We start from the raw sequence: 68,411 nt of genomic DNA, 5'->3' as shown, positions 1-68,411 counted from the left end.
TTTGCGCATGTTGTTTTCACCAAAAGGAACTAACTATAAGAGGAAAACCAAAGGGCACTTACCCTCATCATACTGCCGGAGTGAATCTTCTGATATGTGTGTTTGAGTAAGGAGAGAAACCAATATATACTTTGTGTAATAAGGTGAGAATACTTGAATCTATGTAGGGTTTTGAGTGTTTATATATAGATAACAATGGTCATAAACAAACGAATGAGAAATATGTAGCTTCCTACTTTGTATACAAAAATATAATTTAATACAAGGATTATATAATTCTTAACTAAGGATGTTCTGTTTCAAATCATAAAACAATCATAGAGTATTGACATATACCCCTATACCTATAAAAACGATAAATTAACGGCCAAGGCCGTACTTTTAATATTATTAAAGCTTATATAGTTTTAGTCTTATTGGAAAGTGTTGTACAATTTGTCAACAGTTGGATTTTTTCGTAGTAATTCTATAATAAAATTCCATTGAAATTTACCAGTTTCTAACAATTTTGGTTTGTTTATTTTTGTCGAGACCAAATTTCGTTGCATTTTGGTTGAAACTTTCATGGTTTCAGTTTTACTTAATTGCCTATTTAATGAAATTGAAGTGTTTTTCCGCTCTGATAGTGATTGTCGTCGCCATGTCTACGAGAAACTATAGAAAAATCATATTGTTCGATTACCATATAGTAAAACAAAAAGAATCGTTCCGAACCTTCGGGACCACCTATTGTCATAGCGTGGAAAAACACAAAGTTTTGAGAAATTCTCTCCCAACCACTTTTCCTTCTACTACACACAAAAGACTAAACAGATACACAAAAATTATTCTAAAGTAGTAAAATATCATCTCCACATGGAGATCATCATCTCAGTTCTGAGCTACTCGAGCCTAAATAAACATAAGACGACATACAATGCTATTCTTAAGAATTTTGGTAGTGAATCATGTGGTTTCTCTGCCTACTCATGCTTCTTTTTCATAATTCTCTACAGTGCTTGGCTGAGAATATCTGTTCCGTATTAACATTTTTCGTCCTTTCACCTTATAAAATTCCATGAAAACCTTTTGGGGGTGGTTCTTGATTAGCTTGAACTGCAAAGTCTTTACAAAGCGCAGGCGGTGTCTTTCTGGTGATTCTTTGGTGTACCTGTAAGGAAATCTGGTCCGTTCCCGTGGTGACAGCCTTCCTAGTTCCCCAATATGAATCTCAGACGAAACTCTACAGACGCGGTTGGTGCACTCAACGAACTGTTCTCGCTTTGATTCTCCTCCCTTCACTTGTTTCCATTTCATATTATCTGTGTGAAGCTCCGTAGATACGTGAAACCTGAAAGTACTGCAATCTCCCAAGATGAAAGTTCTGTCACATCTGGACCCGTCTCCTCTCTTGTTCTCATAACCAGGGTAATTTTTTTTTCTCGAAAGCCACATTTTGAATCCAGGGTTGGGTTTGAGATTTTGGGAGTCCGTGGCATTATCTATGTAAAATTTTATTTTTTACAAATTTGGAAGATGTCTAAATAGTTTTTTTCAAAACTTTTGGAACCTTTTGCAAATGTTTCACTAAGCATGGCCAGAGCCAGCCTTGGTTGAATCAACACAAGAGAGCATTTGCTAGCGAGCTCCTCCAGATTCCATTAGCTCTTAGCATATGGCTTGCGCCTTGGAAAAATCCAAACACCAGTCCCCTATGCTTCCTACAACAAATAATCTTACAAATAAAAAGATACACTAAAGTTTGAGCAGCATAGTCAAAACATGCACTCACCATATAAGATAGGAACCAGACTCTTTGCCGTGGAAACCGGCATGTGGGAAGTTGAAGACGACTCGGTCAAATCTTCTGCAATTAAGATGAGGGTGTTGTTTCAGTTTGGTTGCATCAACTCCCTGTAAAAGGGAAGCTCCAAATCTATTCGCAATGATTCTTAGAATCTAGAGAAATAGGTTGGTTCATCTCAATATATAATAAGTTTTTATTAAACTAACTACAATTTAATTATTAATTTTTTCATTCTTTCATAAATAAAAATTACGAAATTGTCTAATGTGGCTAAAGTATATATGAAAATTAATGGTTTTGAATAATAAAGATTCGATAAAATTAGTGTATCTTTTATCATTTTTTCAGCATTAACTTATTAAAATAAAAATTAGATTTTTTGTATATGTTATATTTTGAATTTTGAAAACAACTAAAAATTATTAAAACTATTAAAACTCTCACATTAAAGTTTTATGAAACATGATTTAAATTTTTTATTATGACAAAATACAAATGATTACAAAATCGTATAAGTATGAAGTCTCATTTAATAAATATTAAGATTAAATAAATATATATATATATATATATATATTTATGTGTATATTAATATCGTTTAATTAAACTATATACCATATAAAAATATAGATATATTTTAATTTTGAAATTTGATTTGAACTTTTTTTTTTGAAAAGCTTTGAACAAATATTGACAACTTAATATTTAAATTTAAATTTTTTCATTGATTTTTTAAATTATAAATTACTAAAACTATTAAACATCACACAATGAAATTTTTTGTTATTAGTGATTTAAAATTTTTGTTTTAAAAAGATACAAATGGTTAAAAAACACTATGAGTAGACAAAATTATTTAATAAATATCAATATTAAAAAAAGACTATATATATATGATAATCTCATTTAAATTTAATTATAAACCATATAAAATAGAAAAAGTGTTTGTCTAATAAAATTTACTTATGTGTTTGCATCAATTAAATAATATACTTAATAACTAGGGGAATTGCCACTGATACCACTTTGCTAATACCACTTTGCTAATACCACTTTTCAACTTTACACTTTTCAACTTTAGCATTAAAATTTTAATAGACAAAGTACCATTATACCCTTGAATAATTAAACCTAAATTACTCTCTTTCTCCCTCAATTCCAAATCTGAGAGTTCCCAGATTGATTTTGAATTCGACGGTGATCAAATCCGACGATACTGACGAGTTCTCTGGACGGCGCTGGCGAGTTCTTCGGCGGATTGACGGTGCTGACGAATTCTCCGACGAAGCTGAAAAACTCTGCAAGCTTAGGCGAACAAGACGATCTCTCACTTTCTCCTCCATTGAGAAATAATGACGGTGGCGACGAGCGTTGATTCGCTTCTGGAGAAGCTCAAACAGGAGGAGCTTTACCTTCCACCAAGTAATTGGGAGTCCTTACATTCTCAGAGCCGCCAATTTCCTCCTCCAACTCGTGCTTCTCCTCTATCTTCTTCCTTTGTCTCTGTAAGTTCACCATTTACGTTTTTCATGTTTGTATGCGTGGAAACATGAGCTTTGCATTTTGCTTGAGTGGCTAGGATCGGAAACCTAATAGGAAATGATTTGGAGAAAAAGAAGTATCATTTTTATTGATTTGAGTTTAGTACTCGATGTACTGTATTGAGTTACAGCAAAATCATTATCTTTGGGAAGATTACGATGTGATGTTCTCAGATTTCTATTCTTAGTAATTAATTACAGAACAATTGAATATCTTTAGTGCTTAGATGAACGATATATATTGAGACTACTTATACTTTTGGCCACATTCTCTGACAATTTTGTTGGTTTTTAATAGGAATTAAGCTTGGTTAGGTTGCCGTTGAATGCCATGTAAGGTGTTGAGTCTTCTCTTATTAGCATACAAAAGCTCTCTTATGTATTATGCTCTGAGCCAGCTGATAGGACAACCCACCAAAGTCTGAGCTTGTGGCAACGGTTATCAAGCACTGACGCCTTGGGACAGATTCTTTGAAACATATGATGCTTTGGTTCTTTGGTCTTTCTTCTCCATAACTTCGTAGATCCATTTCATGAACTTCAAGTTGGAAGTTGAGGGACAGGGGGAGCTGTAAAGTAGGTGAAAATGAAGAAGCCAATAACAAGAGCTGCTATACTCTTGTTAATCAGGCTTTTGCTATTGCTGTGAGAAAGGTCCTAGAAGGCTATATATCTGGTCTGGATACATTATGTGCATCTGCAGAACTGAGGCGTTCATCTAACATTGTGGGTTTTGTAAACCCTTTATAAATTTTTATAAACCATTATAAATTCAGAAATCCCAAGTATCTCTCAATGCTCAATCATCTCAATACTCAATTATACCTTTTTATAAGGCCTTATAAAAGAAACTGTAAAAAAAAATGATGTTCTTTAATAAGCAAAGAAATGGTGGAAAGTTGGTTAATTTGGTGATTTAAAACTCTCTTTTTTTTTTCGTCAGCAACAAAACAGACTCATATAGACTCTGCGAACCATCCCGGTAACTCTGCATCCATATGAACGACAAACGACGGTTGTTTCCTTGCACTGCATGCTAGACTGTCCGCCTTTGAGTTCTGTGTCCGTGGTATATGAATGATCTCTGAGCTGTTGAAACTTCTCTTCAAGAACTTTATGTCTTCCAAATAGCTTGCAATGGCTGGCCACTCTTCTGGTTCCGAAACCATCTTCACCAATTGAGCACATTCCGTTGCAAAAGTAACACAAGACTGTCGAAGATTCCTCATGCATTCCATTGCCCATATGAGAGCCTCTATCTCTGTGTGTAGTGGCGATTGACTCGCTCTCGTATTCCTTGCTCCCATTAGTCCATCGAAACCTTCCAGGGTACTGTACCATCCTTGTCCTGAATATTTATCTTCTGTTTTCCAAGATCCCTCCGTAAAACACCATCGTCCTGGTATACTCGGTATTGCCAAAGGTACTGGAACTTGGGTGCGGTCCGTACTCTGAGTCTGAGAGTTTTGTGCTTCCGCCCAAAGTAACGATTCCGTTTCTGCCAATTTGAGAGTATCTCTTGGATCCATATCCAAATTGCTAAAAAATTTATTGTTTCTACCTTTCCATATATACCAGAGAATCCAAGCAAAGTAATGATCCTCCATTTCGGGGGACACTCTCCAAAATAAATGATCCATATTGGTAAACAAAGATTGAGTGGGGAAAATATCCGGATTCGTTGGAATCCGTGAAAGTGCCCAGACCTGAACCGCCGGTGGACATTAAAAAAAAACGTGATTAGTGGACTCCTCGGGGGCTCCACATCGGTCACATACAGTACCTCCTTGCATTCCTCTTGACCTCAAATTTTTCTTAACCGCTATACACCCAGTTAAAATTTGCCATAAAAAAATGTTTCATCTTGGGTGGGCAGCGTACTTTCCAACAGAACGCCTTCAAAGGTGTTATCGAAGGACCAAACTGGGGTGGCATACTTTCTCTGTCCGGATATACTCATTCCACTTCATATCCAGATTTAACCGTGTATTTCCCATTGTTTGTAAAATGCCATCCATTTCGGTCTTTTAGGTGAAATCTGCTTATAGGAATACTTTCAATAATTTTCACATCTTGTGGATCCACCAGAGTCCGAATAACCTGTAGATTCCATGACCGTGATGTTCCATCGATAAGAGCATCCACTGTTAGTTCCGGGTAAAGATTGTGTTGATTTTTATTTGCTGGTCTCGGGCGAGTGGATGGAAGCCAAGGGTCATTCCATACTGAGATAGATGATCCTGTTCCCACCCTTTTGATTAGTCCTTTGCTAACCAGAGATCTAGCAGAGACAATACTACGCCAGCCATAAGATGACGAGTATGATCTAATGGGTTCCAGGGGTGAAGCATTCCTGAAATATCTCCCTTTGAAAACACGAGAAAAAAGCGTGTTAGGTTTGTCCATTAATCTCCAAAATTGTTTCCCAAGCATAGCTGTATTAAAGTCTATAAGATCCTTAAATCCCAAACCTCCATCATCCTTAGGACTACAGAGTTTGTCCCATGATTTCCAATGCATACCTCTCTTATTACCCCCCTGGACTCCACCAGAATTGTGCCACAGCACTCACTAACTTCTTCATTACCGTTTTCGGGATTCGAAAGCATGACATCACATTGTTTGGCAGAGCTGTAACCACAGATTTTATAATCACTTCTTCCTTACCTCCTCTGGTGAAAAACTTAAATGTCCATCCATTTACTCTGCTATTTAACCGATCCTGAACAAATCCAAAAACTTGCACCTTTGAACCCCCCAGATTTTCCGGGATGTCCAAGTATGACCCCATTCCTCCTAAGTTATGTATACCTAAGACATCTCGTAATACCTGTCGTGTATCTTCTTCGATCTTGTGTCCAAATTGAATCGATGATTTGTCAAAGTTTATTTGTTGTCCTGAAACCCCTTCATATTCCTTAAGGATCCTAAGAATTGTCTGACATTCTTCCTTCTGAGCTTTGCAAAAGAAAAGACTATCATCTGCAAAGAGTAAATGGGAAATTGGGGGGCAAGCCCTAGCAACCTTTAGACCCGTTAGTTGCATATTTCTTTCTGCCTTTTTAATATTCGCGACCAAAGCTTCCGTGCACATAATAAACAAATAAGGAGATAGAGGATCCCCTTGTCGTAATCCCCTCTGTGGTACTATATGTCCTTTTGGTTGCCCATTTAATAAAACCTTATATTGAACCGATGAAATGCATTCCATCATTAATTGGATCCAATGCTGATCAAATCCCATTTTTGTTAGTAGTTCCTGGATGAAGACCCGTTCAACTCTGTCATAAGCTTTGCTCATGTCCGTTTTTATTGCCAAAAATTTATCCTGACACGATTTGTTAGTCCGCAGACCATGGAACATCTCCTGAGCTATAAGTATATTATCCGTTATTAAACGTCCAGGCACAAAAGCCGATTGCGTCTCCGAGATCAATGATGGAAGACAGACCTTTAATCTTTGACATAATACCTTAGAAATAATCTTGTATCCTACATTACATAAGCTGATAGGTCTGAGTTCAGTCATCCTTGTGGGCCTCTCCTTTTTAGGAATCAAACAAATATTCGTAATGTTTAACCTTGTATCCAATTTTTCCGATGTCAAAAAACTGTTGACCATTTCCAACAGATCCTTTTTTATTATATGCCATGAGTGTTGAAAAAAAAGAGCCGTCATTCCATCCGGCCCAGGAGCTTTCTTCGGGTGCATCATAAATAAAGCCAGTCGAACTTCCTCCTCAGTTGCTAAGCGAAGGAGCCGTTGATTCATTTGTGGGGTAATTGAAGATGTAATCTCATCTAAAAAGCCATCAAAACCTGTAGGAGTTGTCGTCTGAAACAGATCATCAAAATAATCCACTGCCACCTTTTCTATCTCATGTTCCTCAATTATCCAGTTTCCATCAGAATCATATAGACCCACAATTCGATTACGGGCACGACGTTGTTTTGTTAGAGCATGATAAAATTTTGTATTTAGATCCCCTGAAGTGTGCCACATATTACGACTCTTCTGTTGCCAGAAATCTTCCTCATCCTTATAAGCTTCCTGTAACTTCCTTGAGACCTCCAGAATATCCTCCTGGGTTCTATTATTATCTGTTTGGACCTCCTCAAGTGCTTTCTGGAGTTCTCCGATCTTCTCTTTTCCATAAGGTGGATTATTCTTCCGCCATGTAGAGATCTCATGACGGCAGTTTGTGATTTTCGAAACGAAATCCCCCGGATTCGCCTCTGAAAATTCACCCCACCCTCTCTCAATTGAATCCAATAAACCTTCTTGTCCAATCCATCTCTTGTCAAAACGAAATTGTCCCCTCCGTCTTGTTACTTTATTATCAAGATAAGCTACCACTGGTCGATGATCGGACCCCACCATTCTCAAATATTCTGTGTAAGAGCAGGGAAAAAGCGTATGCCAATCTTCGTTTGCTAACGCTCGGTCCAACCGACACCTGACCATTACTTTTTTATTTTTTCCTTGTTTCCTTCTTCCTTGCCATGACATCTGATTTCCTCGGGCCGGAAACTCCAAAAGTCCAGTATCCCTAATCATGTTATTAAACGGTACAAAAGATCCTGCACTCCGTATGGCCCCCCCATCTTTTTCATGATTCCCAGTTATCTCATTCAAATCTCCGATAATAAACCACGGCTCTGATCTTGCTAGACCAAATCTTGTTAAACGTTCCCAAACTTGATCCCTTAAACTCTGGATCGGCTCTCCATATACAAAGGTCATGTAAACTTTTTTCCCGAGGGCCAATGTTTCAACATCAATCATACGATTGCTAGTATATTGAATATCAACTTGGTATTCATTATTATAAAATAATGCCAATCCTCCACTCGCACCAACCGGGTCCACTGTAACTAAATTGTCATAACCAAAATGGGACTGCAACCCTGAATAAACGTCAAATCCTGTTTTGTCTCTGAGAGAAACAAAAAATCTGGTTTATGTTTATGCCATATTTCCCGGAGATAACTAATTGTCCAATGACTTCCCGCACCTCTACAATTCCAGCTCAACACTATCATAATTTTTTTTCAAAAAGCTCATTCGAGCTAGACAATCGGGTGTGAGGAAACCCTGAGTAACCAGAATGCACTCGGCATAATTTGTGTGAATCGTATTGTCATAAACCTGATCTTTCACTATACCAAAATATATAATTTGCAACATGGACCAAAACCGTACACCCCATTGAAGCCGTACTGCCTCAATTAACATGTGTGTATTGAATATAACCTCCCATCTCCCATGTATCCAGATTCTCTCTAAACCACTCCAAATAAACTCTTGATCATCAACAGATATTAAACCACGTGCCACTTTTAAAGTCCATCCCCGATGATTACTTATAATTGAAATCCTATTTTTATTAAACATTAGAAAGTACCAGACCTTATGTGTATCTTGTAAGACGTAGAAAACCTTCACAGGAATATAATATTGGACCACCAAAACTCTTCGAAAAAATAAAACCTCAGCCTTGCTTTTTCGTAACCCACCATTGATATCCCCTCTCCATAATTGTTGGACTTCTTGAGCCAAACTCCCTAACTCCCTTGTTTGAAAAAATACCACAGAGACACAAAACCACCATTTCATCCGAATAAGAAAACAAATAGAAGACCAACCCATACGCAAAAATAAAACCATTCTACTATCCTTTTGACCGATCTCCACCAACTCAAACACCTCCGTACACACATGTGATATCTGTGGATGGTTTAATGAGACCAAACACAGTAGCTCCTCTATAGTAAAACCATCTTGCAGACATGGCCTCTGGTGTTTTGAAACCGTAAGAGAAAGACCACTAAAACAACCGCCACATCCAAGCCAAAACCAAAAACCAAAGAGTCTCGTCTTGTTCCAATTCAAACCCACATAGGGCAAGACAATGAAACACAGGGGACAAGTAGAACCAACAAAATAACCAAAAAAAATCTCAATAAGACGCTCATAGAGCTTATTAAACTGAAAAACAAAATTAAAATTAAAAATAGAACACGCCAACTGCTCGCATAAACCCTCCACTTCTTGTGTCGTCATGCTACTTCTAAGATTTGGTGGCATAAGGTTTGGGGTTTGCGAGACCCTTCTCCTCCTGCTGTTTTGCTCCTTCTCCATGACGAGTTGCCGTTGTACTGACCGTACGCTTGCAGGTGGCGACGAGGGCCTAGTCCCCATCGAAACCTTCCAAACTCGGAGGAAAACAGATCCGTAAATCTGTTCCTTAAACTCCAAAGCAGCTACTTCCCCTTTCTGGTTCAGAATCATACCTTGGAGATTCCGAGACCAAACTCCCAAGAAACACCAAAATCCCTCAATTCCCAATTCTCCATTTTGTATGAGATCGCTTGTAATCTCAATCAGATCTGTACTTTCCAATCCTTTGAATCCTTTGCGTGTCGCCTCTAACTCCCCATATTGATGAACCGAGATTCCTGTAACCCCTCGAGTCCCCGGATCCCATTCGCAAAAATTCATCGAACCCTAGCAGTCAATCGCCATCGCCGTCGCACGTAAAATGTCGATGACATGATTTATAAACTCTTATAAATAGATTTATAAACCTTGTAAATTAATTTATGAACACTTATAAATAAATATAAAAACTCTTATAAATAGCTTATAAGTTCTTGTAAATAGTTTTATAAACCCTTTTAAATAGTTTTATAAATATTTATATATGTTTTAAAACTTTATAGATGGTTGATACAAGGTTTTATAAGCTCTTATAAAATTTATAAATGGTTTTATAAACTCTTATTAATGAACAGTGTGAATTAAGAACAATGAAGGAGAAGAAGAATCAAATGGGGGGGGGGGGGGGGGGGGGGGGGGGGTTTGCCTACCTTCAACTTCTGATGTTGATACCTCTCCCCCTCTCTCTCTCTACAACCACTCGTAATGCCCCTTCCTTCCTTTCTTCCTTCTCCTCTCTCATAAAAAAATCTTTACTTTGGCATCAAATCTTCTTAATTTTTTCTAGAATTTGATTTCCAAAAATAGACTTAAAATTTCCATCTAAGATTCTTTCCCGTATGTGTCCAATGTGGTTGGTTTACCTAAGTATCAGAATCAGAGTTTGAGCTTAACTACTTTCATCCTAATCTATATTGTTTTTTTTTTGTTTTTAACACTAGGAAGTAACTCGGCAGCAACTGTGAAATCAAATTAATGAGCAACCAGCTGGCCATGTTTCTTCTTCTTTTACAATAGCAACAATCACCAATGCTGAAAGCTCTTTGTCCACTCCTATGATCATTGAAGAGCTTAAGATGTATTCTCACCTCAAGCAGTTTACTTTCCTTGATCTCAAGTTGGCTACAAGAGATTTCAGACCCGAAAGTCTTCTCGAAGAAGGTGGCTTTGGTTGTCTCTTTAAAGGATGGGTGAAGGAGAACGAAACTGCTCCTGTTAAGCCTGGCACTGGCCTTACTGTCGCTGTCAAAACCTTGAATCTTGATGGCTTTCAGTGTCATAAAGAGTTGCTTGTATGATCCTTTATAAATACTTCTAAATTGATTTATAAACCCTTATAAATTGTGTTATGAAGATTATTAAATTCTTATAATCTTTTGAATAAACCCTTATAAATAGATTTATAAACTCTTAAAAATAGATTTATATTTCTCATATATTTTGATCAACTCTTATAAATATATCCTAAACCCATCGACACAAACGAAAAAGCTCTTATAAACCATTATAAGATGATATAAATCATTGCAAAATGATTTATGAATTCTATAATTACACGTACAATAATGATGCTTTTGGCTAGAAAATGATTTTGTAAATAATTGTAAATAATTTACAAACATTTATTGGAGAATTGTAAACATTATAAATACTTTCATAAATATTTACTTACAAATTTTGTAAGAATTTATAAATGATCTATAAACTCTTCTAACTGATTTATAAATAGATTTATGAACCTTGTAAATTAATTTATAAAAACTTATAAATAAATGTATAAACTCTTATAAATAGCTTATAAGTTCTTGTAAATATTTATAATAACCCTTTTAAATAGTTTTATAAACTTTTATAAATAGTTATATAAATATTTATATGTGTTTTATAAACTTTATAGATGGTTGATACAAGGTTTTATAAGCTCTTATAAAATTTATAAATTGTTAATAAATAGTTTTATAAACTCTTATAAATGATTTATATACAAAACTATTTCATATATCCATATGATTGGTTTTGTAAACCTTTATAAACATACATGAATAGTTTTATCCTAAGAACCAGACTGAAGGTTAATGAACTGAGAGACCAGTAGCTTCGAGATTCCACTTATAGCTGCCTCCACCTCATCTGGTTCCCTTGACCCTCTCTCAACTCACAGTACTCGCATGCTGCAACTTGCGTCTTCTTCGACGTAGCAAGAACTCTCTCTAAATCCAATCAACAACTTTCTCCAAATCCAATAAACAACTTTCTCCAAATGTGTCAGAGCCATATATGTAGAAAATACACAAACTGTCAACTACATTTCTGTGCAAAGCTTCACATACAATCCAGGATACAAGACCACATGAGTTGTGGGAACCGAAATTCGCACTGTCGATTTCCGTTTAAATAAGGAAACTAGGAAAACCCTAATTTCCCAGAGGACCCGGATATCTGCTAATACCACACGTCAAGCAATCAGAACACGAGAATAACAACGATAAAGTATAAGAAATCGAAAAAGAGAGCAAAGTAGATCTTTTTCCGAATCTGCGTATGAGCGTTTACAACAAGGTATAAGCCTGGGCTCGAGAGCTGTCGGCGAGATTCCTAGTTCTAGCAACCCTAAGACGGCTAAACCTAATTGAGTCGCAGCTCGAAATAACAAAAACGGAAAGTTGCCTAAATCGCTCTAAGTGCTAAGTTTTCTCTGAAAAAGTCTCTCTCTCATGCCTCTCGCCTAGGACTCCTTATATACTCGCTCCAAGGTCGGTTTACGCTTTTACTCTTCTGCCCTTAAGCCGTCATAGCATAGAATAGAGATATTCCATTTTTCCCGATCTTTGTATATCCTCAAAATTTCGTATTTATCCGCGGAAACTTGACATTTATCTTTCCTTGCGCGCCAAGCGTAAACCGTGCTACGGTTTACGGGGTTTTGGTTAAGAAATCGTAGGATGGGTCTCGAGTCGTGTTTTAGGTCTCTTTGGGCCGTCTTCCGACTCGAAGCGTTTACTACAACTTCTCTTGACAAAGAACGATCTTTCCGCGGTTTTAATCCGCAAAGTTTGATCGATGATTTAGAATAGCGGAAAACATGAACCGAGCTCGCTACAGTCTTCGGGAGATAGCATCGAAGGTTTGACGAGAATGCATGGACTGGTGTCGTATCGACGTTTCGGAAGAGCTCGGTCTCTACGTAGCGACCGAGCTTTGGCTTGAGCCCGGTCACTACGTAGCGACCGAGCTGGACGAGCGCTCGGTCGCTACGTAGCGACCGAGCTTTGGCTCGAGCTCGGTCGCTATGTAGCGACCGAGCTTGGCTCGAGCTCGGTCGCTATGCAGCGACCGAGCGGGACGGACGCTCGGTCGCCACGTAGCGACCAAGCTTTGGCTCGATCTCGGTCGCTACGTAGCGACCGAGCAGGATGGACGCTCGGTCGCTACGTACAGACCGAGCTTTGGCTCAAGCTCAGTCGCTACGTAGTGACCGAGAGGGATGGACCCTCGTCGCTACGTAGGGACCGAGCGGGACGGACGTTCGGTCGCTACGTAGCGGCCAAGTTTGGCTCGGACTTGGTTGCTATGTAGTGACCGGACAGCGTGCATGTGCGGTAGTTGCGCAATGACCGAGCTTGGTTTGTCCACTTTGAACCTTTCAGGATATTTCTTCGTAAAAACTTTGTATTGGTTAATTTTTACGAAAATCATATTTTTCTTTTACTATATTTTCGAAAATACGATTTCCGAAAATTTTCGGGTTTTAATTCTGTCATGACCGTTTTTGACCCCAACATGAGTCTTTGAACGAAGCAGCTTGTAGAAATTCATATTGGAGACAGGAACTGCGCCTATTATCCTAACTGTGACGAACATCTGCACATCAAGGAGGTTTGAACCTATATTTTTGGCAAACATCACAGGATGTTCCAGCCACCGAAGACAATGTTTCTCTTTTTCAAGAAATGAATTGCTGCTGGACACAGTTCAAGATCAGGAATATGTCCATTATTCACAAACTCACGGACTTTACATTTTGGCAATGCACAACGGAGTCTTTCAGTTTCTTATTTGTTAATCAATTAGTTATAAGAATATCTTATAGAGATTGGCAGAAACATTATAAATAGTTATAATGTTTCTGCCAATCTCTATCTCTCTCTTTTTTGTTGCATCTGAATTGTGTGTATTAACTGTAAATGAGCATCAGTGTACTTGAAAGTAGAAATATTTGATTTCATGTAAAAAATAGCTGGAAACTGCACATATGAAAGGAATTTGGTAATTTAAAATCAAAAGAAACCATAAAATGATTTATAAAGGCTTATAAATCATTTATTATGCTTCATACACCAATTTGTAAGGGTTTATAATTTATTTTATAAATTAGGTACATGCAAAGAAGAACAGCGAAGCATTACCAGAGATCACCACAAGGAGGACCTAGGTAGAGGGAACATAACCAAAAGCTACACCAAGGAGAACCTAACTGAAGACCCGTGAAGAGACACCATCCAAACTCCATAGCACATAAGAAACCTGATCTCCTAAAACAAGAGCAGAAACGAAGACAATTTAAAGACTAGATCAGGAGAAACGAAGGAACAGAGCATAACAACATAACAGCATAAGAAATCTGATCTCCTAAAACAAGAGCATAACACCAGAAAACAAGAGCACTTTGATGCAGAAACGAAGGAACAAAGCAGGAGAAACGAGCACTAGTCACCATCATTGACCATCTGAAAAATGATACACCAGAATCGATGGAAGAATTATCACCCCACATCGATTCTGGAAAATGATACACCAGAATCGATGGAAGAATTATCACCCCACATCAGAGCCGGCTTAACCTGCAACCTTGCACCAGAAAACAATTTAGAGAGTAGAGAAGTCTTCCAAGCAACCCGATAGAAACCCAGCCACACGCTCTCTCCACAAAGCTCTTCCAATGCATCAACAACCTCAACCAAGCTTAACTAAACTAAACAACTTCACCAGACTCTAAACATCCTAGTTAAGGCTGCAAACAGGAGAAACACGAACCAAACAAGACCCATGACCTACATCGGTGATGTAACTCTACTAACAAGCCCACAACCACCGAGTATGAAGCCAACAACACCTCAATTCGCCGGTTCTCCAACCCAATGAGAGCAAACGAGGATTGATCTGAACCTTTAACCACACAAAACTACTCTCTCAAACTAGATCTTCAGCCCAAACCATCAAGAACGTCGCGAAGACATAGTGAAGATCCGCAAGACAGAGTGATTCTCGTAATCTCTTGTTGCTGGCTGTGTGAGAGAGAGTGACGACGGATTTCGTCGGTGACGACGACAGATCTCGACGGAGACGATAGTAGATCTCGACGGAGACAATGATGGATCTTGATGAAGACGACGACGGCGAGGCTGGATGAGGACGACGACGGTGAACCCCAAACCTTATCTCTTTCTCTTTCTCGATTACATCTGGTTTACTCAGGGGCACCTAGGTCATTTAGTCATTAATGAATAGGGTATATTTGAAAATATCATTTAATGGATGGTATAATTGAATAATGGTACTAAGAAAAGTGCATAAGTAAAATTTCCTCTAATAACTACTTAAATTTTTAATATTTAATATATATTTATTGTTTTATAATTGTAAAAGAATATATAATACATAAAATTTTATATATAATATTCGTTACGCGCAAGGCGAAGAATTTAACATAGGTATTGAATTAATAAGTGCGGGACCAGCAAACCACATAGCGAGAAGGTAAATGTGTCACCATTCATCACTATTTTGTTGTGTTTTATTTTCTTTTTTAAAAATAATAAATTAAATGAAAAATATTGAAAGCAGAAGATATTTGGTCATACCACACATGCGTTCTAGAAGAAGGTCACATGGTGTGGTTTAAACAGCCCACTATAAATAAATTTAGCTTTTATTGTTTATAATTATTTTGGTAACACAAATTTACCTACTAGCTAGAATTTTTATTAATATAATACACATAAATTCAAGTTTAAATGTGTATTATTCCGTTGGCAAATGAATTATGATAAAATATTTTCTTTTCTATAATATAATTTATATACTTATAAATATTCACTATATTTAATTTTAAAATAGTCAAACAATTTAAAACTACAATTTCTAAACTGAAATACTCTCCTGAAAAAAAAAAATCCCAAAACCGAATTATTACAATATTTTTGTCGAAAATATTCAAAATTATCTGAATTATGTAATTTTTAATTAATATTCTGATATTTCATAAAATCAAATTTTCTTACTTTTTAACCCAAATTAACCATAAAATGGAACTAAATTGGAATTAAATGGGATCCAAGTTCATTTCGAATATTAGCCAGTTTCTCACTTTGTTACCTGAACCGAACCGAAAAACAAAAAAAGAACCAAAACAATTATCGATTGTTCTATGATTTATAAAATTACATAATAAAGATTCAATAGTAAAATTTTGATACAAACTTTTATGTTTTATATTTAAATAACAAACTTAATTAATTTTATTTAAAAGCAACTTGCAAATTTAATATTTTTAAAAAATATAATGTTATCTATAAAGTTTCAATAATTCTATATTAAATTTCATATTTCAGATATATAAAATACTTTTTAAAATAAAATAACTATTTTGAAAATAATATTAATATCACTGATATTTTAGTTTTAAAAAATAAATATATTATGTGTATCCCGTAATTACACTATTCATATACATGTCACCATTCATATTTGGTTTTGAACCGCTTATTTCAGATGAGCTGCAGTTTTTCCGCAGTATGCGTTTCTCTTATACAAACCGCTGTTAAACCGTACCGCATTATCCTAATCGCTTGTTCCGCACCGTTCTAACTACGGTTACCATTTGGAGCCTAAGTATAGCGGAAGAGCTTACACTTGCGCACATTTATTCTTTCTTGCTTAATATTTGAAGGTGACTGTGGAAGACATATGAAGCAAATAAGAGATAATATTGCAAATATGCCTTGAGAAAATCAATAACATAAAATTATTTTCGGATTATAATTGATTTGTACTTTATAAAAATATGTAAAATATATTTATAATATCAAGTAGAATATTATTTTATATTTTATTTTATAAATACCATTCAAATATTTGTCCCGCACTTTTAATTATTTTGGTCACCATTCACATATTTCTTAAACCACTTCTATTAGATGAATTTCACTTGTCCTGCAGTATGCGTTTTTCTAACACAAACCGCTTTTAAACCGCACCGCACTAACCAATCCGCTTGTCGTGCACAGCCTTACCCGCTGTTACCATTCGGAGCCCTAGTAATGAGTTTAAAAAAGAGGGACGTTCAGCTTCTATTAGCAATGGAAATGACTGTTCGCTTTACCCTCAAAACATAAAGAGGTGATCACTGACTTGATTTGGTTCAAGCTCATAAAGTACATGTTTGTTACCTAAAGGAGAATAGTGATTTTGGGAAAATGTGTTTTGTTTCTAGCGTTAATTAGCGACAAGTAAACGCAAACGCCACTGTCCTCAACGCGATAATCTGAATTTATTTATATTATTAAAACTGGAGTATTTTTAATATTGTTTGGAAACATGAATAGCAATATAAATATGAATTGTCTGGAACATAGATAGCAATATAAAAAAATAAGTATATTGTCTTTTTAGTAATTCATTAATATAATTACATTAATTGTTTTTTCATCTCCCTATATATTAAAAGAGAAGTCACTTTAGTGAATTCTGCTGACATGGCATTAATATAGAGCTTCTCAGAAAAATTGTTATAATTCTATTGGTCGATTTTTTTGAATTTTATTTTTCATTTATTTTAATCAGTCGCTTATGTAGACAAGCCAAAACTATTGTCGATTTCGTTAAGCCCATATATTGCTAGTGGATAATAATTATCAATTTAGTTTAGCATTGGACAAGATTTAGAATTAAGACAAATATTAAAAACTTTCCTTATTATTCAAACAGTAAACTTGCGCATGTTGATATCATATTAATTACATTTGCTTAGAAAATATTTTAATGTTTCTAATTAGTTGGGGTGGGCGTTCGGGTACCCGTTCGGGTTCGGGTCGGGTATTTCGGATTTTTGGGTATTTCGGTATAGAGGTGTAGAACCCGTTCGGGTATTTCTGTACTTCGGGTCGGGTTCGGGTATTTTTAGTTCGGATTCAGTTATTTCGGATCGGGTTCGAATATTTAGATTTTGAAAAAAAAAATTAAAATTTTCATTTCTCAAGTTTCTTATATTTAAAAATATAACTTTCAATTAACTAATTTTTTATTTTTAATAGATTGAATGGTTAATAGATTTGAACATAACATTTTAAAACTAAAAAGGCATTAATTTAGTTATTTTTTTTTAATTTTGGATGTAACTTTTTGAAATAAAAAACTTGACATGCATTTTCGGATCGGGTTCGGGTGCCACTTCAGATATCGGGTAAAGTGTCCACCCCTACTAATTAGGCTGTTTGTTTTTAATAACTTACCTTTCTAATATGGATTACTTTCGCAAGTTGAAATCATTAAATATGCAAATAACTTATTGACAAAATTTGTTTTTAATAACTTACCTTTCTAATATGGATTACTTGCGCAAGTTGAAATTATTAAATATGCAAATCACTTATTCACAATATGGATTATTTGCGCAAGTTGAAATCATTAAATATTATCGATTTAGTTTACCCTTGGGCAAGATTTAGAATTAAGACAATTATTAAAAACTTTCCTTATTATTCAAACGGTAAACTTGCGCCTGTTGATATCATATTTATTACATTGCTTACAAAATATTTTAATTTTTCTAATTAGGTTATTTGTTTTTAATAACTTACCTTTCTAATATGGATTACTTGCGCAAGTTATTTCATATCATATGCAAATTATTTTTTGACAATACACATTTAATATCTTTTTTTAAACGATTTCATTATTTATTGTGCAAAATATTGTGCGTCATTAATATGAGAAATAAATCGACTGTATATATATAGGAGACACCCAAGGTTTTAAAATACAAACATTCTCTTTTCATTCTTTAAAGTAGTATTCACAAATCTCTACTCTCATACTATTAAGGTATTACGACGATGTTGCTTGTGTGCTAAAAAATGTGTTTAGACGCAAAGGCTCCTCATCTTTCATCGACTCTGCCACCCACTTTGCCTTGGAAGTTAAATAAACCTGTACAGCCTAATAAAGGACTAATCCGCGAAGGCAATGGACACTCAGAAGAGCTACGTTGTGTCATTGTTGTTATTTGTTAGTATGTTTTCTTAGCATATAAATCACATTTATCTCTTCGATACTTCTATCTGTTAAAATTTTGTTATTACATGACAGTGGCGATCGAACTCCAAAACAAAAGGTGAAACTAAATGTTACAGAGGAAAAACTGTTAAACATGATGCTGAAGTACAATGGTGGAAAGCCAAGAGCTGAGGTGCGAGAGGCACCAACTTTTCTGTCATCCATCTTTTATTAGAGTCTTGATTCATTTTATATATTTTTCTTCTTTTTGTAGAAAAAACTAAAAAGTGCAGTCCAGTTGCAAGACCTATTAGATGCAACAAGAATGTTAGTTCCCCGTATAAGGTAGAACTCTGAACTCAACTCTTTGTGTCTTGTCTCCAAAAAGCATGTCTGGTCTATCTTTTCCATATGTTGAATACTGGTAATGACAATATGGTCTTCCTTTTTTTATATGTAGACCAGGTCGTGAGAGTGATAGTGATCCAGAAGACCTTGAACATGCTGAGAAGCTTCGCCAAGTTAAAGCAGTTCTTGAAGAGGTTCTTTAGTACTTTCTCTTTTTTTGTTGAATATAGTCCGGGAAAAGTATTACATAGTATCATTTAGTAATACTATCTTATATCATTTTTTTTGTTGAATATACTATCTTATAAGTAAGCTAGCATTATGCATTTTTCGATTAATTCATGAGGTCATTTTCTCACAGCAGAGAACCTTTTGGAATGGCGCAGGAAAGAAATTTCTCAGGGATATACAGGAAGGTTCAACTGAAGCCGCTGAAGTGGGATGGTGAAGGCGAAGAAGAAAGACCTGTAGAGGCCCTTATGATTCTTAAATACGGTGGTGTTCTAACTCACGCTGGTAGAAAACAAGTGTTTACATACTCTACCATTTAATTTGTCATTGTTATATATATATATATATATATATATATTTTCTAAATATGGAAGAACTGTTTAACTTATTGATGTTTGCTTCATCTGCATGCAGGCAGAAGAGCTTGGTAGATTTTTCCGATACAATATGTATCCAGGTAAGGCTCTATGATCTGTTACTTTTATTTTGGAGTATTTCACCGATGAAATGTTCTTAAATTATATGCTTTTTTCAGGTGAAGGGACTGGTTTACTTCGTCTCCATAGTACATACCGTCATGACCTTAAAATTTACAGTTCTGACGAGGGACGTGTTCAGGTATGTACACCTTTTACATTGATACTACTGAAGATAATTAAGCATATGTGTTGGAAAAAAAATGTTTGAACTGGTTTGCATATGTTGACCAGATGTCTGCAGCTGCTTTTGCTAAAGGCATGCTTGACCTAGAAGGACAGCTGATGCCAATTTTGGTTTTTCCTTCTTAATATTATATTGCTGGTGCTTAATTTGCAATATCATCATGTGTTTACTAATAATGTCTTTTTATCTTTCTTGCTTCTCAAGGTTTCTTTGGTTAGCAAGGACTCTTCCATGTTGGATGGTCTTGATACTGCTAGCATTGAAATGGAAGCTGCCAAGGTTTGTCCCATGACTTGAGTTATTTTTTGATGTGTGTGTATCAGTCAATCAACAAGATTGATTTCATTTTAATTGGACTATATATGCAGGCTAGATTGAATGAGATTGTAACATCTGGCAAAAAAATGCTCAATGAATTACTACTATTTATTATTATCAAATCATAGTAATAATTATCAAATTAAATACGCAAAAGGCAAAAAAAAAGAGAGAGGCATAACATAAAATAAGTTAGCATATTAAATTGCAAATAAGCCAAAATATTTCAAAGCAATCAAACAACCTAAAAATTAATAATCGAACAAACTATCTTTTTTTATTATACCAGATATTAGTTCCACCAATAATCGTGGTCAACTTACCAACATGGTGCATATATGTCAAATGGACAAATCTACGTTTAAGTAACCCAACTTGTAAGGGATTTAGATTTTTTTGTGAATCTCGTGGACTGATCTATCGCAGATTGGGGTTCATAGGTGAAGTTTCAAGAAATTGTTATAATTTGATTGGTCAATTGTTTTTTATTTTTATTTATTTAATTTAGATCTAAAATTTTAAGATAAATCTAAAATCATTGAACATCACTTGCCATATAATCTAACGAATATTACAAATAACAATTTATGGAAACTATTCTCGAAATTACAGAAAGATTAATAATGTTTTATTTATTACTTTTAATATTTATAACCTATAAAATATAATGAACGAAAATTTATATAAGATAATTGTAATAGTTTTATACTCTACTTGATGAATTGTGTTCGAATATAATTATATAATAACTATTTTAAATATTACAAAATCCAATATTTTTTATTAATATTATTTTTAAATTATTTATCGTTGTTTAAAGAATAAATTTATCATAATTTTAAAATAATTTATAAAATGCTTACAAAATGCAAAGCAAAGTTGCACTTTCAAGAGTTAAGTCGAGATCTGGATTAAAAATCCTAATAACTGGTAAAGAAGAGAAGCCGCAGACAAAAACATTGAATGTTGTCTACAAATAAGTTTTTCAGAATATTCCGTAGTCACGGTACGTAATTTTAATCTACTTTTTTTCAAATACAAATTTTAAAATATATAAACTGTTACAATTATTTATTTTTTGTATTTTCCAGATGGGTTGTGATGAGTTAGGAGACCGATGACGGTATGTCAATTTAATATTATTTCATGTTCAATAAAATTTAGAAATTTATAAATGTATCAAATAATGTTAACCCGTCAAATTGCTTACAAAATTTATTTAATTTTTTGCAGGTTTCTAATTGAATTTGCTTTCTTTAACGAGAAATGTACTTCATAATTTATATTATTTATGGATAATATTTTGATTTTTTTGATATTTTCTTTTAATATGTCTACATAAATTTTTGTTTATTATTTATGGAAAAATAATATTATTCACCTAAAATAAAGAATTACGACACATATACAATACAATTCTAATTAATGATAATATAAAATATGTTACTTCTAAAACTATACATTATTTATTCTATTTTTTGAATGAAAGTATCTTCTTAAACACACAAAATATTTTGTGACATTGCAATTATACATACTCACAATATCTACCTCTTCATACTGACGTTATTGTGTTCCCTCTCGTCCATCTCAAATATTGACTACCAGTTTTTTTCCATGACTGATGAATTCCTCCAAAGACGGTGGTATTATGTTGTAAAATCTGTTACTTCTAAAACTATATAATATTTATTCCATATTTTAAATTTTCTTATGCCCGCACAGGGTGCGGACCGGTCACCTAGTATTTCATTAAGTCTAACAATTTCATTAGTTATATTACATTAACAATGCATCACATCATTAATTATATTACCATAATAAGAGTTCAGATTTTTATTTATTAGTTAATCAACATTAACTTTCTGTCAGTTATAAAATCAAAATGTAAAATTATTGAGTTTTGCATATGATTAAACGTTCGGTTTAGTTTGTTTTACTAAAACCATTTTTTTATATTTTAGTTTCAATCGGTCGAAAATTACGTAGCCAAAAACATAATTCAAAAACAAATGTTTATGTGAATAAAATAATAACTTAAATAAAAATAATAAAAATGTATTACATTTATTGCATTTTATTTTTCACTCCATATAATTATTTTACTAAATAATAAAAAAAAAACTCTTTCTTTTTCACTTAATTTAGCCAAACACATAGAAATAGTCATTTTTATTAGTTTATAAAATTAGGTAGGCATGAACATTGGTTATCCATTTAGGTACGGGTTATTTTTTTCGGGTATCATTTTTTTTAAATTAGGCTCTGCTTGAATATTATAAATTTATGTGTGGATTTTAGTTGGGTTCTTCTGAGTATAGATGAGTTCGGCTCTGATGTATAGGAACCTAAAATATTTAAATATAAAATGTATCTGAAACGGATTCGAATATTTGTACAAAAAATAACCATATTACTCAATTCGTTCCAAATCTTTTGAATATAATTAGTTATATCACGACTCATCTAAAATATATAACACTAATTATGAAAAACAAATATCAATGTATAAAAATGTAAGAACCAGTACCCGTGCAGATTCACAGATCAATCTCTAATGAGCAATTAAAGAAAAGGTTGTACAGCCTGTACTCAGAAATGATGACAAAAATCCTCTAAGCTGATTGGCCCCAACTATCACATTGCACAAAAGATCATCATTTGAACACCCGAGCTTAATGGTTTTGACGTAACAACATTCCATCCCAAATATACATGTCTGGCACATCCTTTCAACTAAAGCAAAATCCAAATAAGAGATAAAAAAGAGAGACTAATCAGTCTACTTGTAAATTATAGAAAACCAATTCAAAAGCAAATGCCTTTGTTTGAACACCTTACCAATCTAAAAAGCGGGCCTTTGAACGGACAAGAGTTGGTTTTGACAACAAATTAATCATCAACGATAGAGAAACATGGCACACAGTACTGTCGTTATCGAACAACCAGTCAAGGTGAATTAGGGACTGGGATATCGAGGAGTTGAGTACTAAAGAAGTACAATAGAAGAGGCTATCGCACTTCGTGCAAATAAGCACATCAAAAAGTGAAGCCAAAGAAGCTTGTCAGGATGTACGTCGGGACGTACGACAAGGAGTGCGGCAGAAAGTTCTACGTCGTGCAGCTATGACTAATAAACCGAAGTTGGTACATCAGTGCAACAACATGAAAGTCAAACAAGAGGTTTTGAAGCATGGTTGTGCATCTGGTACAAGGAAGAAAACTGATCGGTGCATCATCAACTGTGTCAGGCCAAACAAGAAGCAACATCAGATGTGATGTTGGTTCTGTTGGAAGGTTGAACACAAGAAGGTGGAGTGTTTTGCTCGTGAGAAGAGCAGAAACATGGCTAAAAAGGTGAAAAACCGTTCATTAAACACAAGAGGGTTGAAGAGGTGCTCTTAGCCAAAAGTGGTTTACTTGATGAGATCAAGGATGAGACAACATAAGAAGGGTGCAGCTCTGTCATGAATGATCTTGAAGAAGGTCAAGAAGCATCTAGTCTGGAGCTAGGACAAAAGGTTATTTGTGGCACAAAGGGGAAGGAGATCGAAGTGCGTCAGGAAGTGATGCGAAATGATCTTCAGTAGGGTGATAGTGAAATCATTCCAAGAAAATAGCAACGAGTGCAGAGTGCAGTCGGTGCGGATGGGGAAGGGCTCATGGTCAAGAAGACGACACATAAAGGAAGCCATGTCCTCAACAGAAGCTGGTCGAAGGGTAGTTCGTGCGTCAGATCGTGATGCAGTACTTGTAATCTATTCCCATGCAGCAGGGGTTGTATCATAATTACGCATGGAGAAGCAGACGGGTATGTTTGTAAGGCTTGACTTCTAAGAATTTGTATTTTAGTTTAGTATGCAATCAAGCAGGGGGAGAATGGCGACGTTCTGGTGTTCAGAGAATGCATATCTCATGGGGGAGAAAAACATGTGTGATGGACATCTCGTGGGGGGAGAAAAACACATTTGGTATGGAAAGGTTCCAAGTGAAGAACGTGGTTGTTGAACAAAAAGAATGTTGTGCTTGATCGGTACACAAAACTAAAAGGGAGACACTGAAGATGTAAGATGTCTGCCATGAAGTAGTCGATGACGTAGTTGTTGAAGCAGATGTCGTATTGAGTGGTGAAGACCATGTGGAGTCAAGATGCTGAGCTGGAGTCGTGTAGACTTGGAGAGCAAGGACGTATCCTGGAGATAAAGAAAGGGGAATAAACTTGAGGAGCAAGTTTATGACTTAAGGGAAAAGGAATAAGTGGAAAATTAGGATTTCATGTTGATATGGAAGATGTTCATGTTACCTTAGAGGTTAGAATTTCGAAAACGTGGAAAATAATATAAGATTATAGAGAAAAATAAGCTTTTGGAAGTGCTCTTGGATCGTGCTGAAGCAGTAGTTGAAGTACTTGACAGAAAAAAGACATAAGCAGGTAACTTAGGAATTTTTAGTAGCGTTAGGATATTAACATTAGACGTGTAAAAGTTGAATTAAACAGATCTTGTAATCTCTTATATACTAAAGCACAAGTCAGCTAACAAATCAAAATTTAACATGTGGAAAATGCATTAAAATAATAAACAATTGATTAGAAAAATATCTGTTCAATCCCTAATTTCCAGCAACTCAATCCTAAATCTTCTCTGAATATCACGTACAAAACAATTGGCCACGTTCTTAAACCGTTTATTCTCATATATATTTTAGATCTACTGATTCACTCAATGTTTTCTGTTTTCTCCATTAGTAAAGAAACAATAGAACATATTATTTGTTCTCTCCTAAACTTTCAGTTTTGTTCTCGGTTCTTCTATTTTTTCTGCAAAATTATTCTCCTGGAAAGCTCATAAGTTCTTGGGGTAAAAGAGGATTAAAGTGACAAGCATCAGGTTTTGGCCTAACAAAAAAGGTTTGCAATTTTTCAACTTCTTACTACTTTTCTCTCCTAAATTTTGATTTCTTGATTAAAGTTTCCATTGTTGAAACAATTATTTCTAAGTATTCACACTGCAATCGAGTCCAACCATAATACTTTTGTTGAACGTATAAAGGAATTTGCATATCTGAATCCTAATGTAAATTTACTTTAATTCAAGCAAGGTTGACCATGCAATTTTTCATCAAGACTTAACATTCATGATATTGTAATAAAAATCAAACTAAATTATAAATTCAACAAACTATAAGTAATCTGGGTTAATTATGTTTCAAATGTGTGTTTTTCCGAAAATATATTAGATAAAATAACATAAAGATGTCAGTAAATTGTTATTTTAAACTGAAAATATATTTAAACAATAAATTTATTTGATTCATCACATTCAAATTTATAATCAACATAAATTGAGTTTTTTATTCTGTATGAATCATCTAAAGAATTAATGGATCAAATCAAGTATTTTTGTACATATCCTATTTATTTTTGAAATACTACAAATATGTTTCAATTTTATAATAATATCAGATTTTTTTTTTGCTTTCGACAACCGCTTTATTTCAATGACCTCTAATATTATGTGTTTTGTATACTATTTAAAAATATTTATTCTGATCGCCAATTATAACACTGATCAAATAATTTATAAAAAAAAGTAAATTGACCGGTGCGTAGCCGGGCAGTAATACTAGTAGATTATATAAAGCAGATTCTAATAAAACATAGTGTTTGCTTGTATTGATTTGTTTCTCAGTTTACTTATGCAGTACTATTATGTTTGCATCTTGCACTTACATAATACATAAGAAGCATTTACCTAATTATGATCAAAAGCCGATGTATAGAACCTAATATCTCTAAATCGTTAGAAAAACGTTATTAAACTTTATAACTTCCGGATAATAAATTCGGTAAGAATAAACAAGAAAACTATTGTATGATGAGTCTCAGTGGCGGAGCTAGATATTAATTTTACATGGGTCATTTATTCATATTATACTAATTAAAAAGGTATGTGTGAGGTTTGAACACAAGACATGGGGGTCATAGGGGAGGATTTTTACCAAATCATCACGAGAACATGAATGTTTATCAGCCTATAAGTTAAGTTTTATAAATTTCATGTGGGTCAGATGACCCCCCTCAGGTCAGGGTGGCTCCGCCACTGATGAGTCTTGTGGTGATAAAGAAGCCGGTGGTAACGCTTTTTTTTTTCATTGAAATAGGGTATTACAAATACATAGTATAGATCAGATAGAATTTTACAAAATGATCAGCCAGAATCTAAACATTACAAATAAACCTTATGATAAAACAAAGAGATGTCTTAACCAACCAGGATATCCAGCAGCAATGTAAGATTGATAGCGATCCTCTTTGATCTTGATTCTTTCTATCTAGAGAAAGATTCTACCAACAGTTGTACTTAATGGACAAAAAGTACCTTCTTTCATGAAGTCTGTTATTGCAGTTTTATCAGTGTTCTTTAATGAAACCATGTCTGGATCGGTGCACTCGACCATTGATACTTGAGTCCTTGACTATATCATCACCTACCATGTGCTAAGAAAACATTAGCTTTTTTTTTTTTTCCGCCAAGGATATTTTTTATTAAAAAGAAGGGTACTAAGCCCAAACACATATTACAAAGCATAAGCCCACAACAGCAGGGCAAAGATCGACCAAACCTAATCGGGCCTACAGCCCAACCAAACCAAGCCACACCTAGACGGGCCGGACGTCTCTCTTTTGGCCCACGCGTGAAGGAGCGGGGACACGTGTTAGAATTTTACATCAGCGCTACACGCGTCTCCTTTGCTCGACTTGACCCGTCACCGCTTCGAGAAGCCGCCGGAACCAGCCACCGAAACCCTCGTTACGCCGGAGCTCAAACCCGCAGAGCCTCCACCGAAACCACTTTCCTTCAACTTTCTGACCTCTCTGCGGAGAGCTTCATCGACCTCATCAAGATCTCATCCGCCTTAAGAGAGTCGCAAGCCACAAACCTCATAAACCCGATCCAACAACAAGACCACCTTTTAGAACCGCTAGAGCCGGCGACGCAAGACTGTGTGAGCCTTCACCCTCCGGAGACAAGACCGGCGCGGCGATGCTGAATAAGCCAACCACCACCCGGGAACAAGAACCGGCAACGACAGAGCTTTAATAGCCTCTACCTCCCGGCTAAGAACTATTACCATGCAAGACGACTACGCCATACTATCCCCTCCACACGACCGCGCTTTAACTCCAGTAACCCAGCCACCGTTGAAGGCGATTCACTCCTCGAGTAAACGCCTCCGGAAGTGGATTAAACCAGAGGTCAAGCAAAGCAGATCGGGGAGAAGACAAGGGAGAGACACAAAAACAGATAACTTTAACGGAGAAACAAGAAACAAAGGTCTCCGGCGACGGCACGCGCGCAGACGCGCCGGCCGTTCACCGGAGACCAAAACTAGAAAACATTAGCTTTAGCATTATATTATTTATATTTATATTTTATTCTTTCTTTAGCGGCCGCCTCAGAGATGTCATCTCATATACTAACAAGTTGGGTTTTACTTAACATTTTTACCAAAAAAAAAAAAAAGTTGGGTTTTAAGAAGTATAATCTTTGATCATTGACGCCTACCTGTCATCATTTGTGTGAAGAAGAAACATACATGCTGACGATTACAATGAGGTCAGCGACGACCTCGATATCCACGTTCCTTTTTTGACTATTATCTCCAAAATGACACCTACGGCCTCTCGACTAATCTCTACTTAAGGCTCTCTTATTACTCCAACCCATGAGAGAGACGTTTCTCTTATCCTCTTGAAAGAAAACTAAACAAAAATGGCAAAAGAAGATAACCGGTTTAGCTCGGCTCATGAAGGCGACCGTGAACCGCTTTTCGCGACCAGGAGGAGAACCGGAGGACTGATTGCGTTTCGTTTTTTTGCGGCCTCGGTTTTCGGGTGCATCTGTTGTACTTGGTTCTACAGAGTGGTCGAACCGTTAGAGAAAGATGAGAACCGAACCGGTTTCTTTCGGTTAATTTGGTTGGTTATGCTAATTTTGGAGATCTGGTTCGGTTTGTACTGGCTTGTCGTGCAGTCTCTCCGTTGGAATCCGGTTTGGCGATCCACCTTCACCGATAGACTCTCCCGGAGATACGGCAACGATCTCCCGAGGCTCGACGTTTTCGTTTGCACGGCGGATCCGGTGATAGAGCCGCCGTTGATGGTGGTCAACACAGTGTTATCCGTGATGGCTCTCGATTACCCACCGGAGAAACTAGCGGTGTATCTCTCGGACGACGGTGGCTCTCAGCTCACGTTCTACGCTCTCGCGGAGGCAGCTGAGTTTGCTAAAACATGGGTTATGTTCTGTAAGAGATTCGACGTGGAGCCGAGATCCCCTGGCGCTTACTTTTCTTCCAAGTCAAATGTTCTTGACTCCGAGGTGGCTGAGCTGTATAGAGAGATGGCGGCTAGGATTGAAACGGCGACGAAACTACGGCGAGTACCCGAGGAGGCGCGGTTGAAGTGCCGTGAGGGGTTTTCGCAGTGGGATTCTGACGCCACTCAAAGAAACCACGCAACCATTCTTCAAGTAAGTATTTTAGTTATGTTCTGTTAGAAACAGAGTCTGAGTTTATTTGTTTCATTCATCAGATTTTGATAGACGGAAGAAAAGAGAACACAATAGCAATACCAACACTGGTGTACCTATCGAGAGAGAAGAGACCTGAGCATCACCATCACTACAAAGCTGGTTCCATGAACGCATTGGTAACGGTTTCGTGTTCAACAAGTCATATAACCATTCTCCGATACTACTACTACGCTGCTCTGATTCTTTTGATATGGTTGTTTCTTTGACAGCTGAGGGTGTCTTCGAAGATCACGTGTGGGAGAATCATACTTAACTTGGACTGTGATATGTACGCAAACAACTCAAAGTCAGCACTCGAAGCGCTCTGCATTCTACTTGATGAGAAAGAGGGAAAAGAGATTGCTTTCGTGCAGTTCCCACAGTTTTATGATAATCTTACAAGGAATGATTTGTACGGAAGCATGATGCGAGTAATAGCACATGTAAGGATTCTGGATGCTTTGATAGTATTATTGATTCTGCTGCTACCTAACCTTTTGTCATTTGGGATGTGAAAACAAAGGTGGAGTTTAATGGATTGGACGGAAATGGTGGACCGTTATACATTGGGACAGGCTGCTTTCACAGAAGAGATGTTATCTGTGGAAGAAAGTATGGAGAGGAAGAAGAAGAAGAAGATGAAATTGTAGAGGCTGAGAAGATTAAGTCTCTTGCAAGCTGCACATACGAAAAAGGCTCTGAATGGGGAAAGGAGGTAAGGCAGTGATTAATAAGTCTTCACTTACTCAATCTGTTTCTTGTACCACAAGTAAACGTTGTTACCATGGCAGATGGGTGTGAAATACGGTTGCCCGGTAGAGGATGTAATTACCGGTTTAGCCATTCAATGCCGCGGGTGGAAATCAGCTTACCTGACCCCTAAAAAGGAAGCTTTTCTTGGGGTAGCGCCTACTAATTTGCATCAGATGCTGGTGCAGCAGAAGAGATGGTCAGAGGGAGACTTTCAGATTCTGCTTTCAGAGTATAGTCCGGTTTGGTATGCCCAAGGAAAGATCAGTTTTGGATTGATCCTTGGTTACTGTTGCTATTGCCTCTGGGCTCCAAGCTCAGTACCTGTGCTTCTTTACTCTCTTTTGACTTCTCTCTGTCTCTTTAAAGGCATTCCTCTGTTTCCAAAGGTCTGGAGCTGGTGGTTTATCCCGTTTGGTTACGTGGCTATCGCAGTTAATACTTACAGCCTAGCCGAGTTCTTGTGGTGCGGAGGAACTTTACGTGGATGGTGGAACGAGCAAAGGATGTGGCTTTACAGAAGAACAAGCTCCTTTCTTTTCGGATTCACGGACACAATTCTGAAGAAACTTGGGGTTTCGGAGTCTGCGTTTGTGATCACAGCGAAAGTAGCTGAAGAAGAAGCAGCAGAGAGATACGAGAAAGAGGTAATGGAGTTTGGAGTGGAGTCTCCCATGTTTCTCCTCCTCGGAACACTCGGCATGCTCAATCTCTTCTGCTTTGCCGCAGCGGTTATGAGACTGATGATGACTACTTCTAGAGAGGCTGGAGGAGATTTGACAATGGGTTTGCAGTTTGTTATAACAGGATTGCTTGTGGTACTAAACTGGCCTTTATACCAAGGCATGCTGTTGAGGAAAGACAAAGGGAAGATGCCAGTGATGGTGACAGTCAAGTCAGTTGTCTTAGCTTTATCTGCTTGCACTTTTATTGTGTTTCTGTAAGGAAAAAAAATAGAGAGTTTCAATAATTCCCAGCTTTTATGTAGACAATTTATCCTATATACACATCCATCTATTTGCAAATAGAAAATTAATATTGTTACCCTTGACGATTCACCACCAACCATTTTCTAAAATCTAAACATCAGCCCAGTCTTTATCATCTACTGCTGAGGGAGGGTTTGAGTGACGTCAGCGAATGTTTTCATTTGAAATGTCCAAGCTTAGAGCCTCCACTCACATCTCTACATAAACCAAGAAGAGACGTTTCTCTCTTATCTTTATCACCTCCCCCACTCAAGAGGCTAAGAAAAAACAAAGATGAGAAAAGAAGAGGACCGGTTTATACAGGTTCACGAAGGGGAACCGCTTTTTGACACCCGGAGGAAAACCGGAAGAGTGATAGCGTACCGTGTTTTCTCAGCTGGTTTTCTTTTGTATCTGCTGTATTTGGCTCTACAGAGTTACCGTACCGACAGAGATTGATGAAAACCGGACCGGTTTGGTAAGATTAATCTGGTTGGTTGTGTTTATCGTGGAGATTTGGTTCGGTTTGTATTGGGTAGTCGTGCAATCCCTCCGGTGGAATCCGGTTTGGCGATTCACCTTCGACGATAGACTCTCCCGGAGGTACGGTAACGATCTCCCGAGGCTCGACGTTTTCGTTTGCACGGCGGATCCGGTGATTGAGCCGCCGTTGATGGTGGTCAACACAGTCTTATCTGTGGCGGCCCTGGATTACCCACCGGAGAAACTTGCCGTGTATCTCTCAGACGACGGTGGCTCTGAGCTCACGTTCTACGCTCTCGCGGAAGCAGCGGAGTTTGCTAAAACTTGGGTTCCGTTCTGTAAGAAGTTCAACGTGGAGCCGAGATCTCCAGCTGCTTACTTGTCTTGCAAGGCAAAGACAAGCGTTCTTGGTTCTGCAGCCGCAGAGGAAGTAGCTAGGTTGTATAAAGAAATGGCGGAGAGGATTGAAACGGCAGCGAGACTCGGGCGAATACCCGATGAGGCGCGTTTGAAGTACGTGGAGGGGTTCTCCCAGTGGGACCCTGACGCTACACGCAGAAACCATGGAACCATTCTTCAAGTAAATTAAGGCTTTAACTTCCGGCAATGGAAAGAACTGACTCTGACTTATTTGTTTTATTGGTTTCATGATCAGATTTTGATAGATGGAAGAAAGGCGAATACAGTAACGTTGGTGTATCTGTCGAGAGAGAAGAGACCTGAGCATCATCATCACTTCAAAGCTGGAGCCATGAATGCATTGGTAATGGTTTACTTGTTCCACAAGTCACTCGGACCACTTGATTTGACACCGTTTTCATTCTCTGACAGGTTAGGGTTTCTTCGAAGATAACTTGTGGGAGAATCATACTAAACGTGGACTGTGATATGTACTCAAACAACTCAAAGTCAGCACGCGATGCACTCTGCATCCTCCTTGACGAGAAAGAAGGAAAAGAGATAGCTTTCGTGCAGTTTCCGCAGTGTTTCGAGAACCTTACAAGGAATGATCTGTATGGAAGCATGATGCGCGTAGGAGCTGATGTAAGTTGTATATATAGATTCTGAATTTGTAAAATATTTATTCTGCTTACAAACTTTGTATGTGTAAAATAAAAATAAAAAGGTGGAGTTTAAGGGATTGGATGGAAATGGAGGTCCGTTATACATTGGAACTGGATGCTTTCACAGAAGAGATGTGATCTGCGGAAGAAAGTACGGAGAGGAAGAAGAAGAAGAATCTGAGGATACTTCAGAAACTGAGATGATTAAGGCTCTCGCGAGCTGCAATTATGAAGAAAACTCTCAATGGGGAAAGGAGGTAAAGCATACTTAGTTACCAAGTATACCGGTTTGTTTCCTCTTTCTTTCATTCATTCAAAATTAAGTTAAATGTGGTTGCTTCCATGACAGATGGGTGTAAAATACGGTTGTCCAGTAGAGGATGTCATAACTGGTTTAGCGATTCAATGCCGTGGATGGAAATCAGCCTACTTGAATCCGAAAAAAAAAGCTTTCGTCGGGGTAGCACCAACCAATTTGCATCAGATGCTTGTGCAGCAGAGGAGATGGTCCGAGGGAGACTTTCAGATTCTACTTTCAGAGTATAGTCCGGTTTGGTATGCCCAAGGAAAGATCGGCTTTGGACTGATCCTTGGTTACTGTTGCTTTTGCCTCTGGGCTCCAAGCTCAGTTCCTGTGCTTCTTTACTCTCTTTTGACTTCTCTCTGTTTATTCAAAGGCATTTCTCTGTTTCCTAAGGTAAAAATAGCTAGCTTTCCTCTGTTTTTTTTTCTGGGTATGAACTCTGAATCTCGGGTAAAACTGATCTGTTTTTTTATTAGTTCAGGTCTGGAGCTCGTGGTTTATCCCGTTTGGTTACGTGACTGTTGCAGTCAATGCTTACAGCCTAGCCGAGTTCTTGTGGTGCGGAGGAACTTTACGTGGATGGTGGAACGAGCAAAGGATGTGGCTTTACAGAAGAACAAGCTCCTTTCTTTTCGGATTCACGGACACGATTCTGAAGAAACTTGGGGTTTCGGAGTCTGCGTTTGTGATCACAGCGAAAGTAGCAGAAGAAGAGGCTGCAGAGAGGTACGAGAAAGAGGTAATGGAGTTTGGAGTGGAGTCTCCGATGTTTCTCCTCCTCGGAACACTCGGGATGCTCCATCTCTTCTGTTTTGCCGCAGCGGTTATGAGACTGGTGATGACTTCTAGAGAGGCTGGAGGAAATGTACATACAATGGGTATGCAGGTTGTGATTACAGGACTACTTGTGGTAATAAACTGGCCTTTATATGAGGGCATGTTGTTGAGGAAGGACAAAGGGAAGATGCCACGGACTGTGACGGTCAAAGCATTTGTCTTAGCTTTGTCTGCTTGCACTTGTATCGCCTTGTCTTAATAAAAGATAGAACCAATGTATTTGATACAAATGTGCATCAAGTATGGATTGCAACTACTAAATAAATGTTTGGGAAGTTTGCAACATTGATTCTTCTGTTTTAAAGATTTTTTGCTTACAAAATCTAAAGAGAAACACAAGAAAGGTCCTAACATCCGAATAATAGTCTAACATATATGGACAGATAAAAGTAGCCTCTCCAATGTTTTTTTCCATTCTGCAGTGATTACCGAAAGATCCTATGGAGACAGATAAAATCTAAAGAGGAGGTACAAGTATGAAGCTTACATACAGAGGAGTCGAAAAGAATGGAGCATTGATGGGTTTTTCACTGGATCTGAAGGTGACCGGTGAAGATTATCACCTTAACCTGAAAAGGAGATACACCACTCTCTTAAAATCAAATAAAATTTTCCTATTCTTTTCAAAAGTGGGAAGCATATGAAGATTTTCAACAAAAAGAAGGAAACAGGTGAATTCGATGATAGTTGGTTTACCTTTGATGTTCCGGTGACAAACTGAAGAAATGTAGCCATGTCTTGTTTGTACAGAGAATCTCTCCCTCCCTTTTAGTGACTCAATCCTCAGTATCAGGTATCTCAAAGACCATAAACTTTGCAAGAGAAGCGAGTGTCTTAGCATCCATGCATCTCTTTCTCCGATTTTTGCTTCTGAAAATAGATGATGATAGTGAACAAGACATACTAGACTTTCCTTGCATTCTGATATTGTTTGCAGCCACAATTAGCTTATTGCTTATCGTTTCACTTTTTTTACTCGCAGTCGCTCCAGTTTCCCTCTCCGGCGTTTTTGGTATGAAACATTTCGAGTTCAACTCAGCAGCTCTTGCTGTCGACAATGAACATCTTACTATGGTGTCAGAACCGACAAACTCTCTCTTCTTTGTCTTCTTGTTTACAGCAGGGATCAGGCCAACGACTCCTTGAGGGGATTTATTAGAACCGGAGAAATGTACAATTTGAGATTTACCAAAGCAGTTGGATATGCTTGGCGCTGGTGATCTGTTAACAAGTGTAGCTTCTGCGTGGATAAACCAGGGCTTAGAATGGTTATCCCGGAAGATAAACTTTATAGGCACAGATTGAGCAATGTAATAAAACTGAGACTTTCGGTGAACCTATAATAGGAGAGAAGCAAAAGTTAGTAAAGCACATGATTGAAGAAAAATGGATACTTTTGCACAGATTTACATTACCATGAGAGCATGAACTCGTATCTCCCCTAAGGTGGGAAGGCAACTTGCATGTGTTTCCTCAAGTTTTCCTGCAAAAGCACACTTGACATTTATACAAATGGAGAAAAACACCAGAGAAGAACACTTGTTACAGTGATTACTATAACCTGAACGATATAGCTACAAAGCTAAGTAGAAAGTTGGTAAAAGCAGAGGTAATTGAGAAAGAAGAAATAATTTTAATGGAAAGAGAAAACTTGAGCAGTAATCAATAAGCATAGGGAATACTCTTGAAATCTGGGGATGTGATATCGAGAGAAACCGTCATGGCGATTCGGGTTCCCAAGTTAGTCTCAACAAAGACGGCAACTTCCATTGCCATTGCGACCCGGAGGCGAGGCGAGGCGAGGCTGCAGACCAAGACAAAGCTGTTTTGTTAAAAAAAAAATGACGCTGAGAAATGTTTGCCGTTTTTCTTAGTTAGAAACGACTGACAGTGCTAGTGTAGATTTTTGAAACTCGTAAGTCGTTAAACGATCGTCGGAACTGACTGAGCAAAAACCTAAACAAGTGTCACTCACTGCCATTTCTCCGTCCAAAAAAATGCGGCGGCACAACCGATGGCCGCTCTCCAGTGCTTGGTTTTGGCAGGCACAACTTCTATGTACTCCCTCGTCAAGAGCACACCTCTGATCATTATGAGTTTCTCTGCCAGACCACATCCATCGACTTCCTTGCTAAGTATCACTTTGATTTTAACACCTGCATCAATGAAGGTTCCTCCTCCTTTCCCCTTTTCATGATTAGCAATACTGTGTTTTAGTTCTTGAGGAATTCACGTATTTGAATACTCCCCCAGGCATCTCTTTTTTTTGTCCAGACGACAAGAGGAAGATGCAATTATGAAAGTTCCTGGATTGATACTGTGTTTTGGCTCTGGATTTTAGCAAAGCATTTTAGAGATCCTGTATACATACATACATACGAATGATGAAAGTTCATGTTCGCAAGACTTTCTTCTTGTGTACACTGATTCAGAATCCAACAAGGAAAATCTCTTGGTAATATATACCATTTACACTTTTGCTGGAAAGATTTCTTACCACTAGATACATACACGTCCTTGGATCTTTACTTAGATTGATGAAGTGAATTATAGTCGATGATAGCAAAGTTTTCAGGATTGATGGATACTGTCACTCTCTTATTCTTCTTCTTACAAAGCCTTCTTTAATTCAAATATATCTCATTTTATTCTTCGTTCATGACAGGTTGCGTCTTTGCACAGGCATGTACTCATCTTGGGTTCGACTTTGCACATCATTCAGACTTGAAAAGTACATTAACCGTCTTTATCTCAGCTGGACAAGTGGCGACATCATCCACCTACGAACAGGCCATAGTAATCCAGAGAACTGGCGAGTCTCAATGTTTAAATACGAGAATATCGTACTCATCTGGAACTTCCCACGAAAACTCAAGGCTAGACAGACCAAAGATTGCATCTGCAAAGCCTTTGCAGCTCACACATCTCAAAGGTCCTATTCTCTGACCAAGCTGAAACGGTTGGTGTCAAACCAAGAACAAGAGACCTGAGACGGCTGAGAGAAGAGAGAACATGGTCGCTGTGACTCACAAAGCATCGGATTTGATCGATGCGGTTTAGGCAAATAGAGTTTAAAGACGAGTCTTTGGTTAAACCACACTAGGATTAATTAGCCATACTCCCTTTTTTTTTATCAAAGAGAGTCTTTGTCTTTTTTGTTTTTTTAAGAAACATGAAACTCATATAGTGTTATGATCAGGTATAATTTTTTGTTTTAAGTACATGAAATAATGAAAAGCGCAATAGTGTGATAAATCAAATACTAGTATTGTTGACAATGGATCGGATGGAGATATCAATCTCAATCAAATTTTCTTCCGCTTCAAGTTCTTCCCAAATATCCATGATCGTCATCTCTTGGTAATATTCTTCTTTACTCATCCAACCTTCTTTTGTTTCTCTCGCCAGAGTAATCTCTATCAGCCCTTCTTCTTCTTCTTCTTCTTCTTCTTCTTCATAATCTAGGTTGGTTTTAGTTTCTTGACTTTCAAGCTCTTCCTGACCATGAAGACAAGACTTGGATGACTTGCTTTTGAACACGTCAGTAATGTGGAGAACCTTAGAGAGAAACAAGATTGGGATAGTTATTATGAGACTGAAAAGATTCTTCAAGAAAGAGAGTGCTGAGATCAATAGTGTCTTGTTGACTTCATTTCTCGCCATTGTTTGGGGGTCCGGGTCATCAGACCTTACACAAACCGATTTATATATATGTTCATCTCTATCATGAATTTTCCAGGCCGAATGCATTGAACATAGACAAGATTCCAATGGGTACAAAGACAAAAAAAAATCCTGATGACATGTTCCCCAGTATTTTGTAAGGGAGCCCATTGGGTCATGACTTTGTGAACAAAGACACATGCATTTGTTGCTTTGACTTTCTTGCGTTGACTCCAGATAAAGCTGTTATCTATGAATCTCACACAGTGCTACAAAAGAATAATAGGTTACCATTATCGTGTGTCAACAAAGAGCCCATCTTTCTTCAGAATAAACATGGGACCGAACATAAATAAAAAATAAAAAATCATGATCGCAACTTTTACGAATATATCCTGGTATATAAAGTATGAATACTATACCTCAACGGCCTCTTTATCAGTTGATAATCATTAATAGTTTGGAAAATATTTAATATGCTAATCGCTGATTGGAAAATCAGAGCTAATAGTATACCTCTTCAATGATCTTGACAGCAACTCTTGCTACCTCCTGGTCAAAAACTCACACTTGCCAAGAATCTGATCAACACCAGTAGAATCAAAGTTAATGTCTTTTCTTAGATTCGAATCAGAGAAGTATTGCCAATGAGTCAATGAGCCCGTTTCTTCTTGGAAAGGCAAAGCAACACTTTTTCTAGCCGTTTTATTTTCATTTTAAACCCCCACTTCTTTCTTTCATTACAAATACGGAACAAATGTTTTCAAAATATCAGACACATCCTTCCCAAAATATTATTAAACCCTTCTCCTGAAAACCTACATACCCAAAACGATGTCGTCGTTATCTCGCCTTCTCCGTGGCGCCTTCAACACTTGTACTATCCGTCGTTTTTCCTCCGCCGCCGCCTCGGAAACCACGGCAGCAATCTCTCCACCTCCTAAAAAGTCACTCAGTAGTATCGTGAATGAAGAACGAAACCCCAAACGGATCGTGGACAAGTTCAAGATGGCGTGTGAGTCTGAGCGATTCCGAGCTAACATAGCCGTCTACGATAGAACCGTGCGGCGTCTCGTCGCGGCAAAGAGATTACATTTCGTGAAAGAGATATTGGAGGAGCAGAAGAAGTACCCCGACATGTCAAAGGAAGGATTCGCGGCTAGGATCATCTCCCTTTACGGGAAAGCCGGTTTGGTTGAAAACGCACAGAAGGTGTTCGACGAAATGCCAGAGAGAAACTGCAAGAGGTCAGTGCTCTCCTTCAATGCCTTGCTCAGTGCGTATGGTGTTTCCAAGAGATTCGATGTGGTTGAGCAGCTTTTCAATGACTTGCCGAAGAAGCTATCGATCAAACCAGACATCGTATCTTACAATACTTTGATCAAGGCATTGTGTGAGAAGGGTTCCTTGTCCGAAGCTGTTGCGTTGCTTGGTGATATTGAGAACAAGGGTGGTTTGAAACCTGATATAATAACATTTAACACACTTTTGTTGTCGTCGTATCTGAAGGGAGAGTTTGAGCAAGGGGAAGAGATATGGGCTAAAATGGCGGAGAAGAAGGTAGCAAGGGACATCAGGAGTTACAATGCTCGGTTGCTTGGATTAGCCAACCAGACGAAATCGGAAGAACTAGTAAGTCTCTTTGAAGAACTGAAGGCTAGTGGGATCAAACCTGATGTTTACAGCTTCAATGCAATGATTAGAGGGTCAATCAACAAAGGCAAAAGGGAGGAAGCCAAAACTTGGTACGAAGAAATTGTGAAGCAGGGTTATCGTCCTGATAAAGCTACATTGGCTTTACTGATTCCTGCATTGTGTAAAGCAGAGGAGTTTGGGTGTGCGATTGAGCTCTGCAAGGAGACGTTCAGTAAGCGTTATCTTGTGGGCCAAACGACATTGCAGGAGTTAGTAAATGAATTGGTAAAAGGGGGAAAGAGAGGAGAAGCCGAGGAGATAGTGGAGATAGCAAAGAACAATGATTTCTTGAAGTTCAAGCTTGATTTGTCGTCGTCTCAGTTGATCAGTTAGGAGATGATGAACTGGTAAGTTATTCCTTGTCTTGTGGGCTATTGTACTTCTGTGAACAATGTAAAACTGCATGTATTCGTTGTTTAATAAATGTTGGTTGAATTCATTGTTTCACTGGGACAAATTAAATGGTCGTAAAAATAATAAATCGATTATTAATTAGTCAATAAATCTAGGAGGTGATATAAACCGACCTCCAAACAGAGGAAATGGGTTTAATTAATTAAAGAAAATCGTGTAACCAAACAGTTAATTTCCTTTTAGATCATTTGAAAACCCTACTACTTCAACCCCCACCCCACGCCAGTGATTGATTGAGTGGAGAGTACGCCGAAACTGAGAATGGCTTTTTTCGTAGCTCTCCGATCGCGCCTTGTCCCAAGGTTATTAAGACTTAGGTGTCGTACGTCAAGGCTACTTTCTACGGAAGCAGCTTCTTCATCCAAGAAGGCTGCTCCAGGACTCTCGCACTCGCTCTTTTCTGATCTTCATCATCAGCTGCCTCCTCCGGAGGCGGCGCTGGCAAAGGAGCGGAAAGGTCTAAAGTTTCTTAGCAATGTATTCATCTGGGCTCTCACCGGTGCTACAGCTGCTGCTGGTTACACAAGCTATGGTATGATGTACTTCTTGCACTCCCTCGCCCTTCTTTAGGGTTCGAATAGTGTCCGAATGTCTGCCTTCTACTCTGTGTGTTTTTCTTAATTAGGTGTCATGTCTCTAACTGTTGTTGTCTGACTCTTTTAAAAAATCTCATGATTCTTGTGCAGCGTACACGTTAGATGAAGTGAATCAGAAGACCAAGGCCTTCCGAGAATCTGCTTTCAAGACGACTCAACAACCATCTCTTCATTCTTCCGGCATTCATGTTCGCTTTCAATTCAATTCTGACTTTACCATTACCATTGTTTCTCTGAATTAAAATACTTTTTTTTTATCTCTTTGCAGAAATATCAGGCAATGCTCTACTCTGCTGCCGTCAAAGGTATATATATTATCCCTTTTGCCCTTGTCACTCACTATTAACTAATATTATTATTATCTCTTATGACGACTTTGTTTCTGAATGATTAGTTCCTGCCCGAGCTATTGATATGTATTTGGAGCTTAGGGAAGCTGTGGAGGAACAAGTTAAAGTATGTTTACTACTTTCACACATTCTTGTGCCTTGCTCCTCCTATCTTTTTCTTTACTTCTTCTCCGGTTCCTTATAGGGCTTCGCAGAACCTCTCTCTGAAAAGCTTCTTCCAGATATGCATCCCGCAGAACAGAATGTAATCTACACTCTCGTTCTTGATTTGAATGAGACTCTGCTTTACACTGACTGGAAGGTAATAGTAACACCCTATATTCCAATTGATCTTTGACTGATGTTCTAAATATCCGTTTTTTAAAACATTTTTCTTATTTTCCGTTAACAAAAATTAGCGAGAGAGAGGGTGGAGGACGTTCAAAAGACCAGGTGTGGATGCATTCTTGGAGCACCTTTCCAAATTCTATGAGATTGTCCTCTATTCTGACCAGATGGATGCGGTAAAAATATCCCTTTTCTTTTATTTTATTTTATGTTGTGTTAACATTGCGGCAACTAACAACACACTTTGGTTTCAATGCTTTCTAAGTATGTACTGCCCGTCTGTGAGAAGTTAGACCCAAATTACTACATACGTTATAGGCTAGCCAGAAACGCTACTAAATATGAGAATGGAAAGCGCTACCGGGTACGTAATCTCTCTTTTTGTCTATAACCTACCAAAAGTAGCTCTGCTTTTCTAAAATCCCCGCCGTGGTGCCAGGATCTGTCAAAGCTGAACAGGGACCCCAAGAGGGTTCTGTATATTAGCGGCAATGCTTTTGATACAAGCCTTCAGCCTGAGAATTGTGTGCCTATCAAGCCTTACAAACTCGAATCTGATGACACAGCCCTTGTCGACCTAATACCCTTCCTTGAATGTTACTATCGTTCCTTCCTTGCCTTCTGTTTTTTCTTTCTTTATTAATCTTGGTTGGTTGGTTGGCTCATCTCTTTTATTTTGCAGATATTGCTCGTAACAATCCAGCTGATATCAGACCGGTTCTAGCCTCTTATGAGAGAAATGATGTTGCCAAAGAGTTCCTTGAGAGGTCCATTGAGTATCAAAAGTGAGTTTTTTATTTACCTGTCGTATGATTGCAAAATCTGTTGCTGGCTGTCCCCACTAAGACAAGTCTTATTGAATATGCAGGCGAATGCAAGGACAGAGACAAGGCCGACTCTGGAGGCGTTAGAAGGATCATAAAACATTTTATGTATAGTTAGAGACGATTATATCCTCTTTGATTCATTACACCATAAAACACAGCGAACAGAAGCTGCTGTTCTTCGCTGAGGGGTAAACTTAACAACTGCAAATCGTGTCTTCCTCATGAAAATGTTATGTTTTTTTACCCGATTTTTACCTCTTTTGACCTTTGTCTCGGTTTAACAAAGTGAAGCTTTTCCAAGGAACCAAAATGAAATTTTATTTTTAATTTAGTTAGCAAATATTTTTTTTTTCTAATCTGTTTTGGTTGATTACCAAATGAATAACGATTATGAACTTTGAGAAGTTAATTGGTTGAAACGTCTATTTATAATTTTATATGTATTGTGAGAGTAAATAATGTTCAAGAAATCGCTAGAGGATGGTATATGACTAGCGACTATTATTTGGAGTAGGTTTAGAGTGTAACGAATTATTGATTTAATTTCTATAAGATATTTTAGTTTGTGGGTTTAATTATAAATTTATTTTGATGAATTATCAAAAGATAAATTTCTTAAGATAATGTTTTTTAAATTTTTGTCATAAAAATAGTTCTAAATGGAAAAAATGATCAAAATAAGTTTTTGATCATTTTTTAAAAAAATCTATTTTTATGACAAAAATTTAAAAAAAGAAACTATTTGAGAGAATATCCCTTATCAAAATTACATATATAAAAACCAAAGAAATTAGACAGATTAGTGGATTTGTAGTTTTGTACTAACCTTAATGATTAATTTAGAACTATGGTAAATATTAGGCGAATAAAATCTGTCACTATCAATGCGTGCATAAAGGTGCAATATCCACTTACAAGATCCTTTCACCTGTAATCCTTTTCAATGTGTAGGTAGTAGTATTGTATTGTAGTAGTAGACTAGTAGTAGTGGTAAAAGTCAAACTAAGTGTCTGAATGGTGTAATGAAAGAAAGGCAGTTCACTCGTAAGTACAGTTTTCCTGTTTTAAAGTTATTATTCGCATTTTTTTAAAATAAAATATATACCAGGTGATCTGCATGCAAATCAATATTTTTTATCTTTTTGTGAGAAAAAATAGGAAATCTGCATGCAGATTTCACTACCATACAGGCTTCTAATGGTAAAAGCATTTCAAGCAGATCAAGCAACACAAATGCAGATCAAGCGGATCATGCAGAGAGAACCAGATCAAATAATTTATTATAACTTATGAATGATAAAATCAGTTCAAAACTATAGATCATATATTAAAATAATAAAAATGACACTTAGATATCTAAACAAATATCTTAGATGTTATAGGATCGGTCGAAATGTCTGTAAATATTTTATAAGATACTTATACTTTTTTTTATTTTCTTATTTATAAAAATTAAAAATTATATGACAAAAAATAATAAGTAGAGAATGATAATTTTGTATTGTAAAAGTTGAAATAAAATAAAATAAAAATATTGTATTCATAAAACTAGATAAATATATTTTTAAAGTTATGTATTGTAACAAAGTTATTTATTGACCAAACAAAAAAAAAGCAGATCAACACCACCAAATATTGGCGGGTGAGATCTGCATGCAGATCTATGCTTTTCCACAAAAAGACAAAAAAATATTAAACTGCATGCAGATCTCACGTTTGAACTGCTTTTACAAACAAAGGTTATGGCTATGAATGTAACACAGTCCAAATGCAGTACATATGCAGATCATTACCAATGCAGATTGAACTGCAATTTTTTTTCCATTCAATTTTTCAAATGCAAAACAAAAGAAAATCTGAAAATCTGCATGCAGAATAAATTTGGTCATTGATTTAATAATCTGCAGGAGAGAAACGAAAGACACCAAAAACATGCTGAGGGCCAATGAGAATCATTTGTCTTTTGTTTTGTTTTTCTTTTTCTTTTTCTTTTCATGCTACCAATAAATATATTCATTTAATTTATTTCTTTCACTTTTAAATTCACATAATATTTCATTTCAAAAGTACATTTAATATATTGTTCCATCTTTTCATTTTATTAGTAGTTTATTTTAAACGAATTTTATAAGCATATTTTATATATTCTATAAATATTTTAATAGAAAATTATGTATATGTAGATTACATATTCACAATTTTATATAATTTTTAATAATAAATAGTCATGCATATTATTTTTATATAATCTAAGAATATATGTTTATACTAAATAATTATATAATGTATAGTTAAGGAAACATATATGTTATAGTTTATTTTTTTATAATTGATAATATTTAACATAAATAAAATAATATTATTTTTATGGTTGAGGAAACAAGTGCAGTTCTCCTGCCTCAAATGTGTATCCTGCTCCTCCATTCGGATACACATTTGAGGCAGTTCATATGCAGTTCATCTGATTTCATAAATAATTAAATTTCAAAATATATCTAAACCTCTTATATAAATATTATATTTTCATTTTAGTTACTCACAATTTTAATAATACAAAAAATATTGTTATCTATTTAGCTTTTTCATCAGATAATTTTCATATCTATTTTAAATTATTATATTTATATAATATATGTGGCTTTAGTTATAATATGTATTATATAAATATATAGTATTGTAGTTTATATATGTACACTAATAAAAAAGATATGTATAATGTTAATTGTTAAAGTTTTTATATATTATGTGTTTTGATTTCTATTATAATTTTAATTATTAAAATATAGAATTTGTTTTAGTTAAACTGATTTTACAATTTAAAACTGTAATAAACTATTTGATCTCCATGATATGCACTTATCTCGCTTGACCTGTTTAATCTGCACTTGTCCCGCTTGATATGATTGATCTGTCCCACTTGAACCGTTTTTACCATTCGAAGCCCTATAGATCATAAATTATTGTACTACAAAACGGATGCCATGACATATCTCCCAAGTTGGAATCACAGACGCAGCCATAAACCCTCTCAAGTTTCACACGTCTCGTCCTCTTCTCTTCTTCCCCAAAATTTTGCTCACATCTGTACTTTTATTACATGTATACTCAAAGATCCCAATAAATACCTAAAATAAATATATATCATTAATTAATTCAAATGTCCAGTTTAATATATATTTTCAATATGTAGTTGAATATAAAGCTTTTATGTTTTGATAAATATTTTAAGTTTGCTTCTGAAATTTAAATAATATTGCTTAGCACTAAGCTATTACTATTTGGTTTAAAACATGTCCATTACCTAGTGAAAAGTGGTTAAAATATTTGTTAGGCGAATTTTGATTAACTATAACCAAAGTTCAAAAAGGTATATTGTTTTGATCCCATGCTTTTTCACAAAAAAAAACTTACTTTTTGTTTGCTACAAATAAACTTATACTTACTACTGTCGTTCACGCTTTTATCCTAGAGTATGTTTGACATTTCGTTAATATTCTCTGAGAAACAATTAAACAGTTAAATAAAGATTTATTGTGTGTTTCATACGATATGATATCATACTGTATGATATATTTGTTATAGAAATTAAAAGAGTGCGCAATATGATTAGATTCAGGCAACCTTGAATGAAGGGAGGAGTTTTCAAGCCAAAGGGCGATGGCCTCACGTAACTTTGGGACAAACATACTCATATGTCACAAACGTCACCTTTTTATCTCGTTTTCCCTTTTCTACCATTTTAAAAATATATTTAACCTCTTTTTTCTCTTAGCTTTACTGGGTCCAATTTTCATATGTTTTGTCATATGTTAGCAAATTCTAAATGCTGGGACAACAGAAATCACATTGAAATCGCATATACAAATTATGTAAATACTAGCATTAGCTATTTTGATATTTGCTTCTTGCTTTGAACTAGTCATCTAAGTAATAAATATATATAAATTATCCAAATAGAAAACATGGTAGGAGGTTGATGATATAAGAAAGAAGTAGGTGGCACAAAAAACATGTGAAGACTGATGAGCCGTAGGATGTGTAGTAGATAAGGAGACTAACTATATTACAGGAAATCAAGTCAAAGTTACAATAATAACTGCAATGCGTCTTACATGTGTTGCTTGTCATATTATTAACCTAACAACTTTTTTCGTTAGACATGAACAAATATATATAGTACGCAACAATTTTAAAATAAAATCCACACAAAAAACATACTTCAGTTCAGTAAAAGAATATTACTATTACTAAGCATCATGTTGTCGGTCAGCACAAGCCGTGGCCATCTCCTATATAAGCTCTGTTCATCTTCTTCTCCACATAACAGCCATTCCCTCCTCTCTTCTTCCAATCACAAAGATTCAATGGCTCCCTGCATCGACACTTTCAGAACATGTAAACCCCAGCTTTCTCATGAAGACAACTCTCGGTTCTGTTACATGAATCTCTTCCGACCCGTTCATCTCCCTTCACGAGCACCCATCACTAACTCCCTGGACGGTGGTGATGTCTGGCTCAAGATGCTTGAAGAAGCCAAATCCGACGTTGAGCAAGAACCCATTTTGTCAAGCTACTATCACGCTTCCATTACATCGCATCCATCGTTAGGTTCCGCTTTGGCGAACATTCTCTCGGTAAAGCTCAGCACTTTAACCTTACCAAGCAACACCCTTTTCGAGATGTTCATCAGCGTTTTAGAAGAAAGCCCAGAGATGGTGGAGTCGGTGAAGCAAGACCTAGTAGCAGCAAAGGAAAGAGACCCAGCTTGCTTAAGCTACGTCCATTGCTTCCTAAGCTTCAAAGGCTTTCTCGCTTGTCAAGCTCATCGTATCGCTCACAAGCTCTGGTCCCAAGACAGAAAGATCCTTGCTTTACTCATCCAAAACAGAGTATCCGAAGCTTTCGCCGTCGACATCCATCCGGGAGCCAAGATCGGAAAAGGGATTCTGTTAGACCACGCAACGGCCGTGGTGATCGGAGAAACGGCGGTGGTTGGAGACAACGTTTCGATTCTCCACGGCGTGACGCTGGGAGGAACAGGGAAACAGTGCGGCGATAGGCACCCCAAGATCGGGGATGGGGTCTTGATCGGAGCAGGGACTTGTATACTAGGGAATATAACAATCGGAGAGGGAGCTAAGATTGGATCGGGGTCGGTGGTGCTTAAGGACGTGCCGCCGCGAACAACGGCGGTTGGAAACCCGGCGAGACCGATAGGTGGGAAAGAGAATCGGAGAATGGTTGATAAGGTTCCAGGTTTGAGTATGGACCAGACTTCGTATTTGACCGAGTGGTCTGATTATGTCATCTAAACCAACTGTAGTTATTCCCGGTTGATCTGATTTTATAAGTACTCTTTAACCAAAATTTTGTATATAGCTCAACTGTTTGTTGGTGTTCAGTTACGATGATCCGAGAGTAATAATATGAACTAGATTTTGATTCGATTTATGAAAGGGCGGGTTTTTTTCTGAATTGTAAACAAAGTTTGTAAGTTAGTATATTGAAATTGGTGTGTATTATTATGTTACAAAGTCATTATATCGAATAAGGATATTTGTTTAAAATTATAGAATTTTGAATTAGTTTATGGGGTTGATTGGTAAGTGTTGTGATTTCATTTTTTTACTGTAGAAATATTGTGGGTGATTGGTAGTTGCTGTAGGTGCTGTCCACAATCCTATTTATTTCTACAGCACCAAATTCAGAGCAATCAAGTTTTAAATTTTTTTTTTAAAACCACAGCTCTTAAAATAACCTACAACTTTACAAGTGCTATGCAGAGCCAAATATCCAAAGCAAAATTTTAGTGATTTCCATAAACTTGTACAGCAATAAAATCTAAAGCCAAAGCAAAAAGTTTACAGATTTTTTTCTACAACAAATTTTTTAAAGCTACAACCATTACAAATCAGACCCATTGCTGTGATTTTTATTGCTTTGGCTTTAGATTTTTAATTTTTAGAAATCTTTAAATTTGGGCTGTAAGTTTTTGTCTCTGCAGAGAAATTATAAAAACATAAATTCAAAGAAGTGCTGTGGATTTCCTAAAATGGCTGTGAGCTTTCAAAAAAATAGAAATCAAAATTGGTGTACATTTAGTGCTCTAGAAAGAAATGAGGCTGTAGAGAGCACTCACAGCCACTACCAATCACACCCATAGGATATATAAGATTTTGTATGTACACACTTATATAACTTTTTTAGGCATAAACTTTTTACCGGATCCGGAAAAACCAAACAAAAATCGACTCGGAAATATAGTTATGGTTTGGGTCCGAGACCATAGAAAAGAACATATTTGATTTTTTTCTTCGACCCATGGCCTCTATTCGACTTCGGGTCCTACTCGAGATCCAATCAGGTATCCAAAGTGTCTAAAATGTTTTGTGCATATTAGGAATATTTGGGTTTCTGACATATGTATTCGATATTTAAAATGTGTTTTCGGTATTATGAATACTTTTTAAGTTTCTGAACCAAGTTTACGATTATAGTTTCGAGTTTCTGATAAAATTTTAAATTAAAAAAAAATATTTTGGGTATTAGGAAGTATCCAAAATATTTTTAGGTGTTTTTGGTTTCTCATGTCAGATTTATGGTAAACTTTTGATTTTTTGGGATTTAAATGTTTTCGGGTATTTTTTTTGTGTTTTCGGGTACTTTTGTGTTTCAGTATTTTTAGTTTTTCCAGTATTTTGAGTCTCTTTCGAGTCCTAAATCCCAAATCAATTCGGACCCGTTACATGCTCAAAAATTATAGGTGTTTGAATTATGGACCCGGACACCCCAAAATATTCGATCTGAATCCTAACAGAAAAATTTAAATACCTCGTTATGTCCTGTTTAGGATCCGAAAAACCTGAAAGGAACCGATCCGTACCCGATGCCCAGACCTACTCTCTTACATTATATTTTGTGTGCATTTTATAAGAGTTACATTTGTTGAGCTCGTGAGACCTAAGGTTTACTTGGTAAATTTTGGCTTTAATAATATATACTAGATTAAGACTCGCGCCTTACGCGGAATGAGCATTATATATATAAATTATTTCAGGTATAATATGTTTTTATGTATTATGATATAATAAATATATATTGAATAATTGAAAGCCAGTAACTATTACATATATAATTAAACTTGTGTAAACATATAAATCAATTTTATTGATCAAACAACATTTTTTTATTTGATAGGATATATAATTAATTTAAAAGATATTAACATACATAGTATATTTTTAATATTAATGTCTATTAAATGATGTTTTCTGCTCATATGATTTTTTTGATCATTTGTATTTTTTATAGCAAAAAATTTAAATTACTGATAATAAAATTTTCATTGTGGAATTAATAGTTTCAGTAATTTTTAATTTTTAAAAAATTAAGTTGTCAATGTTTGTTCAAAACTTTTATTAAAAAATTGTTCAAAGTAAATTTCAAAATTAAAATAATTATGTATTTTATATGGTATATAGTTTAATTTATAACAATATATATCTATTTTAATCTTAATAGTTAATTAAATTAGACTTTTTATTTGTATGATTTTGTAATCATTTGTATTTTTTCATAACAAAAAATTTAAATCATGGATCACAAAATTTGAATGCGAAACTTTGAACAGTTTTAGTAATTTGTAGTCATTTTCAAAAATTCAAAATATAACATATACCAAAAATCAAATTTTTATTATATGGTTAATGTGGTTGTTTAATTTATTTAAATAAATTAAAATTAAACAAATATGATAGAAGATACACTATTTTTTATCAAATATTATTGAAAAACATTAATTGTCATATATAATTTAACCACATTAGGAAATTTCATAACTTTTATTTAAAGAAATAATAAAGAACATTGATAGTGAATTTATTATTAGTTTAATAAAAAAAATTTATATAATTAGATGAACCAACATATTTTTCTAGTGATTCTAAGAATCATCTTAATGATGACACGTGACTACAAAAAGAAGTTGTAATGTTTCTGAGTTAATATATAGGGGATTTGTAAAGTGTTTAATAGTTTTTAAGCATATATTAAATAACAAATTTTATTTTAAACACTTTTATAAAAAAAATTAACTTAAGTGTTTGTATTAAATTTGATTTTGTAAACATTTGGAATTATATAATGTAAGACGCCATAGTATTATAAGAAATATGATATATGCTAACTTTTATAGTAGCTGTAAGAGCATCTCCAAAAGACACTCTATAACTTCAAATATGAAGTTTTTTGTTCTCCAAAAAGGAACTTCAAAACTTCAAATTTAAAGTTTTGAAGAGTGAAACTCTATATTTGAAGTTTCACTACTCAAAACTTCAAATTTGAAGTTTCATATTTTATTTGCATTTTAGTCCCTACAATCACACACCACTTTTATGATTCATGAATATTTCCTCCTTTATTGTTTTAATCTTTTAAAAATATATATCTCATAAATATTTTAATTTTTTTACAGATTTTAAATTTTACACATAAAATTAAATAAAACTTTAAAATAAGATTTAAAATATTTTAAACTGATTTAGACAATAATAATATCCAAACGAAATTAACAATTTTTTTAAAAAAGTTACATGAAGACATAACTATTACACAAATTTAAATATTACAACAACACTAATAGTCAGGTAAGTTTGATCCGGAAACTTCAAAATTTTCAAATATTGTCCAAATTTTTTTTGTGTAACTTAAGATGGTTGTTGTTGTTGTTTTTGATGTATTTTTCGTATAATTTTTTCTTGTTCATATCGAATATATTCACGAGTATTAATATCATCGAAAAGAAATTAGTCTCTTAGCAATATTTTATGTTTCTTTTTTAATTTCTTGTTCTGATCTAATGTATTTACAAGTATCAATATCACCTGATTTCAACAAATTTTAGCTTGTAATCTACAAAGTAAAAATGAGGAGAGCCATTTTTACTTTGATATGCACTAATAGATCATATATGCATTACGAAAATCATTTTATAGAATAATATGGTATTTGTTTGAAGTTCAATATTAATTAAGTTATTTTTATTTAAATTTTTATATTTTAATAAAATATTTTATTAATTAATATTGTTGTAATATGTTTATATATCTGCTAATTATTTTTAATATAAGGACCATATTATAAAATACAAATAGTTTTGAAGTTGAGTTTGAAGTTTTGCTTTTGGAGAAGAACACCTTTAAACTTCAAATATAGAGTTTTGGAAACTTCAAAATAAAGTTTCTTTTTGGAGATGCTCTAAGTCATTTGTTGTGTCTTTAAAGATAGAGGGTATGCTAAAGTCTTCGTCACTTATATCAAAAAGGTTCTTGGGGTCAGGTGATGGTTGAGAGACGATGAGCATTCAATATAGTTGTACATGGAATCATGTGTACACGTGGATGGTAAAACTGCCCACAAGGGAATGTACACCTAATATAACACATTTTACTCGATGTTCATATTCACAAATTCCATTCTCTTTAGAAGTTGATCTTTTTTATTTACACAACGAATACATCATAAGTTTGATGCAATCGTTAAGTTAAAAGTTAATGGATAAGACAATCAATCACGACCAACACAAGTGGAAGTTTGTTATATCTCATGATTTTAATTATTTTAGCAATTGATTTTAGTTCATTTTAAGTAGTTTTATGATGCATTAGGGTGTGTTCAGTTCATATATGTGTTTGATCTCACTCAAATTATCTTAAAAAATAAATTACTCTCTCAAATAAGTGGTTCTATCGTAGTACTTAGGGATCGAATCCACAAGAGGCTAGAGAACCTAATAGATCTAATCAGAGTGATTAAGCTAGGTTGATTATGTTTAATGTAAGTAAGCATGTTGTGAGCAAGGTAGTTGCTCGGTTGATTTGATTGGGTTTTTGGTGCTTTAGATAAAATAGCTAGACTTAAGGTTTCTATTCATGTAATCATGATTATAATCCTATAGACACTTAATAGTTGTATGCATGATATTATAAAGATCAAACTCTTAATAACAAACCGACAAGATGAAGTGTCGATCGATGATTCTAGAGGAATATTGATCGATACACTTGTTTCACTGTCGATCGATTATTCTATAGGAATATCGATCGAGGAGCGTTAGTCAAGCTTTACGCACGAGTTGAATAATGCTCACTAGGCTTCCTAGATCAGCTTTCGCCTTACTCTAACAATCCTAGCTCAATTAGGACGGATTCAGGGTGAGATGCAAGTGATGACTTGAGTCTACAACTCTTAGGGCAAGTTCTAGCTAGCTAGCTAGCTAAACTAGAAACATGCATTAATGACAATCCTAATAATGAATATCACAACTAGCAATCTATAGTTGGAGCTAATCCCTCGTATTTAAATCCTAAACCTAACAATAAAACTACTCAGACATATCTAAGTAATTCATAACATCAATGATAATGTAAGAAAACTGCATAGATAAATAGATAGATAATAATGGAGTTCCAGTCACAAATCTCTTTGGATCTTCTCTCCAACTCTACTAAAATCCTTGAAAACCTTTGCTGGAAAATAAGAAAACAAGAAAGCACACTTTAGTGTGGACAATTTATAATAGATTATATATTTTAAAAATATGTTAATTTCATATCCATATATATTAATTGAATTTTACCATTAATTTAGTGGACAAATTTTCTGTGGATGTATGATTTCATAGACAAAAATGATGTGAATATGTTTGTGGTGGATAGGTTCATGTCCACGGTGGTAAGTTTCTGTGTACATTTTTTGGGATATTTGATATCTTATCATTTTAATGAGTTTTACCATTTATTTTTAGTTCAAATAGTTCTCTGTTTTTCAACACCGTTCAAATAGATCATTTTATGATGGATTTAGAGGTATTTTGTGTATTTTTTAATATATTTGATATGGTTTAGAATGTACAATTAGAAATTTGGGACAGAATCAAAAGAATATTTGTGAGTACTAAATACTAAAAAATTTGGGGTCAAAAACGAAAATGTACAAAAAGTGGAGGACCGGATGTGCAAATGATGTATAGTTCACCAATGTTGATCCAGATTTCAATCTTTGTCTATCGAGAGACGACGAAACTATTATGGTGCAACGGAGATGGTGGCCACGAGCTGAGAGCACAACACGAAGGAGGAGCTGAGCACAGCCTCCACTGTGTATCCACCGCCATCTCCACCATGGCCTCTACCGCCACCACTTTATATGGGACTGAGCCTCGTTCATATTAAGTTGCGACCATCAAGCTCCTGTCTGTTCTCCCTTCAATAACATCATTTAAAGGATTTTTCATTTTTCATGAACTTCTTATTAAGCTTTTCGGCGATTTTTGTTCATCGATAAAAAAAAAATGATTTTTCTTTGATGGTTCATGACGAAAGAGAAGTAAAAAAAAATTTTGATTCCTTAAGCTTTGTCGTTTTACATTTTTTTTTTGTCAACTTGTCGTTTTACATTTTACAAATGAAATAAAAGACAAAAAATAGATATCTAGTTTGGAAGTAATGAAAAGGTCGTTGTGGTTGAGGATATATTTGACAATCACTACATTGAAAGTGTGTGAAAAGTAAGAAGTGTTTTTTTTTTTTTTTTTTTGATCAAAAGTAAGAAGTGTCTAATGTTGATATTACAAAGAGCTGTTATCTTGTAATATGCAATCCCAATGTCCCACGTGGCAATTCGGACCAAAATTTAACAGACGAGCTGTGGTTTTTAGAGTTTAAAAGAGGACGCGGTTGTATAGCCCAAACAGTAAACGACACGTAGTGTAATTTCGAGGATGAGGCCAAAATAGAGAGAGATGTCAGGCTCAATTTTGATATCGCCGGCGATTAGGAGGAGGAGCGTTTCCGTGGCAATGAAGGTGGCCGTCATCGGAAGCGGAAGTAGAGATTCCTCTCCTCTCACTTAATTAGTTTCCTTCCTTTTTTGTTATGAAATTAAGTATCCAGTTTTGTCGGATGAGCAGTATCAGGAGCAGTGTGCGCATCGGCTCTGGCCAGGAATGGAGTCTCCGTCACTATCTTCGACTCCGGTCGTGGCCCCGGTGGCCGCACGTCTCAAAGAAGGTTCCTTTGCCTGCCTTGCTTGAATCTCTAGATGGTTGGTTTGTTTATTTGGTGAAATGGTTGCAGGGAGGTTGGGGAAGATGGGAAGGAGCTGACGTTCGACCATGGAGCTCCGTTTTTCTCTGTGACCAACTCTGATGCAATGGCCCTTGTTCACGAGTGGGAGTCCAGAGGTTTTGTTTCTCAGTGGAAACAAGTTTTTGGGAGTTTCGATTGTGCCTCCAACAAGTTTCTTGGCATCATCCAACAGGTTTTGTTATCAATCTTGCCTTTTTGTCTCATTCATCTTTGAGTTTTGAGTTTTTTTTTTCCTTAAAAAATAGGAAGAGGATGCCAACAACAACAAGTATGTGGGTGTTCCAGGCATGAACTCTATAGCAAAGGCCTTGTGCAACCAGTCCGGTACGTTTCCTATCTTTTCTAGTCTGTGGGATTCATTCAGCTCGCTCTTAAACATTTATATCCGTCATCGTAGGTGTTGAATCTATGTTTGGAACTGGTATTGCCAAGCTGGAGTGGTTAGAGGAAGAGATACCATGGCTGTTGACAGATTCTAAAGGACAAAACCTGGGTCGTTTTGATGGAGTGGTTGCATCTGATAAAAACATTGCTTCTCCAAGGTTTACTCAACTAACCGGACTCTCACCTCCTCTGGGTATAACTTGAACCTACTCTCTCTCTCACTCCTCCTACTCTTACCGTTTATCTCTATTTGCTTCCTTCACACAGACTTGAATCTTGTCCCCGAGTTGGCCACTAAGCTGCAAGATATTCCTGTTTTCCCATGCTTTTCTCTTATGCTAGCTTTTAAAGAACCATTGTCTTTGGTAAGATGTCTTCCTGCTGTTCAGCGTGTTACTAATGTTGGTTGATACACCAATCCAATCTTCTAGCCAAAGTGTTTGAATTCATCTGGCTGATTTCTTCGTTTGCGTTTCTTGATTTTAGATACCAGCGAAAGGCTTATCTTTCAAGAATTCTGAGATTTTGAGCTGGGCTCACTGTGATAGCACTAAGCCAGGGCGGTCCACTGATAGGTAAGTAACAGCTGATTTCGCTAACCAAAACATAAGTGTGGAATTATTAAAGTATGTGATGAGCAATTGCACCCAAATTTTATAAGTTTGGTTCAGCATTCTAAAATCTGTATATATATGTTTTTTATAGTGAAAGATGGATACTGCATTCAACTCCAGGCTATGCCAGCAGTGTTATTGCCAAAACCGGCCTCCAAAAGCTATCGAGCGAAACACTTGACAAAATATCTGAAGAGATGTTCAAAGAGTTTCAGTGCTCAGGGCTTGTTAGTTCTCTCCCCTTTTTCATGAAAGCCCACAGATGGTAGGCCTGACTGACTGACTCTAATTAATTTGTAACTTTTTGATATCTCTTGTTAGCTTATTAGATCTGTTGTCTATCTATCTATAAGGGGAAGTGCGTTCCCAGCCAAAAGCATAGCCGTAGAGGAGAGGTGTCTCTGGGATAGAAACAGGAACCTAGCAATCTGTGGAGATTTCTGTGTCAGTCCAAACGTCCAAGGTGCCATACTCAGTGGCTTAGCTGCAGCTTCAAAGCTTTTGCAGGCTTCCAGCTGCTTATAGGTACCCCCTACTCAGTGTACCTCAAAACAGAGTTAACTATATATATTTATTCTTATTATAAGTATTCTACTTGAATCATGTAATAGTTTTAATAACAGTCTTCCTCGTAAACTCTATCCGCCGATGAAGCAGACATATTATGTGATCTTCCTAAATTTCTACTTTGTTTCTTGATGAAGTGACAGCAAGCGCACTTATATTATATATATGGAAATGCCATTTGGAGTACTTGTCAATGGTTTCGAATTTTCGATTAGCAACATCTATGAAAGTAAGCAACACATAGTAACTTGGCATATTACTACCTAGGCTACTTACGAAATTGAGTGTTGTGCAAGTAATCTTCTTGTAAAGATATGGGTTTTGCCTGTGAGATAGATATGGGTAAATAAACGATGGTGGAGGTTGACACTCTTCCTTTTTGCTATTGTTGAGATCTCTTCGAGTGCATTGTTCCCCTCTTCTCACATCGCATCTGCTTCTCTGTTGTAATATATTCATTCAATCAGCCCATTGAGTACGTCAAAAAACTCTTGCATTTCTCTACAAAGAGCATCCTCTGGCTCTGTTCCCTCTCTAAGGCTAGTTCTCCTGTGAATTCAGGTTCTCCTGTTCTCTTTTGCAAGTTTCAAGCAGTTGCTTCATCGCCATAAACTCCTCAGAGGCCTTGAAACGCATGCTATCATGTTCAGTTTTAAGAGTTTCTATTTGGAGCTTTTGCCTTGTCTTATCTTTTCTCGTTTTAAAGACAAAAATACTGTCTTGGGAATTAGGAGAGAAAAGTTGCCATATTTATGGTTTATGGAAAAACTAAAATAGTAGAGTACCAAAAAACCAGATGGCAAAATAGAGAGAAACAAAATTTCAGTTTTATAGTAAACCGGAATGAAAAGCAACTCAAATCAAATCTTGAATAGCAGACCGGAGAGCGCGGTTTGGGACAAGGTTGCGATGAGGAAGCTGGAGATTTGTCATGGGTGACGTTTCGTGACCTGTGCTAAACCATTTCTTTATAGCTTCTGCTTCGTATGTAAATCCATCCGCAGCAAAGTGTGGATCTTTCATCACCTCCTGCAAAAGCAAAACATATTATTATATCATGTCTTCGAGATTGAGTGTTGTGCAAGTAATCATCTTATAAAGAAAAGAGCTTACTTGTGTGATAGGGCAGTAAAACGAGGGCGGTGGTTGACGCTCTTCCAAATGCTTTCTTGTGAGCTCTTGTACTGTTTGGAGAGCACTATCCCTCTCTTCTCGCATTGCATCTGCTTCTTGGTTGTATGCTTCTAGTAGTCCTTTGACTATCTCAAGCTCTTCTTTTTGTCTAGAAAGAGAATCCTCCGTTTCTTTCCTAACGCTCAACTCTTGGTCGTATTTGTCCAGCCAAGTTCTGACCTGCGAGGTCAGGTTCTCTTGTTCTATCTTACAAGTTTCAAACACTTGCGTCATCGCCTCCAACTCATTCCTTTCTTTATCAAGTGAAACTTCTGATTCTTTCCTGAGAATCAGCTCGTCCGTGTAGTTGCTCTCGAGCTCCTCAGCTTTCAACCGCAAGTTATTGTGCTCGTTCTCCAGAGTTTCCAGTCGAAGCCTTACCTTGGCAATGCTCTCCCTTTCTATTGCAAGCGCACATTCTGTTTCTTTCCGAAGCTTTGACTCATTTTGGTACTCTTGCTCCAAACCTTGAGCATGTAAATGCAATTTACATTTGTCTTCCTTGTAAGATTCGAGTAGCCGTTTCATCAAATCTAGTTCTCCTTCATTTCTAGCAAGTGCATCTTCTGCTTCCTTCCTAAGCGTGACTTGTTCATTGTAACTGCTCTCCAGCTCTACAGCCTGTAAAATTAAGCGAGATAATCACGGCCGCACAAAATGCGCATTTGGATGGAGGTAATGGTGGTATAAAGTGTTACCCGTGAATTTTGCACTAGCTGCTTGAAATTTTCATCACAAAATTTAAAGTCAGCTAGAACTCCAACAAAGGACAGAAAACAATTCATTGAATCGGTGTTCCTCTCAGGTGGGAAGATGGGATTCATGAGCACCTAACAAGTAATGTACAAAAGCCTTATATATAATCATATGATTTAATTTCTTCTTTTAAGTTGCTCAGTTAATTAGCAGATTTAAAGAGGCAAATTAAGTTAACCTGAATAATACTTTGGCGAGTAGTTTGGGAGAGCATCCTATTCTTGAAGATTTCAGCCAAGAGACGCACGGTCTTGATAAATCTCCAACAGTCAGATTCGTCAACGTAAACAAGTGGTGCATGCCTATCAGTTTCAGGAGATGAGTGTTCAAGCTCCATTCGGCATTTACACAAGAAGAGCCTCTCGAAAGTGGTAATCTCGCCGTGACGGTCAGCTGATGGGAAAGGGGGAAGGGATTGAAAAAGATGGACTGATAGACGAGCGAATAAGACATTGGCAGTACTGTCCACCATCGCCATATCTAAAATGAAACACACTAGAGACTGCACACATATCATATGTGTACTAAAGCATTAGATATTTAGATACAAAAGAAACAAAAAAAACTCAGGAATTATATGTTGCATGGAGATGTACAAATATATATTAAAAAAAGGCCACGCACCTTGATAACGAAAGCAGAGGGGGACGCTCTTATAATGGTCTGGACGATCTCATCCTTTATCTTGTCAAAGTTCCGTTCAGTCAACCAGTTGAGCAAACTAGATCCAACCGTTAAGTATATTATTATTATATCTAGAGACTTTACCCACAAAGGAAGCAGAATAATGAAATGGAAAGGTGAGGCAGTGTAATTACCTCCTTGCTTTTTCTATAACTCGTTTCTCCTCGTTGGGATTCCCTACAACTCCATACGAAGTCTGAGAGTTCATCTTCGACATACAATCAAATGCAGATAAAGTTTTAGAATCGATGAAAAGAAATAAGAAGAAAAAGGATGATGTGATCAGTAACGAGAACTAATTACATGGGCCAAACTCCTGCGAGCTTCCATATGCATAAAATATGCTAAACTTAGTTCTTCTTCTTCTGAAACTCTTGTTGACTTCACAGTTCACACTCTCCTTTGAACTTCCCGAGCCTCTTCTTGAGAAGGTAAAACAAAATTAAACTCATAAGAGCAACGTCGTTTGAACTTCATCATCGTAGTCTGCACCTACGAAGGAATGACGTGTCTATTTTCTTCATTTACCTCGGCCCAAAATAAGGAGGTTAGAGCATCATTATCCCACAACTCCATTAAGGGTCTCTTGAGATAAAATTAATAATATTTAAGACATAAAGGTGTTAAAGAGACTTTGTCAAGAACCTTGAGTTTTTGATGTCTGCATTGCAAGTCTCTTGCTTTGGAGTTCTTGAAAATAAAATAATATTAAATATTTATTTAAAAACTTATATTTTTTAGTAAATAAAAGACAACATATTAAACATAGATTTTAAATTAAAAACATGAAAACAAAGGTTATTAAAATGAACGAGAATTATTTGAAATAAGCAGGAGAGCTCAGTTGTTGTTTTCACCACCTCCAAATCTACGCCATATGTGTTCAACCAAATCATCTTTCAGTTGTTGATGCTTTTGTGTATCACGAATTCTTGTTCGAACACCCATCATATTTGCGATATTTGAAGGGATATCTGTAGAATACGTGAGATCAACATGTGAACTTCCTTGGTCTTCTCCTTGTTGGAACCCTCGAACATCAAATTGTGTGTAACCATCTCTTTCGTTTTCTACGATCATATTATGGAGTATGATACATGCTCTCATAATCTTCCCAATTTTGGTTTTATCCCAACTCCTCGCAGGATTTTTAATAATGCCAAAACGAGCTTGCAAGACTCCAAAAGCCCGCTCTACATCTTTTCGGGCAGCTTCTTGATGCTGAGCAAATAAAACTGCTTGCGGCCCTTGTGGTATACGAATAGATTGGATAAAAGTTGACCATTTCGGATAAATACCATCGGTGAGATAGTAAGCCATATTATACTGATGTTCGTTGACAGAGAAAGTGACTTTCGGAGCTTGACCATTTATTATGTCATCAAAAACTGGTGAACGATCAAGAACATTGATATCATTTAACGTACCTGGAGGTCCAAAAAACGCATGCCATATCCAGAGATCATATGAAGCAACCGCCTCTAAAACGATTGTTGGTTTACCTGAACCACGAGCATATTGCCCTTTCCAAGCGGTGGGACAATTCTTCCACTCCCAATGCATACAATCGATGCTTCCTATCATCCCGGGAAAGCCACGATACTCTCCAATATCAAGTAGACGTTGAAGATCAGCTGGTGTTGGTTTTCTTAGGTATTCTTCGCCGAACAAATATATTATTCCTTCCACGAAATTTTCTACACATAACCGAGTTGTTGTTTCACCGAGCCGGAGGTATTCGTCGACGGTATCAGCTGCAGAACCATATGCCAAGACACGAATGGCGGCGGTACACTTTTGAAGTGGAGAGAGACTATTCCTTCCGAGACCATCTTTTGTTTCCCGAAAATATTGAACTTCGTTGGAGAGTCGATCCACAATGTGCATGAATAATGGCTTGTTCATTCTAAAACGTCGTCGGAATAAATTAGGAGGATACGTTGGAGTTTGACTGAAATAATCGTTCCATAAACGATTATGCCCTTCTTCACGATGTCTTTCAATATAAACTCGTTTTTTTCTTTTTTTTCTTCGTTCTTCTTGATTAGCTTGAATGGTAAAATCCTCAAATGCTTGATCAAAATGTTGATCAAAAAGCTCATCAAATGTATCATCAAATGTATCATCAAAAGCATCATCAAAAGTGTTTTGAGAAGAAGAGGAAGCCATTAACGTGATTAAAAAGAGTTTAAATAGAGAGTGACTAAGAGTTTAACGTGAAGAAAGAAATTAATTAGGTGTTGAAGTGTTTATAAAGTGAGAGATTAAGAAGAACTTGTGAAGGAAGAAAGTGATTATGTGTTTATAAAAGAGAAGTTTGAGAAAGTGATTACACTTGAGATAACTTGAGAGAGATAGAAGGACTTGAGATGGCAGTTTGATACTGAGAGAGATAGAAGAAGTTTCATTTATATAAAATTTGAAGCCTTGTGTCCGTGATATACAAAACAATACAAGACTTGGCAGATAGACATGTGATACAATAATACACAATAAACTGTGTGTCCGTGACATGAGCTATGCTACAATAAAGTGTGTGTCCGTGACATGAGCTATGCTCCAACGTCTCTCTTGTCTTTTCCTTCACATGTGTGTTTGTGACTCACTGTCTCCTTGTCTTTTCTTCACTCACGCTCCAATGCTCCAGTCTGCCAAGAAAGAAAAACGTAATATAAATTTAACTAAGATTAATAAGTTCATATAGCAAGAGCAATAAACGCAACAGAACAATATCATATATTAAAACGTTACCAACACGTGGAACAACAACAAGATAAAGATCAACTAAAACAAACTTTTAAACGAACTCTTAAAACACGTGAAACAACAACAAGTTCAACTAACACACTCTTAAACCAATACTTCAACTAGTTAGACAACAACTCATACATGAGCTTTTTCCTTAGATCATTTTCGACCTCATCTAAGGGTTCTTGCTTTGCAAGTAAGCGGTCAAGTAACCGCATTTTTGTTATCCTGTCCTTGGAGACCAAATCTTTTTGTTTAATTTCCCACATAGTCTGAAACTGTGACAGCGTTTCCTCCCCCTTGGCATTCTTCTTGTTCTTCCCTTTTGCTGCCTTAACACCCGGGGGACGCTCCTCCTCAGTCGCTGTTTGAGGTGCGTGTGAATTGTCAGACTGTGAACCCTCATCTAACTTCCTCCTTTTAGTGTTTCCTTCGTTTTTAGATGTAGCAGTGGCACACCATTTTTGATCATTCCGGAGCTCCTTCCAAGCGTGCTCAAGAATAAATTTTTTTCGGTGGTTGGTGAAGAAGATTTCATGAGCTCTGTTGAGAACATCATTCTCATTTTGCCCACTTGTCTTCTCTCTGGTTGCTGCTTCAAAAGACCCACAGAACTTGTTGACTTGATCATTGATCTTGTGCCAACGCTGCTTGCAATGAGTTGATTCTCGCTGTTCAGTGGCTGCAATCTTGGGACTTGCCGCAAAGTAAGTGGCGATCCTATTCCAGAATGCCCCAGAACGTTGCTCATTTCCCACAACTGGATCCTTGCTTGTGTTAAGCCAGGAGCTGATGAGCACCATATCTTCTACAGGCGTCCACATCCTGCGTTCCTTACGCTCTGCGGTAGTATCTTGAGGGACGCTTGAAGCTTCAGCTCTTTCAGTCCCAAAGACAGGGACTTGCGATGAAGAACCAAAGACACCATGTTGACTCGTAAGGAGATCAACATAGTTAGTACTCTGCCGGTATGGATCAGAATCCATCCCCGAGAACGTCACAAAAAGATAGAAAGAAAATAAGAAGAAAAAGAACACGGACAGAAAGATAGAAGGAAGAGAAGAAGAAGCTGAGACAGAAGAGAGAAAGCGAAGACACTATCTTAAATAGATGAAGAAGATTTTGGAGTTGACATCAACCTAACACATTTATCACACTTCAACCACGCTTTCTATCTAACCATCAACCTAGCCATTACACCTATTTATTACTAACTCAACCATAATATATCACTAAGCAGAACATTAACTACCTAACTCCACATCAAGGCGCTCATTAAATTGGACAGACGTAGACATTTACCTGTATTGCTCTGCTTTGCACTCTTCTGCTTTGAGGTTCCTTCCTCTTGCACCGTGGATCGTTGAGATTGAAAACATACAAACAGAGAAACCGGAAGTCAGAGACTACTAACTTGATCAACAATGTATTTGAGAAACCCACACACTCAAACAACAAGTCAGAACTTATACAAAACGATTTTATCAGTGATTTTTGAACATATCAAATTTGATCCATCCATACAACAAATCGATTTTGATCCATGAAAAATTAAAAAAAATTTCAGAACATGAGACAACAGAAGCTTTACCTTCGATTCGAGGAGAGTCACTGTGAGAGAGCTCCGTCGCCACCGACATACAGCTTTATCGCCATCGAGGAGAGCTCCGTCGCCGTCGAGGAGAGCTCCCGCACCGTAGAGGAGATCTCCGTCGCCACCGATACACTAAATCAAACCGCACAAACCCAAAAAGAAGAAGAAATTGCAATCAGAACAAATTGAACAGAGATCACTCACATGCATGAGACAAAGAACCGGATTACCTTTCGATTAGAGACGAGCCACCGCGTAAAAGCTCCGGCGCCGTCGAGGAGAACCATCGAGAGAAGGATTCGACGAGAATCAACATGTAACAACCGATCATACCAACAAGAGGCTCAATCACAAGCATAATCTATCAAATCGCCAAACATATCGCCTTCGTCGAGAGCTTGAGAGAGAGAGAGAGAGAGAGAGAGAGAGAAAGACAAGTTTGAGATGCGTTTAATGCGTAACCAAACCTCCAGCCTCTCGTTTGTTGACACGCGTCCACCAGGAGGCGTTCCTTCACGAGACGACAAAACACACGTCTCTTGCGTTTTCTTCTTTTTTTAATTTTCTTTTAATCTAAAAAAAAGGAAGAGACGGGTTTAATTAACCGCGATAAAGATGCTCTTAGGCCTATTATTATTGGGTTCTGTAATAAGATAACTATGATGATGTAAATGTAAGAACTACCACACGAATGTAAGGCAAACGGCACACTAAAAAATATATCTACGAAGATATGTGTACTAGTATTTTTTTCAAGTGAACTTACAAGTATCTTTATAAACAGAACTTCAACAAAATCAAGAGACCTTTGACTTGTTGCTCTAGCCTCACACATCCTAAGGTCGAATACAAAACTTCTAGAACCTCTCCCCTTAGCCCTTAGTGCTTTCACTCGTTTACAAGCTTATGAAACCCACTCCTATGCTAAGAATACAATTTTGGTGACAACCCTAATACATAGGTAGTATAGACTATATATACATAATAATCAAGTCGGCTAACCTAGCATATTTACCCAATATTTACTACCTACCCAAATATGGTAAGTTCCCTAAAATTCATAGAAAGTCTTTAAGGAACTTTCCATCGTGAGATATCCCTTCTCCAAGGTGAATCTCTTCATGCTTGCCCTCCAAGATGTCTTTGCATTAGCTCTAACTTGGCCAGCACTCCTTTCTTCAAGTCTCGATCTCCACTTCATCTTGTTCATCCGCATGTACACTCATTGTCGTAGACTATGCTCCATTCGTTGTTGCACTTGCGTCTGTATCAGAACGTCCACCTGATCTTTGCATCTTCAGAAGAGACTGTCCTCCGTTTAACTGTTCCGAGAGACGACAACTCTAACGCCACGCGACAAACAGTGGTGGACACATCACAAAATTTAAATGTTGTCAACAATTGGGTTTTATCTCAGAATGAAAATCATTTGAAGAAAAAATCAGTAATAAAGCAGCATATTATGGAATCGAACCCTAGTTAGGTGGGTCAGAAGAGAAAAATGTTAACCAAATGTACAAAATTTCATATTTATTATAGAAAAACAGATAAAATTAAATTTTAACATGTGTCAGCTGACTCATTATTGCTCAATGTGGGTTTGCCTCAAGCGACATAGATTATCAACTTGTATTTTATCTATAGGTTTTGTCTAGTTAAAAAATCTAAGCCCTACGAGAATATAAGTGACTTGGGTGTGGGGGTGGGGGAAGGGGAGATTGTGTTGTATTCTCTCTGGTGGATTTAAGGGCTTAGTGACATGTTAAAAGTCCTTCTAACTGCATTATCTTTTTGTTTTTGCCATTCCTCTTTTGCTATTGGATTGATCTCCTAGATTTTTTTAGGATCATATCACTAGTAACCGTAATTGTCAGTTAGCTTAAATATGTCATGGTTGGAAATGGCTTAAGAAGTCCAAATGACAAATGTCATACCATTAACATTTGGTTGGTTTTACAAAACTAAAACATAATTGAGTAATTATAGTAGTATTATATTTTTTTTCTTGAAATCTTTTTAGAGGTTCTGACCAATGATGTTACTCTAATAGTTTAAAAAAGAGAAGAGTAAATAAAATGTACACAATTGGGGCCTGTTATTAAACTGAGGAAGTGAGGAGTATTAGTATTGGGCCTTAAAAAGCTGGGAGGGAGAGATAGAAAGAAAGAAAGAAAGATAGAGAGAAGAAGAGAGGCAGAGAATAGGAGTCTGTTAAAATGGCGAGAGCAGCTTGTAGCAGCGTCGTCACGGCTCTGTCTTTGCTACCGTCCAAGTCTCATAATCTCTTGAGAAACCAGTTCAGCTTCTCCGGAAAATCAAACAAGTTCGTGGGAGTTTTGACTCTGGAGAAGCGATGCTTTTCTTCCACAGTAAGCATGAGCCTCAAAGCGGAATCGAATCTCAAATGTCGTAAGTCTCTCGGCACGTCCACTCTCTTTATTCGTCGTAAGTCTTTTTTTTTTTTGGTTATTATGAGCTTCTTCTTTATCTCTGTGAGGCATTTCGTCGAACACCTTGCGTTTGTGAAAAAATGTCTTTTTTTTCAATAAAGGTTGAGAATGGAAAGGCGCAAGCAGCTAATTTCCCCTTCTGCACCATTGAGCCGAATGTTGGTATAGTGGCAGTTCCTGATTCTCGTCTTCAAGTGCTCTCTAAGCTCAGCAACTCTCAGAAAGTGGTCCCTGCTTCCATTGAGTTCGTGGACATTGCTGGTCTTGTCAAGGGTGCCAGTCAAGGCGAGGTGTGGTCATTATTCTCTTGTATCTGATCTGATTACAACAAAGTCACTCACAAGCTTGAAGATTGATTGATTGGTTTTGTATGTAGGGATTAGGGAACAAGTTCTTGTCTCACATCCGTGAAGTGGATTCCATCCTCCAGGTGGTCCGCTGTTTTGAGGACAACGACATTGTTCATGTCAATGGCAAAGTTGATCCCACCTCTGACATTGATGTCATCAATCTCGAGCTTATCTTCTGCGACTTGGACCAGATTGGTAAAAGACTCGACAGACTTAACAAAGGCAAGCCTAAGGATTCCCAGTCCAAAGTCAAGGAGGAAGCCGAAAAATCTGCTCTGCAAAGAATTCAGGAAGCCCTTCTGGACGGGAAACCTGCACGCTCTGTTGCGTTAAATGACATCGAGAAGGACTCTGTCAAGCATCTCTGCTTGCTTACCATGAAGCCTATGATCTATGTCGCTAATGTTGCTGAAACCGATCTTGCCGACCCTGACAAGAATACTTTTCTTGAACAAGTTAAGGCTCTTTCTTCGGATTTGCAGTCTGGTCATGTCGTTGTTTCTGCTCAGGTCAGGAATCATACATCTTTCCTATGCGCTGAGGGCAAGATTTTACTTGAACAAATCTTCCTTACTCTCATTGAAAGCAGGTTGAGTCTGAGTTAACCGAGCTTCCTCTTGAGGAGCGGACAGAATATTTGAACTCGCTAGGTGTCAGCGAGAGTGGCCTTGGGAACCTTATCAGGGCCACATACAGTCTGCTCGGTTTGCAGACCTACTTCACTTCTGGTGAAAAGGTGAGATATGTTCACATACACAGTATTAGTTTGAAACATTGCCTCTAAAATATCCATTCTCCTATGGCAGGAAACAAGAGCATGGACGATACACGCAGGTTAGTTGGGTTCTCAACATGCATTGTTTTCTGGGGATGCGGAAGTAATTTGGTACAAAACATTTGTTGATACAGGCATGACTGCACCACAAGCTGCTGGTGTCATTCACTCTGACTTTGAGAAGGGTTTTATTAGAGCTGAGACTGTAAGCATTTTTTATTTCCTCTTACTGATTGATTCTCTTGTACAGTTGTAGCCGGACATCATTTCAGTTGTCACTTGTTCTTGTTTTTGTTTTCAGGTTGCATATGAAGATTTTGTCTCTGCTGGCTCTCTTGCCGCAGCAAGAGATAAAGGACTTGTGAGTTTCTTCCCCCTATCCTTAAAATTGAGCTCAATATGTATCATATGAGATTCTCTTCGCCTACTCGGGAGTTTTCTTGAGAATTATTTGTTTTTTTCTTTTGGTGCAGTTGAGATCAGAGGGTAAAGAGTACATTGTTAAAGAAGGAGATGTGATGCTTTTCCGCTTCAACGTATAACAGAACCCTGAGATCTCAGTCGCTTTGTTTACAGTTTGTGTTTCTGCACCTCCTCTTTTATAGCATCGAAGGTTTCATTGCTCTTGGTTTCAGTGGATATTTTTCTTTCATTTTTACACTCCGAGAAAGTAATTTGTTATGAAGACAGAAGATGAGAGATGTTTCTGGAAAATTTATACAATATTCATGTGAATTGACACAAATCATATCCCCTTTATTATATGAATCTCTTATTTAGGTTCTTTTTCGGTGGTATTTTTGCTGATTTATTTTTGACAGAAACATATGGATGAAATTGTGTTTACTGCCTTTTTTCGGCCTGACAAAAACTACACAAAACGAGTAAAAACAAAGTATAAATGCATAAGAATGTAATCATAATACAAGCATTGAACACATAGAGAAAACTCGGTATGGAATCAGAAACCATGAGAACTTTCTTAGAAGACGGGCCAAAATGCAGCAGCAGGATATTTTTTTATGCTACGGAGAGAGAGTTCTATTTTCTTTTACTGTTACAATAACATCGAATGGCAAGCTATAAAAAAATAGCTCTGTGGGATGCACATGAACTAGCCACTGTAAACAAATCCGCTGAACATCTTAAGTACCAATATTTTCATGGACCATCCCTAACTAAACAAAGGACGTGTATATTCTTCAAATGTTCAATCTCACTGTTTTACCGTGTTCGACTTCAAGATTCCAATAACAAAATCACAAAATCTCTAAAACATAACATAACCTAATGACAACTTATATTCCCTTGTAGCATGGATACGACCATCTGAAGTAGCACATATGAATGTAAATAATCTAAAGGAAACAGAATAAAAGAGTGTTACGAGTAAAATATTTGCGAAGACACAATAAAAGCAATTCTCAACTAAAAAGTAAAACATTTGTGGGGGGGGGGGGGGGGGGGGATGGGCAAAAGATACAGTCATCATAACACACCAAAATAGTTAACAAACAACCAAATAAAGGCAAAAGAGAGGTCAAACGTGACCAAGAGTAGCGAGTGAGACAATAGAGGTGCTGCTGCTGCTGCTGCTTATAGCTTGTCCCGAAATCAGATATCAAGAGTACGAATGTTGAGGAAGATGAAGATCGATGAAGAAGGAAAGAGGGAGAAAAAAGTTTGTTATGAAATTGTAACTTCCCGTTTGCTCACGATTGATGGGTTATCCACGTCCGTTCTCTTGGTGTGATGGGTCATTTATGCCCGTTCTTTTGATCTGTGGACCTCATCCGTTTGTTCCAACGGTCGGTGTATTAATTTCTAAAGATCCGAAAGTCTTCTTTTTCTTTTACTGATCCTGCAATCAATAACCATTCGACGCAATCACCATCCAACTTTTTTCCGTGCTTTGACCTCACTCACACGATATTGCAAATCACTTTCCAATAGGTCACTCATTCTTTCACTACTGCAACCCAAGCACGCTTAATTTTGAAGTTCTAAACGGATGTATGAACGAAAAGATAAATCAACTTTAATGACATAGGTAACCAAATCAATTCTCCTTTTTCATATATCACAACTTGGGATGTTACATAAATATTCATCTCAACATTAACTGTAACTATATAGTAAAGTCAGCTTTATATAAAAGTGTTAATCTAGTTAACTTAAGCTTAACCACCATCTAACCACACTAATGTATACACTGAGTTAACAACACATGAATTACACGTAATACCAAAATAGTAAACAAACAACAACAAAAAAAAGGCAAAAGAGAGGTCAAACGTGAGAGATGTCAATCCAAGTCCCACATTGGATAGTTAGACAAAGAGTGTCTAATATATAAAGAGATGTCTAACTCTAATAGTACGAAGTCTTTTGGGAAGGAAACCAAAAGTAAATCCATGCGGGCTAGCCTCTAAGGTCCAAAGTGAACAATATCGTACTAATAAGATAAGATAGAGTTGGACACGGGATTTCGCAATCCCAACAATTGGTATCAGGGCCAGGTTGACAAGAAATCTGCAAGAAAACCAAAATACCTTTCGAGTAGGAACGAGACCCTTCAAGGTGGAAAGAGAGGTTCGGCAGAGATTAGTCAGAAGATCCTGGAATTGTGGGAAGAGCATCCTCAAAGCAACTCAAAGTAACCTTGCGACTAAGGGTGTCGAATGTCGAAGATGCGACAAGGCACCGAGATGATTCGTTAGAGGAAAAGGGCACAAGGTGTGTGGTCCTTAGCTTGAGGGGGAGAATGAGAGATGTCAATCCAATTCTCACATTGGATAATTAGACAAGGAGTGTCTAATATATAAAGAGATGTCCAACTCTAATAGTACGAAACCTTTTGGGAAGGAAACCAAAAATAAATCCATGCGGACCAGCCTCTAAGGCCCAAAGTGGACAATATCGTACTAATAAGATAA

General features: G+C 36.6%; 11 protein-coding genes and 1 long non-coding RNA gene across 19 annotated transcripts in view; 8 read left to right on the top strand and 4 right to left on the bottom strand.

Annotated features, from left to right (window-relative positions):
• The window catches only part of LOC103868383 (heavy metal-associated isoprenylated plant protein 41), a 4,145-nt gene extending 841 nt beyond the window's left edge, over positions 1-3,304 (bottom strand). The window contains exon 1 of the mRNA XM_033292595.1: positions 3,199-3,304. Coding sequence (XP_033148486.1) covers positions 3,199-3,304 — 106 coding nt within the window. The remainder of the gene's footprint in view (positions 1-3,198) is intronic.
• A 16,262-nt stretch (positions 3,305-19,566) lies between these two features.
• Positions 19,567-21,022, top strand: LOC103848540. The gene is made up of 3 exons (XR_004458019.1): positions 19,567-19,856; positions 19,935-20,017; positions 20,110-21,022. It is a non-coding gene; the product is annotated as an uncharacterized LOC103848540 (long non-coding RNA).
• A 6,867-nt stretch (positions 21,023-27,889) lies between these two features.
• LOC103868380 (cellulose synthase-like protein E1) lies at positions 27,890-30,752 on the top strand. The gene is made up of 5 exons (XM_009146485.3): positions 27,890-28,914; positions 28,977-29,093; positions 29,187-29,399; positions 29,480-29,671; positions 29,748-30,752. Exons 1-5 carry the CDS (start codon positions 28,156-28,158, stop codon positions 30,648-30,650), a joined length of 2,184 nt encoding a protein of 727 aa, XP_009144733.1. The 5' UTR covers positions 27,890-28,155; the 3' UTR covers positions 30,651-30,752.
• A 78-nt stretch (positions 30,753-30,830) lies between these two features.
• LOC103868381 (cellulose synthase-like protein E1) lies at positions 30,831-33,647 on the top strand. The gene is given in 7 exon segments (XM_009146486.3): positions 30,831-31,072; positions 31,074-31,737; positions 31,813-31,920; positions 31,989-32,201; positions 32,284-32,478; positions 32,571-32,918; positions 33,007-33,647. Coding segments are annotated over 7 exon segments (2,187 nt in total). The 5' UTR covers positions 30,831-30,968; the 3' UTR covers positions 33,562-33,647.
• Positions 33,630-35,196, bottom strand: LOC103868382. The gene is made up of 4 exons (XM_009146487.3): positions 35,045-35,196; positions 34,778-34,845; positions 34,059-34,699; positions 33,630-33,931 (listed from the first exon to the last, which is right to left on the bottom strand). The coding sequence occupies exons 1-3, from the start codon at positions 35,136-35,138 to the stop codon at positions 34,139-34,141; spliced, it is 723 nt and encodes a 240-aa protein (XP_009144735.1). The 5' UTR covers positions 35,139-35,196; the 3' UTR covers positions 33,630-33,931; positions 34,059-34,138.
• Positions 35,197-35,313: 117 nt separating this feature from the next.
• LOC103868377 (pentatricopeptide repeat-containing protein At1g55890, mitochondrial) lies at positions 35,314-39,652 on the top strand. 6 transcript variants are annotated; one of them, XM_033291137.1, is made up of 4 exons: positions 35,314-35,532; positions 35,616-35,817; positions 36,028-39,067; positions 39,412-39,652. In XM_033291137.1, the coding sequence occupies exon 3, from the start codon at positions 37,860-37,862 to the stop codon at positions 39,051-39,053; it is 1,194 nt and encodes a 397-aa protein (XP_033147028.1). In that variant the 5' UTR covers positions 35,314-35,532; positions 35,616-35,817; positions 36,028-37,859; the 3' UTR covers positions 39,054-39,067; positions 39,412-39,652. The 6 variants fall into 6 exon arrangements, with proteins under 6 accessions (XP_033147028.1, XP_033147029.1, XP_033147024.1 ...); XM_033291138.1 differs by lacking the exon at positions 39,412-39,652 and adding an exon at positions 39,318-39,336; XM_033291133.1 differs by lacking the exon at positions 39,412-39,652 and having other exon boundaries at positions 36,028-39,159.
• Positions 39,345-41,561, top strand: LOC103868376 (mitochondrial import inner membrane translocase subunit TIM50). Its single transcript, XM_009146483.3, has 10 exons — positions 39,345-39,666; positions 39,821-39,918; positions 39,999-40,035; positions 40,125-40,186; positions 40,265-40,381; positions 40,479-40,583; positions 40,673-40,771; positions 40,847-41,003; positions 41,090-41,192; positions 41,276-41,561. Exons 1-10 carry the CDS (start codon positions 39,396-39,398, stop codon positions 41,316-41,318), a joined length of 1,092 nt encoding a protein of 363 aa, XP_009144731.1. The 5' UTR covers positions 39,345-39,395; the 3' UTR covers positions 41,319-41,561.
• A 252-nt stretch (positions 41,562-41,813) lies between these two features.
• Positions 41,814-46,704, top strand: LOC103868374 (serine acetyltransferase 1, chloroplastic). The gene has a single exon (XM_033291141.1). The coding sequence runs from the start codon at positions 45,491-45,493 to the stop codon at positions 46,544-46,546; it is 1,056 nt and encodes a 351-aa protein (XP_033147032.1). The 5' UTR covers positions 41,814-45,490; the 3' UTR covers positions 46,547-46,704.
• A 6,169-nt stretch (positions 46,705-52,873) lies between these two features.
• LOC103868373 (renalase) lies at positions 52,874-55,131 on the top strand. Its single transcript, XM_009146479.3, has 9 exons — positions 52,874-53,119; positions 53,203-53,302; positions 53,369-53,552; positions 53,626-53,704; positions 53,778-53,957; positions 54,032-54,129; positions 54,251-54,339; positions 54,470-54,643; positions 54,732-55,131. Exons 1-9 carry the CDS (start codon positions 53,035-53,037, stop codon positions 54,901-54,903), a joined length of 1,161 nt encoding a protein of 386 aa, XP_009144727.1. The 5' UTR covers positions 52,874-53,034; the 3' UTR covers positions 54,904-55,131.
• LOC103868371 (putative U-box domain-containing protein 58) lies at positions 54,974-62,144 on the bottom strand. Of its 3 annotated transcripts, XM_033291118.1 has the most exons (7): positions 61,609-62,144; positions 57,693-58,248; positions 57,499-57,595; positions 57,053-57,376; positions 56,817-56,948; positions 56,059-56,739; positions 54,974-55,974 (listed from the first exon to the last, which is right to left on the bottom strand). In XM_033291118.1, exons 2-7 carry the CDS (start codon positions 57,773-57,775, stop codon positions 55,801-55,803), a joined length of 1,491 nt encoding a protein of 496 aa, XP_033147009.1. In that variant the 5' UTR covers positions 57,776-58,248; positions 61,609-62,144; the 3' UTR covers positions 54,974-55,800. The 3 variants fall into 3 exon arrangements, with proteins under 3 accessions (XP_033147009.1, XP_033147012.1, XP_033147011.1); XM_033291121.1 differs by lacking the exons at positions 54,974-55,974; positions 56,059-56,739; positions 56,817-56,948; ... (1 more) ...; positions 57,499-57,595; positions 57,693-58,248 and adding exons at positions 58,272-58,946; positions 59,061-60,206 and having other exon boundaries at positions 61,609-62,113; XM_033291120.1 differs by lacking the exons at positions 54,974-55,974; positions 56,059-56,739; positions 56,817-56,948; ... (1 more) ...; positions 57,499-57,595; positions 57,693-58,248 and adding an exon at positions 58,272-60,206 and having other exon boundaries at positions 61,609-62,097.
• LOC117134324 (glutathione S-transferase T3-like) lies at positions 60,426-61,292 on the bottom strand. The gene has a single exon (XM_033292594.1). It carries the CDS (start codon positions 61,290-61,292, stop codon positions 60,426-60,428), a length of 867 nt encoding a protein of 288 aa, XP_033148485.1.
• Positions 62,145-64,022: 1,878 nt separating the features above from the next.
• LOC103868370 (ribosome-binding ATPase YchF) lies at positions 64,023-66,261 on the top strand. The gene is made up of 8 exons (XM_033291155.1): positions 64,023-64,365; positions 64,452-64,640; positions 64,727-65,209; positions 65,290-65,436; positions 65,507-65,534; positions 65,610-65,680; positions 65,777-65,836; positions 65,949-66,261. The coding sequence occupies exons 1-8, from the start codon at positions 64,117-64,119 to the stop codon at positions 66,015-66,017; spliced, it is 1,296 nt and encodes a 431-aa protein (XP_033147046.1). The 5' UTR covers positions 64,023-64,116; the 3' UTR covers positions 66,018-66,261.
• Positions 66,262-68,411: the final 2,150 nt, after the last annotated feature.

This window comes from Brassica rapa, chromosome A05, assembly GCF_000309985.2.
Source record: "Brassica rapa cultivar Chiifu-401-42 chromosome A05, CAAS_Brap_v3.01, whole genome shotgun sequence".
Classification (NCBI taxonomy): Eukaryota; Viridiplantae; Streptophyta; class Magnoliopsida; order Brassicales; family Brassicaceae; genus Brassica; species Brassica rapa.
The sequence above is the reverse complement of the archived record's forward strand: the minus strand, read 5'-3'. Positions and strand labels throughout refer to the sequence as shown.

Coding starts and splice junctions, on each gene's coding strand:
- LOC103868380 (XM_009146485.3), top strand. CDS start 28,156: ATGGCAAAAGAAGATAACCGGTTTAGCTCGGCTCATGAAGGCGACCGT. Junction 29,094..29,186: donor CTGGTTCCATGAACGCATTG/GTAACGGTTTCG, acceptor TTTCTTTGACAG/CTGAGGGTGTCTTCGAAGAT. Junction 29,672..29,747: donor GCTCTGAATGGGGAAAGGAG/GTAAGGCAGTGA, acceptor TTACCATGGCAG/ATGGGTGTGAAATACGGTTG.
- LOC103868382 (XM_009146487.3), bottom strand. CDS start 35,138: ATGGCAATGGAAGTTGCCGTCTTTGTTGAGACTAACTTGGGAACCCGA. Junction 34,846..35,044: donor CACATCCCCAGATTTCAAGA/GTATTCCCTATG, acceptor GTGCTTTTGCAG/GAAAACTTGAGGAAACACAT. Junction 34,700..34,777: donor TACGAGTTCATGCTCTCATG/GTAATGTAAATC, acceptor CTCCTATTATAG/GTTCACCGAAAGTCTCAGTT.
- LOC103868377 (XM_033291137.1), top strand. CDS start 37,860: ATGTCGTCGTTATCTCGCCTTCTCCGTGGCGCCTTCAACACTTGTACT.
- LOC103868376 (XM_009146483.3), top strand. CDS start 39,396: ATGGCTTTTTTCGTAGCTCTCCGATCGCGCCTTGTCCCAAGGTTATTA. Junction 39,667..39,820: donor TGCTGGTTACACAAGCTATG/GTATGATGTACT, acceptor ATTCTTGTGCAG/CGTACACGTTAGATGAAGTG. Junction 40,036..40,124: donor CTACTCTGCTGCCGTCAAAG/GTATATATATTA, acceptor CTGAATGATTAG/TTCCTGCCCGAGCTATTGAT.
- LOC103868374 (XM_033291141.1), top strand. CDS start 45,491: ATGTTGTCGGTCAGCACAAGCCGTGGCCATCTCCTATATAAGCTCTGT.
- LOC103868373 (XM_009146479.3), top strand. CDS start 53,035: ATGTCAGGCTCAATTTTGATATCGCCGGCGATTAGGAGGAGGAGCGTT. Junction 53,303..53,368: donor GGCCGCACGTCTCAAAGAAG/GTTCCTTTGCCT, acceptor AAATGGTTGCAG/GGAGGTTGGGGAAGATGGGA. Junction 54,644..54,731: donor TTCATGAAAGCCCACAGATG/GTAGGCCTGACT, acceptor TCTATCTATAAG/GGGAAGTGCGTTCCCAGCCA.
- LOC103868371 (XM_033291118.1), bottom strand. CDS start 57,775: ATGTCGAAGATGAACTCTCAGACTTCGTATGGAGTTGTAGGGAATCCC. Junction 56,949..57,052: donor CTCGCCAAAGTATTATTCAG/GTTAACTTAATT, acceptor ATTACTTGTTAG/GTGCTCATGAATCCCATCTT. Junction 55,975..56,058: donor TTTACTGCCCTATCACACAA/GTAAGCTCTTTT, acceptor TTGCTTTTGCAG/GAGGTGATGAAAGATCCACA.
- LOC117134324 (XM_033292594.1), bottom strand. CDS start 61,292: ATGGATTCTGATCCATACCGGCAGAGTACTAACTATGTTGATCTCCTT.
- LOC103868370 (XM_033291155.1), top strand. CDS start 64,117: ATGGCGAGAGCAGCTTGTAGCAGCGTCGTCACGGCTCTGTCTTTGCTA. Junction 65,535..65,609: donor AGCATGGACGATACACGCAG/GTTAGTTGGGTT, acceptor TTGTTGATACAG/GCATGACTGCACCACAAGCT. Junction 65,837..65,948: donor CAGCAAGAGATAAAGGACTT/GTGAGTTTCTTC, acceptor CTTTTGGTGCAG/TTGAGATCAGAGGGTAAAGA.